This window comes from Bactrocera tryoni, unplaced genomic scaffold (genome assembly GCF_016617805.1).
Source record: "Bactrocera tryoni isolate S06 unplaced genomic scaffold, CSIRO_BtryS06_freeze2 scaffold_7, whole genome shotgun sequence".
NCBI lineage: Eukaryota > Metazoa > Arthropoda > Insecta > Diptera > Tephritidae > Bactrocera > Bactrocera tryoni.
This window is the reverse complement of record NW_024396366.1, coordinates 13,917,869-13,980,191: the sequence shown is the minus strand read 5'-3', so window position 1 is coordinate 13,980,191 and position 62,323 is coordinate 13,917,869. Positions and strand designations below refer to the sequence as shown.

At 35.6% G+C, this 62,323-nt stretch overlaps 1 protein-coding gene and 1 pseudogene across 1 annotated transcript; both read left to right on the top strand.

Annotated features, from left to right (window-relative positions):
• Positions 1-1,826: 1,826 nt before the first annotated feature.
• On the top strand, positions 1,827-3,644 carry LOC120781791. The gene has a single exon (XM_040114015.1). It carries the CDS (start codon positions 1,827-1,829, stop codon positions 3,642-3,644), a length of 1,818 nt encoding a protein of 605 aa, XP_039969949.1.
• A 13,802-nt stretch (positions 3,645-17,446) lies between these two features.
• Positions 17,447-17,648, top strand: LOC120781876 (annotated as a pseudogene).
• The last annotated feature ends 44,675 nt before the right edge of the window (positions 17,649-62,323 follow it).

Here is a 62,323-nt window from a genome sequence, read left to right as displayed (position 1 = left end):
ACAGATGCATGATGCGCAAAATGAAGGCTAGGTCACCACCACAAAACGTTGAAACCTACACATATCAGGAAATTCGATCGGCCGTTTAATTTGGTTTCTTAGATCGCAGATATAGATATACCTTCTTCTTCTTCTTAATTGGCGTAGACACCGCTTATGCCATTATAGCCGAGTTAACAACGGCGCGCCAGGCGTTTCTTCTTTTCGCTACGTGGCGTCAATTGGATATTCCAAGGGAAGCCAGATCATTCTCCACTTGGTCGTCGAATACTGTCCGTCCGGACAACATGACCTAGCCAGCGTAGCCGCTGTCTTTTAATTCGCTGAACTATGTCAATGTCGTCGTATATCTCGTACAGCTCATCGTTCCATCGAATGCGATATTCGCCGTGGCCAATGCGCCCCCCCCCCCCAATGAAAGATTACCATAGATATACCTTACCGTCTCCTAAATTCTATTATCTCTTCGATGTTATTCGTTGGTCCGTTGCAATTGAATTATAGTGTCTAACCGAAATGGAATTTTTGCGCAAATGCAGCAGAAAAATTCCTTAGGGTACGGGCTGGATTGTTTAGATAGGTAAGTTATTTTAATATCAAACTTAGATCTCTTTCTTAACTTGCTTATTATAATGTTTAAAAACACCTAAAGTATGTTTCCGCGCTTAATTTTTCAAAATTCCGAGTTTATAAAATGATTGGTTACACGCTAATACTATACTCCGACCGACACTTAACCACAAGATTTAGGCCGTAGATTAGTTTAACTCACTAAACCACGAGATTTTACCAGATTTTGCCATACAAAAATGACTCTTCCAAACCACTTCACCGAAGTATTTTGAAACTGATCCACTCTAAATCTCCCGGTGCGACTTTGGTTTTGCGCCATCTCTTGGACACATTTGTATAATTGCAGCTGAGTTTGATACTACAAACTGTCAAAGTGAAAAAATAAACAAAAAATTTTAAACAAGAAAAGTTAGCAGAAAAAAAAGTAAAAAAAACAAGAAATAAAAAATTTGCAATTAATATAAATAAAAATACAAAAATAAAAGTTGATAATGAGAAAATGTGAAAAAAGAAGAGAGTTATTTGTAGTGAGGCTGCCGAGACCGATCTAATACACGTTTGCCAACCGAAAAAGCCACAGCTTCGCTCCAGCGCAATGATATCGGTTGGCCATGCATATACGACCTGTTTAGAAACAGATACATAGTTCATAAACGAATTTAGTAGTAGAAATCATCCCTGTTACTTTTATACATATTTTGTTAAGTACCAACATTCTTAGCACTTAATTGTGTACAACAACACTACAACATTGTTTAACACTAGATGTATGCTTGCTTTGAGTCTGAGCGCCGGCAATCGCCAAACCGGTTTTGCCTATTTGAGTGACTTTGATAACGCACTCTTATCATGCTTGCATAGGCAAGCATACATACGTACATTAATGTAAATGCAGCGAATTAGAACAAGTACCAACTATCTCAGCTGATCTTTAATACCGCACTTGAGGTAAAAGAAAGGCTGTAGGTTAATCAACTTGTTAAGCTGTTAATTTCGGTTATTCGTATAAGGAAAGTCGCAATTGAATCTCACGGTAACCGCAAGCGCAAGAAATCAAACAATATTAAATAATATAAAAAAAATAATTAAATTCGTGGTTTTTCTTTCAAAACATATAAACTGTCAATAAAAAAGCTTATTATACTCCAAACATTTTGGTGACCCCGACGTGATCGTGGAATTAATATCGTATTAATAAAACGAAACTTTTCGCAAATTTAATTAAAACTTTACGGTCTTTGACAAAAAAAAAAATGGCACCCAAGAAAATGGAATCAGCTGAAGCCAAGAAGAAGCTGGCTTCATTTGTTCAACAAATCATCCTACTCAACAACACGTTGACTTTCGATGTCTTGCGTGAGTTCGACGAAGCTGCAGTGGACGTACGTATCGAGCAAGTGGATAGGCTGGAAGAAAGGTGCGATGCTCTCTACAGGCAACTAGAGGACAACGACGCTGATGATCTTTTAGCGGAATTTATCGAGGTTAAAACCAAGCTGATACGTCAGCGGCACGCTTGCCGAGCTTCCGAAGCTTACAGCTCTACGACGCAGCCGTTTGCTGGCGATCAAACTTCAATTATTGTCTCTCAGCCAAAGCAGAGGTTACCGGTTCTGCAAATTCCAACGTTCAACGGTAAATATTCGAATTGGCCAGATTTTTTCTCGATGTTCAACACCGTTGTACATCAGGACGTAGATTTATCAAGAATTGAAAAATTCCAGCACCTTCGGTCAAGTCTACGTGATGCAGCGTTGGACACCATTCGTTCATTAGAGATAAGTGAACAAAGTTATAATAAGGCTATTGATTTGCTAAAAGCAAGATTTGATAATAAACGCTTGAATTTCCAGGCTCATATCAGAGATATTTTTCAGCTCAAGAAGGTAGAGGGTGATAGGGTTGCCAAACTTCGAGAACTCAGCGATACCGTAAATGCTCACTTGCGAGCGTTGCAAACTATGGGAACGAAGGAACAGATTGCTGACTGCTTACTCATTCAACTAGTGTCTCAAAATTTGGACGTCAAATCTCGCGCGAAATGGGAGGAACAAACACCTGTAAGCGAAATACCTACATGGAATTCAATGGCTAGATTTTTGGAGCAACGCTGCCAGCAACTGGAAAATGTAGAGATTGTCCTTGGACTTCCGGAAAAACAGGTAGGCAAGAAATTGTCAAATCCCATCAGTCGTAAGGTGCTTTTAACGGCAGCTGTATCGGGATGCATATTGTGCAGTTCTAGTGAACACAAAATTGCAAGGTGCAAGCAGTTTCTCGGCCTTTCACCCACAATGCGCTATAAAGAAGCAAAACGGTTAAACCTATGTTTGAATTGCCTTCGAGTCGGGCATTCACTCAAATACTGCAAGTCCGGACACTGTAGACATTGCACGTCGAAGCATCACAGTCTGCTTCATCAAGACACAAATTCCTTTCCGACAACTTCACAACCAGTGGCTTCTGATAAGCCGCCGCAGCTATCACAACCAACCACGTCTAATTCGTTCAACCCGTACTCGTTTTCTTCTTCATCTTTCGGTCCTTCAGCTTCTGCACTCGTCGCATCTGAAGTTCAGGCTAGCGTTGCTGAAAAAGATTTCGTTCTCTTAGCAACAGCCATAATTTATGTAAAAAATCGATCTGGCTCACTCATTCCTTGCAGGGCTCTGCTAGATTCTGCGTCACAATTAAACTTTATAACCAATCGACTCACTAATCAACTACAATTAAAGAAGGTCAAATCTTCACAGTTCATTTCTGGTATAGGCCAAAATGATTTCGTTGCCAATTATATCGTTAATTTCGACCTGCATTCGCGCATTAACGATTACATTGCCAACTTGTCTGCGGTTATCACCCCCACCATCACCGATGTTCAACCATCTCGTTCTTTAAAGGGTATTAATTGGAATATACCACAAAACATATCCTTAGCAGACCCATACTTTTTCGAACCGCAGCGCGTTGATATGCTCATTGGAGCTAGTTTATTCTTTGACCTGCTCTGCGTTGGCCAGATACGTCTGGCTGAAAATTTACCACTTCTACAAAAAACAAAGCTAGGGTAGGTTGTATCAGGCGCAACAACATACAACATTTCGAAGCTATCTTGCTTAGCAGCCATCGACATGGCTCTAGCAAATGACTCAGATGACGACTTACATAACCTAGTTCAGCGCTTTTGGGAAATAGAGAACTGTATTGGCTCCACACCAAAAACTACAATAGAGGAGGATTTGTGCGAAGAGCATTTCATAAAAACCCATAAGCGATTGGAATCTGGTGAGTTTTCGGTTCGATTACCAACAAAATCACCTTCTTGCGAACTAGGAGAGTCGTATCAACAGGCTGTCAATCGATTCAAGGCTTTAGAGCGGAAATTTCAGCGCAATGCTGAACTAAAACAACAATACTCGTCATTCATTAAGGAGTATTTTGATTTGAACCATATGTCAGTCGTTGACACTATGCCAAAGCAAATTCCAATGAATTTTATGCCACATCACTGTGTTTTAAAGGCTGATAGCACAACAACAAAACTACGTGTGGTTTTTGATGGCTCTGCGCCAACCAGCAATGGACTTTCGTTGAATTCGATTCTGATGAAAGGACCAACCATTCAACCTCCACTTTTTGATATTTTGCTTCGATTTCGCACCTTCAAAATTGTTCTTACTGCAGACATTTGTAAAATGTATCGCTGTGTAAGGATGTCTGATCCAGACAACTTCCTGCTGTGTATAATATGGAGGGACAAACCCAATGAAGATTTTAGCATTTTTAAGTTAGATACCGTCACTTATGGAACGAAGCCAGCTTCTTTTCTAGCCATTCATTCAATACAGCAGCTTGGCCGCGCTGAAGCTCATGTGTATCCCGTTGTAGCCGAAACGATACACCATGGATTTTATGTGGATGACATGATTACCGATGCAGGCTCGTTAGGCGAAGCAAGGGTGATATTAAACGAGACTAAAAAGTGTTTATCTCTCGGAAACTTTCACTTGAGGAAATGGTGTTCGAATGATGATCGAGTCTTTTTTGATATTGAGGATAATGACAAACAGGACTTCTTAACCTTTGACGACGGTACAAGCATAACAAAGACACTTGGATTGGTTTGGGACCCAAAATTGGACGTATTCATATTTTCCTTTTCACCCTTCGGAACACCGGCTAAGGTAACTAAACGCACAATACTTTCGGCTATAGCCAGGCTTTACGACCCCCTTGGTTTGATCGGACCTGTGGTGGCCAAAGCCAAAATATTCTTGCAGCATTTGTGGAAAGAGAAGCTACATTGGGACGAAAGCCCACCTCAAGCAATTCAAAGAGAATGGCTAGAAATATGCAATCAATACAAACTAATTACTCGTTTTAGTTTTGACCGATACTTGCTGATGCCAGAAGCTGAAATACAATTACATGGGTTTTGTGATACGAGTGAGGCTGCTTATGGGGCCTGCATATACATACGCGCTGAAAGAGGCGGACACATCCGAATCAATCTTCTCTGCTCCAAATCTCGCGTAGCTCCACTAAAACCTCTAACGATACCGAGGCTTGAGCTATGTGGTGCATTACTGTTAGCTGAATTAGTCGCAAAGGTAATCAATTCAACGCATTTCAAAGCCAAGGGAGTATATTGCTGGTCTGATTCCACAACCGTGCTATCGTGGCTGCGTAGTTGTCGCAAATCGCATTAACAACATTCAAACTCTCACAGCAGATATGGTTTGGAGCCATGTTTCAACAGATTCCAACCCAGCGGACGTTCTTTCAAGAGGAGCTAGCCCCAAGGAACTATTAACCATGGATTTATGGAAATACGGTCCCCCTTATCTGGGTGTAGATCAATCTAACTGGCCTAAATCTCCTCTCCTACCAACAAAGGACTTGCCCGAGGGTCGAAAGCGTGCATTTGTGTTTATTTCTACTATAGACATGTCTTTAAGTTGCAAATTTGTTAACTCATTTGAACAATTACAGAGAATATATGCATATGTTTATCGGTTTTCCAGAAGAGCTGGAATGAGATTTTCTGGACCACTCAAAGTAAGGGAATTACAGGAAGGAACCTTTATACTTATACGAATGATTCAAAAGGCGCATCTTCGAGATGAATACAAAGCACTCGAATCCAAAGAGGCGATAAAGTCTTCATCTGAAATTCGTTCGCTCGTTCCCTTTCTCGACGAGCGCGGTTTACTTCGAGTTGGTGGAAGAATTCAGTATTCAAATTTGGATTTTTCGTCGAAACACCCAATTATTTTGCCAAAACTTCACCTGGTGACTGACGCAATCATCAGCAATTTTCATAGGAAACTTTTACACGCTGGACCTCAATCGCTATTAGTATCTATTCGCCTACAGTATTGGCCTATTGGCGGGCTTAAAACCGTAAGTCGAATTATTAACAAATGCGTTCGTTGGTTTCATGTCAATCCTAAGCTTATGGAACATTTAATGGGAAATTTACCATCGGAAAGGAAATCGAGCATTCCTAACTACCGGAGTGGACTTTTGTGGGCCATTTTTCTACAAATCGGACGTACGCAATAGAGCTCCAATTAAATGCTACATTTGCATCTTTATTTGCTTCGCCACCAAGGCCGTTCATTTGGAGCTGGTAAAGGATTTGGCAACCTCTTCATTCCTCGCAGCCCTTAAGAGATTTATTTGTACGTGTGGCAGACCGCAAACTATATGGTCGGACAATGTCACCAATTTTGTTGGAGCCAAAAATGAGCTATTGGAACTGAAAAAACTATTTTTGAGCCAAGAGAATTTGAAAATGATTCCCCAGCAGTGTGCGAGCGATCAAATTGAATGGAAGTTGATACCCCCTCGTTCTCCCCACTTTGGCGGTTTATGAGAAGCTGCAGTCAAAATGGCCAAATATCATTTTTATAGAGTTGTGGGCCTTTCTAAATTAAGCTTGGATGAGCTTCGCACACTTGTGTGCCAAATATCCGCGATTATAAATTCACGACCTTTATGTCCCATTACAGAGAGTCCTGACGATCTCGAAGTGCTTACCCCAGCGCACTTTCTTATTGGCGCACCCTTCACATCCGTGGTTGAACCTGACATCACTCCTATCAATATTAATCATCTTAGCAGATGGCAGCGAATGTGCTACCTGCAACAACAATTCTGGATGAAATGGCAAGCAGAATATCTAACTCTTCTGCAACAACGCCATAAATGGCACTCATCTTCGTCGAATCTCAAGCTCGGGTACGTGGTTTTGATAAAGGACGAGAACAATCCCCCGCTAAAGTGACCTTTAGCTAGAGTCATAGAAACCATTTCCGGAAAGGACCAGGTGGTGCGAGTCGCAGTTCTAAAGACACCAAATGGCGTATACAAGCGAGCTGTTTCAAAGCTGTGTCTCCTACCAATTGATGATAATATCTTGAAAGCCTAAACCTTTCAACGGGCGGAGTATGTTTAGAAATAGATACATAGCTCATAAGCGAATTTAGTAGTAGAAATCATCCCTGCAACTTTTATACATATTTTGTTAAGTACCAACATTCTTAGCACTTAATTGTGTACAACAACACTACAACATTGTTTAAAACTAGATGTATGCTTGCTTTAAGTCTGAGCGCCGGCAATCGCCAAACCGGTTTTGCCTATTTGAGTGACTTTGATAACGCACTCTTATCATGCTTGCATAGGCAAGCATACATACGTACATTAATGTAAATGCAGCGAATTAGAACAAGTACCACTATCTCAGCTGATCTTTAATACCGTACTTGAGGTAAAAGAAAGGCTGTAGGTTAATCAACTTGTTAAGCTGTTTAATGTCACGGTAACCGCAAGCGCAAAAAATCAAACAATATTAAATAATATAAAAAAAAAATAATTAAATTCGTGGTTTTTCTTTCAAAACATATAAACGGTCAATAAAAAAGCTTGTTGTCCTCCAAACACGACCAATGAAATAAAAATACATAATTTCACAAATAAATACAGGTACGTAAAAAATTGTGAAGTAAACGTACATTATTAAATATTATTGTTTTTTTTTATAATTTTATAGAGAAGGCGATGGCCCTTCTTCGTCTGGTAGCTCCAATCGGCCATCGTCAAGCGTTGCTACAAAAAAGAAGAAGACGGCAATGATGGTTATGGAGGAAATGCGTGACGATTTTTTAAAGGCGACTGAGGCGATGATGGAAGCCGATGAAAAGCGATTTTGCCTGTTAAAAAATATGTTAACGATGCAAGGGAAACGGAGAAAGCTTTCATCGACTTCCTTCGACGCCAAAACTAAATTTAAGAGAAATTAAGTTTTAGTTTTAAAATATATAAATAATATAAAATAAATGTGAATATGAATACAAATATAAATAAATGTAAAGAAATTAATATAAAAAATATATGCAAAATATAAAAATATTGTTTTTTTATACGGGAATTAAATAAATAAGAACTAAATGAATAAATTATGAAATATGTAAGTATGGATCGGCTGCTGGTAGAGATTTAACAATATTTCAAAGTTGAATTCAATAACTCACCGAAATATGAAACGAACGCTTGTCTTATTTTCTGTTTGCCACGCAAGCCAACAATGAAATTTGTGAAGTTTACGGAGACGATGCTGTATCAGTTCGTGTAGCACAACAATGGTTCGTTCGCTTCCGTTCAAGAAAATTCGAAATTTCGATTTATACTGTTGAAAGTTGTACACTGAAGTGATCGACCTAAATGAATGAATGAATAAAAAAAATTAGTTGAAGTTTGGCTAGAAACACGAAAAGACTTTTTCGACTACCATATATATGCGCATGTAATATTTTATTTCACTTCAACTACTTCAAGTACAGATCAGTGATCTGAGGTGAATACTTGGCTTATGATTATACTCTCAAATTCATGAATCATCCCTATTGTTCACTCATACTTGCTCTCACTAAAAATATTATCTTCTCACAATCACATGTAATAATAAGTGTGAATATGTCTTACAATCACTTATCGCTTACACTTGGCTTGGCTTGCTTTTCTTTATACAATTGTTTGAGCTATTCGTTGTATACCATTAGATGAGTTGGAAGGCTCATAGTTTGTCCATGAATACATTCGCTCATAAGTGGCTCATTGTGTATTCATGAATACATTCTCAAATTCCGCGCCTATTCAAAATATATTTTATGCATACGCGGAGGGGTTTTAAAAGAAACGAAACGCGAGATTCTAGTGACTACGTAAAAACTACAAAACTGAAACTTATTTATTTATTATCCTTTTATTAAGTTATTTTCTTAAGCCTAGAGCAAAGCTTTATCTTACATTCTAGAAATTGCAGAGCGTATGTAGGTAGATGACATAAAACTAACTTTCCACGCATATCAAAACTTGCACTTAAAATCATAATTATACCTGCAAGTAGTGCGGCATCTGAACGTGTATTTTCCTTGGCAGGCAATTTCATAACTGATAAAAGAAATCGACTTGCACCCAAAACCGTAGATAATATAATATTCCTGAATTCTATATGGGTGTTTCCATGAAATGGTTCACCGTGACTTAAAAAATCAAAACGCTCGCAGAATTTTTTTAGACACAGAAAATGGAAGAAAACTTGATATTTTACTATGCAAAAAAAATTCAGCTCATTATAATTTTAAAATAAAAAAAATTGTATGCAAAAATTATGATTATTTTATTCACTTTAAAAGCTGTAGAATGTATTACTTTTAATCGCTGCTGACGAAAGAAATATATATGTAATATCGCAATTTGGTATATAAGTAATTGATACAACTACAAATGAATATAAAAATGAGAGAAAAGATCAAACTGCTCATCGATAATGGTATTTTTTTCAGTTCTATTTCGGCAACATTCGTATGTCACGTGCGTAATGCAATAGGACCACATGGTGCCATTATTCGCGCATTATCAGTTTAAGTGTTTTTTTTTATTTAGTTTGTAAAGCAAATTTAGTATTTGCTAAAAAAATTTATTAATACAAATAGCGTTCTACAAAATTATTATTTTTTCTTAACTTTTGAAATTTGTCACGTGCGTAATGCTCTTAATTAAAGTCCATTTGATAAATATTATTTCACTTTTACAATACATATTACACCTAGATGTCACGTAATGCTAAAAATTAAAATCGGTGGAGCGAGAGGCTTAAGCAAGATGAAAATAAGCTTAAGGAACATAAAGAAAAACAAGCTGAAAGAATGCGTGAATATCGGAAGAGAAAGGCATGCGAGGCCAAAAATAATTCAAAAATATTGAAAGAAAAAAGAAATAGAGATCGCGTTCGACAACAAAAGTGTGGAGCAATGAAAAAAAATTCAAATACCCAATTCAAAAGTGGTTACAAGTGTAAACAAACACTAGCCAAAGAGGTCGCTTCAGAAAATCTTTGTAAATCCCAATTTTTTCACCATCGAACGAAAAATGCGAACTTCGCATTTTTGCTAGAGGGATGTCATAAAGCTATGCCTCAGTTTCCATCTCATTTTGAATCTTTTTTGAAATTAACATGCTGCAATGTATTGAACGAAAAGTGCATGATTAGTGACTGTGATAAATGTATACGGGATCTAAAACATGATTTTGTGCCTATGTATTTTCTATGCAAAATGGAAGAAAATGTTAATTGGAGCTATTGGAGGAAAGTTAATGATCGCTTAACATTAAGCTATACCATAGCGCCATTATCGGATTTGTTACATGACCTGGAAATTCAGCTGCCAGCTTTTGAACTTCATTATTTTATGAAGCGCGCTCAGCAAAGATATTTTAAGGACAAAAAGAATAATTTACGTGATGATGAATTAATTTTGCAAATCGATTTTTCAGAAAACTATCGATTGATCAATCAGAATGAGATCCAAGAAGCTCACTTTAGCTACCAACAAGTTACTATTTTCACTTGCGTTGCATGGATGCGAGATCAAACTGAATCTTTCGCTGCCATTAGTGACAAACTTACCCGCAACAAATTTGACGTCTATTGTTTCCTTACAAAAATTGTGCACAAAATTCAAAGTCAATTCGAAGAAATTTCTACGGTTTTTATATTCTCTGATGGCAGCACCAGTCAATTCAAAAATATGTATATTCTCACCAGCATTCCTTCATTTGTTAGCGAATTTGGCTTAAAGCATTTAGAATGAAACTTCTTTGCGACTTCGCATGGCAAAGGAGCAGTCGATGGAATCGGCGCGGTGGTGAAGCGGAAAGTTTGGCAAGCGGTTTAGGCAAATAATATTATTTTACCGGATGCCTTTGCATTTTATGAATGTGCTGTCAAAATCATTGAAGGAGTTCGTCTGTTATATATCTCATCAAAAGAGATTGAAGACTTTTCTCCACCATTAATTGAAAAATGGGAAATTGTCCGCGGCATTCCAGAAATACAAAAAATGCATTGCTTTTCCTACCAAGATAACGAATATATAAATGTTGCTCGAACAGGATACTCACTTAAGGAAAAAATTAAGTTAGAATAATTTTATAGTGATCTTATTTTGATTTTTTATTTTTCATTTTTGAGTTTTGAGTTTGAGTTTGATTTTTTATTTTTCAGTTTTTTGTAAAAATTTCTGAAAATATATCTAAAATTACTAAAATACTAGCGTTACCCGGCGCGCTTCTCTACGCAAAAAATTGATTGCTTAAAAGATGATTTCTTAACACAATAATGAAAAAGAAAAGCAATGTTCAATTTAATACAATTGTATACACATTTTTTGTTTTATTTTGTGGTGCATAAATAAACAAATTTTTCGTGGCTCCAACTCTCGAATGCAACGTACAGTTGACCGTGAGAAAAGCAAGCTTCCTCTAAATTAACTCCACACACCTGGAGCGTTTGCCCTTGAGCTTTGTTGACGGTCATAGCAAAAGATAGCCGAACAGGAAATTGAAGACGTTTAAATTCGAATGGCATGTCCGTTGGTATTAATGGGATGCGCGGTATTAGTACAATTTCACCTTTTGCTTTGCCAGTGAGAATTGTTGCTTGAATTAAATTTGGCATCAATTTCTTCACTGAAAGTCTCGTCCTATTACAAAGTTTCGGTGCATTAAGATTTCGAAGAAGTATAATCGATGAACCAACTTTCAAATTCAAATTATGCGGTGGCATGCCTGGTGGTTCCAAAGAATTTAAAAATTCAACCGGATAATTGACTGCGTCTTCATCATTCATAGCAGTATCAAAGGATTTATACGTTTCCGAATTACCTGACAATTTTTCCTGGATGTGGAAATTGATTTCATTGACATTGACATTTTTTGCTGCTAAAATTGCACGTTCTCATAACCAATCATGGTTATTATAATTTTGAGCAATATTTGGAAAACGCGATCAATGAGTTCTTCTCCTTTGATGATACAATTATTGAAAAATTATTCGGTAACGTGATAAACCCATTTTGATCACTTGCTATTTACATATTGTGGAGTATACGTTTGTACGAACGCACGCAATTCATTACGATCGAATTGCAGTCCGCGTTGCAATTCTCGTTCAAATAAATCATGCATTGGACGATTTGGTGGAGTCAATCCTAATTGCCCTAATGCCTTATTTGCAATCGTAAGGCACAAATCTTCGATCATTATCAAGGCTTCATTATATGTACATTTCCAATGTCAGTAGCAATGCAGGATCATTGGAACGATGTCGAAGTCGAATCAAAATGTCTTCAGCCATGAAATCTTTGTATTTATTCCACAATTCCAGTGGATTTGATGGAAAATATGTTGATATTATGATCACAAATAACATACGAGTTTGAATTGGTGGAGAAACAATTGATGCATCACGAAGCGTAGCATCCCAATGCGTATCATCTTCCAGCAAATGCAAGTGTTGACATGCTTCACGGTATGTTGCGCACAATTGACCAGTAACAGTTCGTAAATGTTGGAATGATTGAGGTCCATGTACGTTCACCAACAAAATTCGCAAGTAAAAACATTCAACATTAGCTGGACTAACTCTAAAAATGCGTCCCAAAGAATCTGTTCGAAAAATACCTGGATAACCATCAACAGGTGTGCCTTGTTTGCGATGTTGAAATTTTTTTGTTGATGCATTCCATGTGAAATAGTGAGACACTTCCGAATATAGCAAAGTCCTGGAAAATTCATCAGTTTCACATAACTGGAAATAAGCTGTCAGTGTAGTTACTGGTGGCTCTACTACTCTTTGTTCGGCTTTTGCAGCAGTGTAGTAAACACGTTGGTCGTTTTCAAGATGAACTGCCAAATGTACAACAACCGGATGCCTGTCATGAATTGGAAACGATAAAATACGCCATACAGCTTCATTCGTACTAATATAGCGTCCCATTTGGTACTGCAAAATTTCGTCATGATTATTCTCAGGAGCCACTCCAAAAACAGCCATATTGCTGCCCTTATTCACATACTTGCAAATATATTTGATTGTTTTACAGAAATTGCAATATTCTACATTGTTGTGAGCGTTGAACATTTTTGACAGCATCGGTGAGTACGGAACTATCCACCGGCTATCGATTTCAACATCTTGATTTTTAATTTTAATTACAGTTGATTTACCGTTGTCTTCAGTTGATCGTCGACGATACTGTGATACTGATATCCATCATCTCCTATAATTGTTTCAGCAATCAATTGCTTTGGAAAACGTTTCGAACATTTACCATCAATCATACAAAGTAGATTTCGATTAATATCACCACAGAGACCGTGAATCATATTTTCGTGACAACTTCGAATAATCCTGGCGATGGTTTGATCTGGAATTTCGGCCGATATGACGGTATCAATCATATCATGGGTTATTTTGTTTACGCACCAAATCAAAATATGTGCCTGAGGTAAGCCTCTTTTTTGCCACTCTATGGTATACATAAAGCACCGCACTTCTCCAAATACACGGAGTTTGACAATCAGATCCATTAATTTTTTCAATTTTTGTTGGAATACACGGGCAGTTATGTCATGCCGATCTTTTGGCACCTGACCATCAAGTAAACAATCAGACACATCGACCCACTTCGGGTTGCACGTAAATGTTATGAATAGATCCGGTCGTATATTCATGCATATGACGTGGGCTACCAACATATGATGATGGTAAAATTGTTAAACGGCCGATATCATTCACATTTACATCATTGATTATTGCGTCACGCAAATGTATGTATTCCTCTGATCTTAATCGGGCTTGATTGTAACGGATGAAATTTAATCGCTCACTTTCAATTTTGGCGTACATATCGATGATATATTGATGCGAAAGTTGATTGCATCGCAAAATAAAATTTGTTTCTGAGGGCGAATCATCAATCGGTACGAATAAAAATTCATCGCACTGACTTTTTCTGTTGATTCTTGACCTGTATTGCAAAAATTAATTAGCGAATGAAAATGATTTATAAATCATATTTAGCACATTCGCGTAAATTGCGGAATTCCCGTCATTCATGTTTCCTTCAATAAAACAATTGCGGGAATTCCCGCGCTATTTGAATAGCTATTGATAGGCTTTTCTACCGTCAAAAATGGTTCACTTCTTATCACTTCACATTTTTAGTGTTGGTAAAGTCGTGAACTACCATCCCTAACAGGCCAACCATAATTCAAACAAATTTAATTTGGGGAATCCCCATTCAAGGTTAACGTGCCAGTCATTTGGGGTTTGTTGAGGGGAAGTTTCAATAAAACGAAATGCCGGAAATCCCGACAAAAGTGCATAGGAAATTCATGTGGTAATGGCGGGAATTCCCTAATTTGTTCAGGACTATTTAAAAAAATTAACCTGTAGAAAAAGCGGGAATTCCTGCTCTTCAATTTGTGTATGGAAAATTAAGTGATTATCTGGCAGCCACCCGCTAAATTCAAATGAACGCGAACGTGTTAAACAAAATAAAATGTAAATGTACCAGTTGTTGGATTTATCATTGGTATGTTGATGTGATAGCCATCGTCCCCTCTCCAAAACAAAATGGGGTATTGCAATGCATCATAACAGCGATGGAGTTCTGAAATACGTTATAAATTCTCATTTCTACGATACAAAACAATGTCTCGTGACTGAAACTGTTCGCCAACCACAACAATGGCTACTTCATCAATCGTTGGTGCATTGAATCGTCTGGTTGTGCTCCCAATTGGTGTTTTATCGGCTTTTATTATGATTTTGTGGCCATATCGGAGGGCATCCGTTCGAGTGCCACTTTAAACAATTTCACCAAATCATTGTGTTGATGAAAAAAATGTTTGCAATTCATTCACGATTGATCTTCTCGTATTCGTCGAAATTGCACAGCGCTTATTTAATTCACGATTCTCACCATCAATGAAATATATTTGCAAAAATTTATGATCATCATCTGGGAATGGTAGCAAAGACCCAGCCTTATGGTATAATTGACCTTGAATCGGTAACGGTCGAGAAATATATATAGAGATGATAACGGATCTTAATTTCTAAAAACATCGAACACAGGGACGGCACATAAATTAAAAATGATATTGCTAATTCCACACGAAGAAATCACCTTAAACGTCGGCATAAATCCATCTTTTATGATATTTGTAGCTCCAAAAGATGTCATTTGAAAGCATGAATTGTATTTTTGAATATTTAAGAGGAAATGCTTTGACGTTGGCGAATTACCAAAAACCAATGAATGCAAAGGTTCTGGCGGAAGTTCTAGCACCGGTATTTTGACTTCCCCACCAGCAAAACACAGGCCAGGCGTTTCGTTTATGAATTTAAATGCTTTGCAATGTATATGTACATTCTATATTCATCTGGCCAATGTAGGCATACATGCTGTAATCAATGGTGGCATCGTAATTGAAAGCCGCGTGTTCCATTTGACGTATATCATAAACGGACGTACGCCCACGACGGTTTCTTGGTGCTTCACTCTTATCCAAGTGAGTTCTCCATCTGTGTCGTTGTGTTTCCATTTCATTTCGTCGAACACGATCTTCTTCACTTTGTGATCATCGATTTAACGCTGTAGCATTTGATTGACGTGAACGTCTGCCAATGTTTGGTCGTCTTGAACGTGGCATTCTTTCAGTACAGTGTATGACTAATTGAATGTAAAATCAATACATTGAAAATTATTTCTAGAAAAAATTATACATTTAATTCGAACTTCAATGTGTGTGCGTGGAAATATGAATTCACATACACTCACACTGGACATAACCTCAATTGTGCAAATAAAGAAAACACTCACCGATATCAAATTAAAATTGTGAAAATTAAGTAACGCTTGGCAATTGAACTATATATATAAAAATGAAGCAATTAAAATACAATTAAAAAAGAAACACATGGTTAACACTCACCAAAAGTATGTTTGTTCAAAATGAGAGCAAGATATAAAAGAACTCCAAAGCACATAAGAAAACTGTCAACTGAATTCCAATGACAGCAAATTAATATTCTGTACGCAATGAGAGCACGATGTAAAATTGATAAATCGTATTGAAAATACTTGATTTTGGTACAGTGTATTTACTCACAAAAATGTCAAACTCAGGAACGGCTGCACCGATTCCAAACAAACTTCACACAAACCACCTCCTTATAGATAGGAACGAACTCTAAAATTTTTGTGTCAATCGATTCGGCGGTTCTTGAGTTATAAGATTACCAAGGAAATGTAACTTCTTTTTATATATATAGATGTATGAAGGTAAAAAGTGACACGTACGTAATGTCACGTGAGTAATAAATTTTTTTTTTGTCTTAACCAAACCATGCTCAGTTGTTTTAGAAGCAAGCATGAATTATGAAGCTCCATTATTAACCTTTATAAAAAAAAATTTCCTGGATAAAAATCTCCTACAATTCGCTTACTATCGCATTTTTTCTTACGGCTCTGAAAGCGATTTCCATTTTTGTCGCGTGCGTAAGTCAACTTTGATTGTCTGGAACTTGGGTACCCATTGCTCAATTTTCCAATAATAATACTTTTTGGGAAGAAATCATCACATACAATGCAGCGATCCTAAAATATAAGACTTTTTCCCATTATATTTCTACTTTTACAACATTCAAACGCAATTAAACGTGTACAAATGTCGCGTGCGTAACCATGGAAACACCCATATGTAAGACTAATTAATATGGCAATAAGAACTTCGAAACGTTAAAAACAAAAATATGCAATAATATTGAAAAGTAATTTTGTGCTATACCTCAATCTAAGGATATATTTCGGAGTTAGGTATGTACATAAATCTTGAAGTAAATTTTATAGTTAGTATTTTTTACCGAAATGAGTGTGTTATTTAATTTTTGAAGTTATACTTCTTATACGAGTTCGGAAAAGGTTGCGATAGATTCAGGTTGCGCAACCTTGCTCAATATGAATCTACGCAACCTTGTCTGCGAAGATGTTCGAGCAGCAAGCGAAGCGGTGACAATCGGCCATCGTTTGTTCGTTTCTTTCGGCACAGCTCGGCTTTTCTACCAACAACACAATGTTGCCATGCTTATGCTGTTGTTGTTTTTGTAGAACAATGTTTCAATTTTTGGTTGGTGACATATTCAATTAAAAATAAATTCTGTTGGGATTCAAACCTATGTGCTCGTCGTAACTTTTCAAGCGCTTACCACCAACACCACCATTTACATTTGTATTGCGTTGTCCTAATTATGGTTTGGTTATGCATGAAAAAAATATACAATGGATCGCCGATTGTTACCTCTTTCCTTGCTGCTGCCGCGCATATGTATGTTTGTATGCTTGTGCATTATTGAAGTTATACTCCTTTTTCTTGCCTTTGTCTTTCATTTCTGCGAATTCTCAACTATTTTATGTGCCCTTTTGTTGAAATACTCTGCGTTGGCCGTTGAAAAATTAAGGCTATACTTTACAGGATCATTTCTGTAGTTAGTCTTCATTTACATTTTTGGAAATCGACCCGCAATGACGAAGTATATCGTTTTATCTGACAGCGTTAGGTTTAAGAAGTTCATTTCTAATTTTGTCTTGTGGCATATTAGAAATGCTGTTTCTTCGAAAATCGTTCGCTTACAACGGATAAAACGACTTCTGAGTGGTGATTTTAATGAATAAATTCCTTTTGGTTGAAATGCTCTGCGTTGGCCGTTGAAAAGTTAAGACTATACTTCTCAGGATCATTCATTCCTTTCATTTCTTCAAAGAAATTAATGGCATTTAGAAACATGCAAATTTGCATTATTTCGTTGTCATTTCCATATTCGTAGCAATAGAATTTCTATGGCATAAGTAAAGTAATGGCCGCCGATTGTCACCCCTTGCCGCTGTAGCAGCTTCGCCTACAAACATGCGTAAATATGTATGTATGTATACGTATGATCGTGAATACATATCGACGCAGATTTTTGCGAGAAGCACCAGAAAGTTGTGCAATTTATGATTTTTGGCTTTTGCCATAGTCGCGAAAAGACTACATGTTGGCAAAGGCGTGCTCGGGGAGATGTTACGGCCTCTGTTTTTAAGAATGAAGTTGGATCGCTTGTGGAATTTGCGCCTGCGTTCATGAATGAAATCGTTTTTTTGTAAAATGTACTACACTTGTTCTTCGCCAATTTGGCTGCCATATTGTCTTGTGAAGATCAATTTTTTGTTGGTGACATATTCATATGTGTACGCATATGTATGTTTGTATGCTTGTGCATTATTTGTTTGGCAATGTATGCAAATATATGTACATATAAGTATATATGAATGTATGAACATGCAAGTCAATGCGCGCACATGTAATAAGTATATTGATAAGTGATGAAAATATGATTTCAATTTCTGAACGCGCACATGCGTATACATACACTCATATGAGCATGTGCAGATACACAAGATAGGATAGAAGATGTATGCCTTTTAACATCGTATACTATACAAATAAATATTTTTCTTACTAATATAAATTAAATTTATCACAGCATACATAATATACATATAAATAATTATAAAATGTGAATTTAAGTTTTCTAGTTTTCTTTCATACAAAATGATATGCATTTCTTGGAATATCACTAAGAAGTATAACTTCATCCGCGCGTAGGGACTCCACGCACCTTTCTTTTGTTAATAATTCATGTAATTTTTATACAATTGAACTGACGTGATTTTTATTTTTAATTTCAATGCCATTGAAAGGAACTGAATTATCATTTTATAAAATAAAATGTAATATTATAGGTGATAACATGATTGTAAGTATGCATATATGATTTTTTTAATAATACAGAAAATTAATACAAAATATGAACATCTCGTTTTTTTATTTTTACATGTAGTCATTATTGGAACCAGCTACAAAATCCTTGTTTTTATACAATAATATAATAGTAACTCTTAGTATTTTCGTAATGGACACACAATTGAGCTTCTTCGTATATTCCCAAGTGTTTTGTATTCATTATTGTCAGAGAATCCTAAGCAAAGATTCATAAGTATTGTGAACTGTCATTATTGGAACCAGCTACAAAATCCTTGTTTTTATACAATAATATAATAGTAACTCTTAGTATTTTCGTAATGGACACACAATTGAGCTTCTTCGTATATTCCCAAGTGTTTTGTATTCATTATTGTCAGAGAATCCTAAGCAAAGATTCATAAGTATTGTGAACTCATAACCAAACACTTGTTAATATATGCTTCATACAAGCTAAGCAGCTCCCAAGCCAAAACTCTCTCTTATAACTGTAAGTGAGCAGTAATCACACTTGTACCCATTTCTTTGCTTCATACTCAAATTTTCGCAAGTGGCTCAAAGTTGTGTTTAACTCATTCACTGCAGATCACTGGTACAGATCAAAAAAGCAATAAAAAAAATATGCAAAAATTAGCGATCACGTTTACAACCGGATTTGCCTTAAATTGTTTTTTTTTTTTAATTTTTTAGTCAAAATTCAATTTATCCTTTTCAAATTGTACCATTTCTTCATGACGAGCTCGCTCTTTTAGAGCTTCATTTTTTATGGAATCCAATGCTTCATTGGTGGCAGTTTTCGGACCACCTTGCCCCATAATACTAATTTTTTTCGTTTTCCCCGCGGAAAATTCCTGCTACAAGTCGAGCCGGCATCTGACGAGGAGCTTGGTAAAATTTTGGTTAAGTTTCGAGCATTACATTAAAAATAATATATTATTCATTAGTATACACAATTAATGATAATAACTAATTATAAACAAAAATAAAGAGCGATTTCGCTTACCACACTTCTTCCATCACAAATTTTGCTTTTATTTTGTCTGTTTTGTGCGCACAAAATGTCAAAGTTTGAATTACTTGAACGGTTGATATTTTCAAAAGATGTGGCAGCTTTTGCGTCGAATATGATGCTTTGCACTATTGCCGCAGTGATTGAGACTCGAATATCCCCATCCTCCATCAATGCACCTTATTACCTTATCCTGATCGCACGCCTGATTAAGTTTATTTGTTAAGACGAAATAATAATAAGTAATATTTTATTTGTTTAGTTGCTCGCATTTATGCTGTGAAATCTTTTTCGATTTAAATAAAGTGTTTGTTTTCACAAAGGCCAACATGCGTACCATCAACGCAAGCAACAACATTTGAAATTCCTGGCTTGGTGAAAAATTTCCTTCTTGTTATTTGTTTTCGCTCTCCAATTATGTCCGTTTTGAGCCAAACAGTGCAAAGAATAGATTCTAATATTGGGAGAATTTCCTTCAAAATCAACGAAACAGTGAGCTGCGCAATACGTAACTGAAAATCATTTCCCACTGTTTGCTGAAGGCTTCCATTAGTCAAAAATCTTAGGACGCAACACAATTTTAACATCGGCGATATTCACGACGATAGGTGAATCGGACATTTTTGCTTTATGCTGTGATGAGCGAAGCAGCGATTTTTTAGTTTCAGTGAAAAGAGCGATTGCGATTTTGAAATCACAATGATTTTTTGTAACTATTGCGATTGTTACTTTTCTTAATAACATATATACAGTAAATCAATAAAGATTACATACAAATAATCTTATTAATATCCCTACAAGATGGGAGTAACCAATTCACAAACACATCTGTAAAGTTTCATCCCTTATACTAATACATTTCCATATTTAACTTTTTGTCTTGAAACGGCAAACTCTATTGTAAGAGTAGCAACATTTCTCATACGAAATTTTTGAATGTGTAAGAATGAGACGCACATATTGACATTGAAGCCGTTAAAAATTTGCCGCCATTGAATCGCCATTCGAAGAAAAATTTGATGCATCGTCGATGATTTCAAGAGAGTCAGGTAAGTTGCAAATATGTTTTTTGAAGTTATACTTTTTACGCGAGTTCGGAAAAGGTTGCATAAATGTTTAACGCTTATAGATTTCCGCTAGCTTGTCGGCGAAGATGTTCGAACAGCAAGGGAAGCGGTGACAATCGGCGATCGTTTGTTAGTTTCATTCGGCACAGCTCGGATTTTCTACCAGCAACACAATGTTGTGACGCTTTGTCGTCGTGTCAGTGCTTCGACACATTGACTCTTTGACAAAGCGTGAGTTTCGGCCATGCGAAAGATGCGTGAATTATATTTTGCGTCGCGGTGAACGGGTTTTTAAAAAAGTCAAAGAAAACAAATTCAATTGCAACGAGGTGACGGTGATCAAGAACAGACTGCTTTCTTTTATTAAATTGACTTAAAATGAAGCTTATTCTAATTACAACTTGCTTATTAATAGTATTAACTTATTTTTAACATATCATTGCTGAATAAGCATACTTTTATTACTTCCAATAATTCTTAGGAAATTTACTTGTTAAATTAATTTTTGATTACTTTATTTGTTTAAGCAAATTGCAAAAGCCAGAAATGGTGTTACGTTGCAATTTGCTTTAACAGTTCATCATATTTGTCAAATGCATTGTCAGGTGTTTGTGCATACGTAGTCGTACATGTAACTACTCCCCCCTTTATAGTAGAATTCTCCTGAATTCTTTTATTTAATATTTTTTTTATATATTTGTGTTTTTTGATAATGACAATAGCTACTAACAAGATTGTAATATTATGTTTAATATGTTGCAAATATGAGATATTTTCGTATGTATTTTCAATTTAAAAATGTTTTCCATATTTGATTTATGTTCTACTATTTCGTCAAAAGTAATTTTTTTCGTAAAATTTTGACTGTCTTTATATTTTAAAGTTACAATATTTTCTTTTATATCTTCAACAAAATTTGAAAAATAATAGTCATTAATTTTAATTGAACAATTATTAAACCTTATTACATAGTTTCCACTTATTAATGGTAATTCTTGATTACATGTATTATTAATTTTTAAAGTGCTTGCATTTTTAATAAGAATTGTTTTTATATTTAATGGTAATATTTCGAGTTCTTTACATTTTACAAGATTACAATTATTTCTTAAAATACAATGTTTGCTTATTTTCATTTGTTCCAATGATTTATTATCTTCAAATATTAATGTTTTATTTTTGTAGTTAAATATTTCCTCTATTTTTGCATCTATTTCATTATTTTCTCTGTTAGGTATTGGGACAATTTTTCGTACTTTTACATTTTAAAAAATTTTTGGTATTTTTATTCCAAATACTAGAAATGTATTATTAACAATTACTGTTCCTAGTTGTAGATATTTTAGTTTATTATAATCAATATTATATTTTACAATTTCTTTGTTAGTTAAAATATTCGGATGTATTATCCCATATTTAGTGGATACAACATTTTCTTGTTAATGTTCTATTTTATTTTTTAACAAGTGCATTTTTGTGTATTGATCTAAATATAAAGTTTGTTTATTTCTGTCAAAACCATTGTCCCGTCACAATGTTGTGTCATTAAAATTATTACCGTCAACATTATCCAAATCTGTAAATTTTGAAGATCTTTTTATATTACTAGTATGGATTTTTTCTAAGTTTTGGTTTCTATATTTACTATGGGCTGTTCCTTGTGCCCAACTGCTTTATAATTTTTTATAAATCCTTCCGTTCTTTGTTCTGTATAGTCTTCCCTGTTCCTATTCAGTTTGTTGATTGTCTTTTCTTTTTGCTGTTCTAAATTTTTTCTTACTATCTCTTTATCTACTTTATTGTTATGTACCTCGTTGGGTGTGAATTTTATTGTAGAATGAAATCTATCATTATAATTCCTAATAGCTTTTTGAATTAGGTGCTTAACTAATACATTTTTATTTAATTTATATAACATTCTAAATTTTTCTGAAATTGTATTATGAAATCTTTCAATGTCTGCATTACCCGTATGACTGTTGGGTTAGGTTAAATGGAGTTCTATATTTTCATTATTTAAAAATTCCCCAATTCTTGTACTATTAAATTTATTGTCAGCTAATATTTTCTTTGGTTTTCCAATTTTGGTAAAATAGTCTTCTAATTGTTCGATAAATGTAATGCGATTTCTATCAGTTAAAGGATATGCTACTCCATATTTGGAAAATTTGTCTATAATTGTTAAAAATGGAATCTTTGTATTACATAGGTGTCTATGTGGATTATTTCATTATTCTTCGTAGGCGTTTCTGTATGAAAAAATATTTGTTTAATAGGTCTCCTATCATATTTTACTTCTTGACATGTTTTGCATTGGTTAATTACTATTTGTATTAACTCTCCTAATTTCGGATAATAAAGTTTATTTCTAAGTTGATTATATGTTTCTTGTATGCCCGAATGCATACTTTCTCTAATATGATACAACGAAATTTGCTTAACAGCTTCCACTTCTGTTTCTATATCCTGTGCTCTCATTGTGCTCTTTATAAATTCTAATTGTTTATCATTTGAAAACATTTCTATTAGTTTCTCTTTTACTATATTGTACTGTCGCTCGGATAATTCTGAATAAACTCCTACTTTTCCTTTTGTTATATATTTTTTAAATATTTCACTCAATCTATCGAAATCATACTCTGAAATAAAAATAATTATTTTCCCATGTATCTGTTTTAGTTCTTCTGTCTTGTTGTTTGTCAAAATAATTTTGGTTTTATATTTATTCACTATCTCCTCCTTGATATAAAAATGATCTTGTAAATTTTCTTCTGCTGAATGTATTGTTTGCATTGATGCATCGTCATCTAAATTGTTAATTATATTTAGGTCATGTTCTGAAGTTTCATCGGTATTTTCATCCTCATTTTCTTTTATCACATCTTCATTATCCTGTATTCTGCTAAGAAAATCTGCTACTCTGTTTTCCTTTCCTTTAATATATTCGATGTCAAATTGATATTCACCTAACTTTAACAACCATCGTTGATGTTTTGGTGACATGTCTTTCCCTCTATTTTTGAATGTAAATATCTAATTGGTTGATGATCTGTTACGATCTTAAATTTTCTACCGTATAAATATGGTTTAAAGTAGTTTACGCTCCAAATAATTGATAAAAATTCTTTATCAGTTGCTGAATAATTTCGTTCGTGATTATTTAAGGTTCTTGATGCATAACATATTGGGTGTCCTTCTTGACATAAAAATGCTCCTATTGCATAATTAGATGCGTCTGTAGTTAATGTAAATATTTTTTCAAAATTTGGATACCCTTAAAATTGGATGCCAGCTTATTAATCGTTTAAGTTTTTCGAATGATTCTATATATGAAGGATCTTTTATATTAATTCGAACTCTTTTTTATAGATATTTTGTAATTGGTTGTGCGACCTTTGCATAATCCTTGACAAATTTTCTATAATAACCCGTTATACCTAAAAAGCTCTTAATCTGTTTTTTCCGTTTTTGGTAATTCTAATTCTTCTAATACTTTGATTTTATTTGGATTAGGCTTGATACCATCTTTTGTTAGAATATGTCCTAAAAATTCTGTTTCTCTTTTCAGAAAATTACATTTATCCATTTGTATTTTTAAATTTTTTGATTCTAATATCTTGAAAATATCTCTACTTGATTGTATATGTTCCTGTAACGTTGTACTAAAGATTAGTATATCATCTAAGTATACTACGCATGTTTTGTTTATAAAGTCTCGTTAAATTTCGTTCATCAGTCGTTGAAAGGTTGCTGGTGCATTCTTTAACCTCAATGGCATTCTCGTAAATTCATACAAGCCGTGAGGTGTTACGAACGCTGTTTTACACCTATCTTCCTTTTTGATTGTAATTTGATGATAACCTTTTGCTAAGTCTAGTGTAGTAAAATATTGGGCTCGTCCCAATTTATCTACAATAGAATCTATATTAAGAAGAGGATATTTATCATCTATGGTTACCTCATTCAACTTTCTATAATCTATTTTGTTCCTTTATTTTGTAAAGAATTTTAAACATTTTGCCTAACTTGACCTGACCTTTCATCTTTGCCTATATATATGTCATAGTATTTTATGTTGAATTGTCCGTACTGTCCATATGCTAGTTTGGTTTTTTTAAATTCTGGCCTGATACATGTATCCTCATATCTTCTTTTTGTCATGATATCTATAACGTTATGCAGGTCATTTTCCTCGTAAATTTTGTCTAATAATGTCCCCTGTATCATTTCTTTAATTGTGTTCACTAAAAGACTGTCCACGTTGCTCATGTCTATCCCTACATCGTCCTTATAATATATTCTAATTTCGTCAGCTTTGTATTTGATATTTTGTATAACTATTGATAACTCACTCACCGTGTTTGCCTTTATACTGCATATCCTCCTATATACTTCATGGGGTTCCAAATCAGGCTTGTATCTTAGCTTCAGCGCCTTCTTGATTTCGGTCCAGTTGCTAGGGTGCGGTGGATTTATTATTATGCCTTTTGTCTCTTTTGTTTGGTCCTGTAGTATACTGCCCTGGTGGCTTCCTTTTTTACTTCCTCATCTCTTATGTTTGACAGCAGATATTCGATGCTGCTAATGAATGAATTTATTGTTACTTCTCCTTTTCCCGTGAATGTGGGTATGTGTTGAATGTTTTTCATAATTCGTTGTAGGTCATTTTCATTGGTTGCTTGACGATGTTGGAGTTCGGCATATGCCTGTCGAAGTTGCTCCAACTGCTGCTCTCTTCTGTTCAGTTGCTCGATGAGCTCTACGTTGGGTAATTGAATCTGCTATTGTTCCATTTTTCTGTTGTTATCGAATATTTGATGTCTCGATGGTTTTCCTCGTTACCTATAATAATTTTGGTGACTCTACGCTTTTGTTTTTTTTTGTGTTCACTGCAAAACTTGTTTTTTTCGGATATTTTCGGTGGGTTAACACCTTTAACTTAAGGTCGTTTTCACTGCGAAAAATTATTTTATTTAAATTTTTTTTGGATTATAGTTACGTTTAGGTGTTATAGTTACGTTTATCACTATTCTTGCAATAATTTTTTCCAAGGATTACCGACTGCGCCAATTATACTTTGCGTCGCGGTGAACGGGTTTTTAAAAAAGTCAAAGAAAACAAATTGAATTACAACGAGTTGACGTTGATGGTGATCAATAACAAACTGTTTTCTTGTATTAAATTGACTTAAAATGAAGCTTATTCTAATTACAACTTGCTTATTAATAATATCAACTTATTATACCCTGAACAGGGTATATTAAGTTTGTCACGAAGTTTGTAACACCCAGAAGGAATCGTCGGAGACCATATAAAGTATATATATATAAATGATCAGTATGTCGAGCTGAGTCGATTTAGCCATGTCCGTCTGTCTGTCTGTCCGTCTGTCTGTATATATACGAACTAGTCTCTCAGTTTTTAAGATATCGTTTTGAAATTTTGCAAACGTCATTTTCTCCTCAAGAAGCTGCTCATTTGTCGGAACGGCCGATATCGGACCACAATAACATATAGCTGCCATACAAACTGAACGATCGGAATCAAATGCTTGTATGGAAAACTTTCACATTTGACAAGATATATTCACGAAATTTGGTATATGTTATTTTCTAATGCAAAAGAGTAATGTTTGAAGAAATTGTTCAGATCGGTTAACTATAGCATATAGCTGCCATATAAACTGAACGATCGGAATCAAGTTCTTGTATGAAAAACTTTCACATTTGACAAGATATATTCACGAAATTTGATATATGTTATTTTCTAAGGTAACAATGTAATCTCCGAAGAAATTGTTCAAATCGGTTAACTGTAGCATATAGCTGCCATACAAACTGAACGATCGGAATCAAATGCTTGTATGGACCACTTTCACATTTGACAAGATATATTCACGAAATTTGGTATATGTTATTTTCTAAGGCTATAATGTAATTTCCGAAGAAATTATTCAGATCGGTTAACTTAGCATATAGCTTCCATACAAACTGAACACATATTTACTAACAGAAATGCACCTGTGAAGGGTATTTAGCTTCGGTGCAACCGAAGTTAACGTTTTTTCTTGTTTTTAACATATCATTGCTGAATAAGCATACTTTTATTTACTTGTTAAATTAATTTTTGATTACTTTATTTGTTTAAGCAAATTGCAAAAGCCGGAAATGGTGTTATGTTGCAATTTGCTTTAACATTTCATCGTATTTGTCAAATGCATTGTCAGGTGTTTTTACATACGTAGTCGTACATGTAACTCGTGCGACATTTGTTATTATGAATGGATGTACATATGTATGTATGTGGCTTGCATTTGCTTTCGTAAGCATACAGACAAATGTGCCAAGGAAATAATATATGTATGTATATGCAATACAAATTCTATTGGTATATATGGAAATGATAACGCATATGCATATTTCATGAAGGTCATCAATTTACTTTGAAGAAATGAAGTTTATTTGGCACATCTTCACTTTGTAATAGTCGAAATTAATATAATTTATTTGAAATATTAATTTATTTAAAAATTAAAAAATAAAATTAAAGAGAATTAAAATTAAAATTATTTTTACCTAATTTTTCCCGATTTTGTAAGAAAAATTAAAATTTTTATAATTTGTTATAATGGTTCAAATAATACAAAATAATCACTCATATGTGACCCAGAGAATGCTTTTTTACATTCTCTGTGTGACTTTACATATTTTTCTTCAAAGAATTTCTCTTTAATCATTCTCGCATGAATTCAGTCGTTTTACATATATTTCTGCCATTGAACGTGCTCATATCTGCTAAATAGCAGCGAGAATGGCGAATTCCTTACTACCATTCTATCAGCTCTGTTCGCTGTCAAATCGAACGTCATACAGAATTCAATTTGCACCTTCTCTATGCGAGCCACATACATATGTACATATGTGCATTAGAGAGATTCAAAAAAAAAATTTTTTTTTTTTCGTTTGGTACTCGGAAAAATAGGTTCCTAGACACCTCTAAGAAAGCCTCTCCAAACATGAGTTTTTAATTGTAACGGGAGGACCTTCCCGACACATACAGTTTTCTATTTTTTCTTATTACCAGATAGAAAAATTTATATCTCGCTTCCAACTACTTAAAAAAATATATTGTTCCTTAGATTTTGTAGGAAATTGAATGCTCTACAAAAAAGGTCTATTATGATTTTTTCGTAAACCCAAACGTTTAAAAGATATTAACAGTTAAAGTTTGATTATTTTTGGGAAAATTTTTTATTTCTTATGAATTTTATAACTCAATGAAAAAAAATTATTATGAATGATGAAATTCACAGTTTTGTAGGAAATTTACTGCTCTATAAAAATGGTCTGATTTGATTTTTCGATTAAGTTAAGGTGGATCAAAAAAAAAATTTTTTTTTTCGTTTGATACTCTGAAAAATAGGTTCCTAGACACCTCTAAGAAAGCCTCTCCAAAAATCTATTCATAATAATTTTTTTTCATTGAGTTATAAAATTCATAAGAAATAAAAAATTTTCCCAAAAATAATCAAACTTTAACTGTTAATATCTTTTAAACGTTTGGGTTTACGAAAAAATCATATTAGACCTTTTTTGTAGAACATTCAATTTCCAACAAAATCTTAGGAACAAGAAATTTTTTCAAGTAATTGGAAGCGAGATATAAATTTTTCTATCTGATAATAAGAAAAAATAGAAAACTGTATGTAGGAGGATCTTCCCGTTACAATAAAAAACTCATATTTGGAGAGGCTTTCTTAGAGGTGTCTAGGAACCTATTTTTGCGAGTACCAAACGAAAAAAAAAAAAATTTTTTTTTGAATCACTCTAATGTGCATACATTCATAATAACAAGTGCCGCACGCATCTTTTCGCATCTCCGTTGTCACGGTCAACCAATGGCCGAAGCTCATGTTTTGTCAAAGAGTCAATCTGTCGAAGCACTGACGCGACGACAAAGCGTCACAACAATGTGTTGCAGGTAGAAAATCCAAACTGTGCCGAAAAAAATAAACGAGTGGCCGCCGATTGTCACCGCTTTCCTTGCCGCTCTAACGGCTTTACCAACAAACTTGCGTAAATATGTATGCATATGTATGAGCGTGCATACATATCGACGCAGTTTTTTGCGAGCCACGGAAAAATATTTTAGAATTGACAAATATTATAAATCGACAACAGCTATGTTGCCACTCTTCTCACTTCTTTCTTAGGACAAACACCAGAAAGTTATTCAATTTATGATTTTTTAGCTTTTGCCATTGTCACGAAAAGACGCTTGTTGGCAAAGGCATGCTCGGTCGCTTGTGGAATTCGCGCCTGCGTTTCTGAATGAAATCGTTTTTGTTGTAAAATTTGCTACATTTGGGCTTCGCCAATTTGGCTGCCATATTGACTTGTCATGCTTCTGATATTTGACACAATTGTTGTTTTTGTAGAATGCTTGTGTATTATTTCTTCGGAAGTCTTTTTTGTTTTTGTTTTTTTTTTGTTTTCGAAGAGGGAAGCTTTCATAGATACTGATACTTAGTGGTATACAGTATGCACGATTCGTACTGCTCGCTAAAGGTGCACCTCATTGGGGACCACGCCTAATAAGTAACATCTTACTATATTGGTCTAGCGGAACAGTACGCCTACCTACTAAACCCTTATCTCCGTCATCTGTAGCTTTACGCAAAGGCTCTGTGGGACCGCAGGGCCAGCTTAGCCCATTGGCTCACGTCATTAGCTCGCTATTTGCGGCTCTAGCTTCACTGCTTCTTTGGTGTTCGGCTCTTCTCAGCTCTTGCAGTATCAGAGCTGTCGTCTTCTCCATGGCATACCATACTCGTCTTTTTTGCAACATATGTTTCACTATGTTATCAAGTGTTACCCGGCCTGCCACTTTTATCTCCAGGGCCTGGCGCTCTGACTTAAATCTCGGGCAGTAGAAAAATATGTGCTCCGCATTTTCACTACTGTTACCACAGAAAGAGCAAGTAACGCCATTGTCATGACCATACCTATGCAGGTACTCTCTGAAACCACCGTGTCCTGTCAGAAACTGCGTCATGTAAAAGTCTGTCCCGCCATGATTTCGTTCCACCCATTCTTTTACTTTCGCTATTAATCGGTGCGTCCATCTTCCCTTTGTTGTTGTGTTCCAACGAATTTGCCATTCCTCCATGCTTTCTTGTCTTTCCGCTTTTCACTCTTCTATTGTCAGCATTCTGCCAAAAATTTTGTTATTGTCATAGATCCGCTTCAGTTCTCGTGCCATTATGTCTGGCGGCATTATCCCAGATATAATGCTGGCGGCTTCATAAGATACCGCGCGGAATGCGCTAATAGTTCTAATTGCGCTTAGTTTTTTGCATGAGCGCTGGTCCCCATACAGGTGCGGCGTACATTACGATTGACTGGCTAACCTTGGACTATGATGTCCATAATTCTGGTTAGGGCCGCATTTACACGGGCAGCTTTTTCGCAGACTTTCTCAATGTGAGCTTTGTAGCTCAGTCTCGCGTCGATCATTACACCAAGGAACTTTAGTGCTGATTGTGTTGTAGTGCTGCGTCGGTCAATGTTGAGGGAGATATTCGCTAGTTTTTTTCTGCTTGTAATAAGCACTGCTTCCGTTTTTTGTTCCGCAAGTTGAAGTTTTAAGCTATTTAGCCAGAGTTTTACTCCGTCTCACTCCATATCCTCTGAATTTGGTGGAGTTCTTTGGACACTATGGTTACCGCTATATAATCGGCCTATCCGATAATCTGTACTTCCTTAGGCAGCGGGAGGCGTAATATTCCATCATACAGGACATTCCACAAGAGTGGACCCAGTACGGAACCTTGTGGCACACCACCAGTTACCGTATACTCTTTTGGACCTTCGTCTGTGTCATAGAGCAGCAGCCTTTCGGATAAATAGCTCTGTATGATGCTCAACAAGTAAGATGGTATTTTTTTCGCCTGTAACGCACGCAATATGTGGGGCCAGTACGCCGAGTTAAATGCATTTTTCACATCCAGCGTTATGACCGCGCAATATTCCTTATTGCCGCACATCCATCTTCCTCCTTCTATGGCGTTTTCCGCAATACCTGCGAGCTTCTTAATTGCGTAAACAGTTTTCGTTTTTTTGCGAAAGCCGTATTGGTTATTTGATAGGCGGCATGCCTCCCCTTCTACGTAACTTTCTAGTCGGACACAGATAATCCACTCCAGCATTTTTCCCATTGTGTCGATCATGCATAGTAGGCGGTAAGAGCTCGGTTCCCCTGCTGGTTTATTTGCCTTTTGCAGTAGCACTAGACGTTGCATTTTCCATATCTTGAGGGAAATTCCGTCTCGTTCGCATCGTGTAAAAAGTTCCACAAATGGTTTTGATTTATGTTTCACTGCGAGCTTCAGGACCTTGTTCGGGATTCCATCCAAGCGTGGTGCTTTGGAATTGCTGAACCGTTCAGCAGCTTGTAGCACTTCGAAGTCATTTACTGGTGCTGCATCTGTGGGCTCTGCTTTTTCGAGGGGTAAACTTCCACCTTCTTGGCTTTGCTTAGGAAATAGCGTTTCGACTACATTTCTTAGCAGAGAGGGAAAAGTCGGTGCTTGCCCTTTGCCTCCTCCTATCCTTTCCATTACCTGCGCTTTCCTTTGAAAATTTCTCTCAGCCTCGTACAATCGCTGCTGCCAATGCAACGTTGAAATCGGCACTTCGCTTTGTGGCACTCGCTTCTCAGTAAAGCGATTTCATTGTTCCACCAGTATACCGGCTTTCTATGGGATGTTTGCTTCCTTCTGGACATAGCCTCATCGCAAGCTTTGGATATGTGTTCTACCAGCAGTTTGGTTTGGAGTTCTACAACAGTATCTTCCTTCAGGGTATCGTCCAGCATAAATTGGAAAAGTTCCTCGTCAAGTGTTTCGATCCTCCACCCTTTGGACTGCACTCTTTGGCGACAAGTGGTTCTGCGTAGTCCTTGCGAGGGTTTCCTTATATCTATTAATTTAACCAGGTGATCACTCTGGGTATATGTATATATCGCTTGCCCGCCAGTCAGTTGATCGAATTAAGGTTCTGCTAGCAAAGGATACGTCAATAATGGAGCCACGTCCATTCTTTTCAAAGGTTTTCTTTGTCCCTGTATTCAGCAGGACAGCGTCTAGCACCGTGAAGGCTTTAAGGAGTGCTCTTCCTCTCGGGTTAGTTGCTTTGCTTCCCCATTCTATCGCCCAGGCATTGAAGTCCCTCGCGATTATGTTTGGTGTAGTTGTCCTTGCGTCTTTCACAAGTTCGTCAAGTATTTTTTCATATTCGTCAAGTGGGATACTTGGCGGTATGTAGCAGCTGTAGAAGTTGATCCCATATATTTTCGCTCTTGCGTAATAGGCCCTTTTAGTTAATGGTTTGCGCTGGAACGTTTTGTCTCCACATGCCCATATTGCTACCTTTTTTGTGGTATCTGTGATCCACTTGTCAGTCGTTTAATTTTTGTATTGTTCACAAATTATTGCTACGTCAATACTATATTCATAAGCCGTTTGCGTTAATAGCTCCTGAGCCGCCTCACAGTGGTTCAGGTTTATTTTCAGGATCTTCACCTTATGTTTTTACTGCACGCTGCTATGTAAATGGGACATTTTCGGCTCCCTATTTGGTGTTCGGTGTTCGCTTTTCCACTTTTTTGCATGCAATGCGAAGGGGTTTATTAATACAGGATTTCGCAAAGTGACCCTCTTGTCCGCACTTAATACAGCACTTGCTACTGTCTTCCAAGTTGCTGCACGCCTTTGCCACATGTCCATATTCGAGACACCTAAAGCACTTCTTCAGTTGAGTTTCTCCCTTATCCTGCAGATTGTCCAGCTGATCTTAATCTTCTGGCCTGTAGCAAATATTTTGCTTCTTGCGCAGGAAGACTTATCACTGCTATCTGGGGCCCGCGTAGGCCGCTCTGATGGTTTTTATTGCTTGGTCGCCCAATATTCTGCTTATCTCTTCTTTATATTCTTCAGTGCTTCCTGTTTGCTCCTTCTTCAGTTCAAGCAGAATCTCTCCTTTTTACTCTCGAGATATTTTTGCCAAGTTCTTGCAGTTTCCCATTTGCTTTAACTGTTCGAAGAATATCTGCGTACGTCATTTCTCTCACTTTTGCAATCACGATAGCATCAGGTCGAAGACGTTGTGACGTGTTTGCAATCTTCTTAGTATTTTTTTTCTGTGTCCTACGCTGGGCCGTGACCCATTCTTCGTCTGTAGCTGGTTTCGCACTAGCTTCTTTAGGATAGCTTTGTCCTCACTTGTCAGATCGACTTCCATTCTCATCGATAGCGTTTCATGGGTGGTTTTGGTTTTCTTGGGGGGCGTTCTTCTCCCCATTTGCTTGCCGTCACGTGGCCTTTTGGGTGTTATTTCAACAACCTTTGTCTGGCTTGACACATTACGCTTTAATTCGCCCAGTCGGGCGTGCTCCTCTTTGGCATTTGCTTTGGTCATTAAACTTTTCGATATCATGTTAAAAGCAGCGTTTGAAAAACTACGCTACTCTCGTAGCATTTCATTTTACTCTTGCTACCGCTCTCACTTTGTCGGGAGCCGCAGCATAGCCGTAGCATAACCAGAGAACTTAAAAGTATAGAGAAGGTGCAGGTTCGACAGCGAACATTTGTTAGATTTAAAGTAAGGAATTCACCTCACAGCTATAGAAGTCACGCTGTAAAATGTTAACATTTTTAACAGTTCTCCACATATTCAACAAAGAATATGAGGGAAAGAAATATATGTATGTATTTTCGGCATATGAGGACATGGCATATATGCCAAAGCAGATAATATGAAGAGAGATAAATATATTAACATGCCTATGACGATTTTCGTTTTGCTTGTTTATATTTTATTTCATTTTGAAGAGCGAAAAATGTTTACAAAACACACCTCTCACACAGAGACCATAAACAAATTTTTTATGTTCTTGTCTCACATGCCCAAGAATATGAAGAGACATAAATATATGTATGTATGCATGCTCCTTATGCTGCTCCCAACAACAGCATAGTGATATTTTCATGCTTCAAAGTGTAAACACAATGGCTACGACAGACTGCAAACTACATCTGTCAAATATTAAAATACACACGTTCTTATGGGCAGTGTTATTTTGACAGCTGCACGACTACACGACTGCAGGCCGACAGTTGTCGTTCTCGCTAACTTCAATATCCTCCTATTTTTGCCAACGACAGTACGACGACAGTAGAGTTGACAGTAGAATGGAAGATAGAAAGAGGAGGTAGAGTGGTGATGCCACTAATATGTAAAATGTAAAATTATTCACAGCTCTAACAAACTTGATGTTATTTTACAAACAAAAGCATAAAATAGCTATATTATAGCTCTATTATATCATTAGTAATAACAATTGATAATTTAAAGCAAAAATATTGACCTATTTACTTATTTTTTGCATAAAAAATTTCACTTTGAACAAAATATTAAAATTTCATTGAAGTGAAAGGTATTAGTATGGCCACAACGAAATTGTGTACATACAAAATGGACAACTGCGTTGTTTTGTGTACATGCCGGCCATTGTGTTGTTGTTGCTTCTCAAAATGTACATGTAGTAAGATGAACAACGACGTTTTCAGTTCACTGTCGTGCCGCTGCAGTCTGTCGTAGCCATTGTGTTTACACTTTCAATTTTTCTTTCAACTTGGGAATCGCAATGTATGCAAATATGTATGCTTTTGCGTTTTGCCGTCGGCAATTCAATATTGACATGTAAACATAATTATGATATGAGTATAATTTTGCATGAATGCATGCATAGTAATATTTATAGTCAATTTGGACTTGCATATTTAATAATTTTCTTTGATTTTTACATAATATACTATTCTAATAAATATTTCTGTATTATATTATATTTCCTACTAACAGAAATTAAATTTATCACAACAATATATACATACATACATATGTACATCTTCTATCATATCAATCTTATGTCTCTGCACATGCTCATATCATAATCTTATTATGCATACGCATGTGCGCATTCAGAAATTCATATCATGATTTTATCACTTATCAATATAATGTATTACATGCGCGACTTTCGTAATTAATGCCGAACGATTCTAATTTTATTTTAAAATCTTTATTTTGTGATCTTCATTTTTCGGTTGGTTCTTAAGAACTAGCTACATTCTTTAAACACTACTTATATTTATATGGTTCTTAAATTTACAAATTCAGACTCAGCACAACGTCAGTTGAACTCATTCATATGTTTGTGAAATCAATAAAGTCAACGAAATCGATCGTTGCACCAAAATTATAAACAAAAACGGAAGTATCGAATTACTGTTGCAGTGTTCAATAATTTTTGGTTGTTATATACAAAGCAGAATTAATTAGGTTACAATGTTGCTGTGCAAGCAAACAATTGAATTTGTAAGTTCGAAAATTTGATTGGTCTGCAGTTTCATTGTGTAAACAACTGAAACTGTTTGTTTGTCATTTACCCCAATTTATTGGAAGTGAGTTGAACGACTCATTGGAATGGGAAGTGGACATAACTCCTCCCCCATTTGACTGAAAACTCTCCTGAGTTTTTATAATAATTTCTGTTTTGTTATTTTTGCCTTTTTTGTAATAATAAAGAAATGTAAGTATTGTTATAAAAGTTAGGATACTGCAAGCTAAAGCAAGTCCGCTAGAAGTGTAATTGATTTTTTGTGAAATCTAAGTTCTTCAATTTTTCTATATTTTTAATTTGGTTTGCAATGAGTTCATCAAACGTTAACTGAGTTTTTGTATTATTAATGAAAAAAGTGCCAGGCATTGTGAAACTTTCATGGAATTCGTTATTATAGTTGTAAAAGATTATTCCATTTATTTCTATTTTACAATTATTGAACGTGATTAAAGCATTACCTTTTAATGTTAATTGTCATTCATTACATGTATTATTTACTACTGAGTTGACATGGTTTTTCAAAATTAGCAAGCCTGGTCGTATTTCCTTAGTTTCTAACTTATAATTTTTTATTCTTAAACAAGTTTTGGTGAATATACATAATTGTGATATTTTTACATTTTTTAATAAATATTCATAGTTATAATCATACATAGTTCCATTAATTTTTATGACTTCTAGGGTTTCAAACAAAAGCTCTTCATGATGGTAATTTGGTATTGGTATAAATAAAGATCTTTTTACTTTAATTATTTCGTTTGGTATTTGTATAACAAAAATTATTTCATTATTTTTATATTGTGCCGTGCTAACTTTAACATTTTGCATTTTATATAAATCTATATTGTAACGAACTATTTCTTCTCCAGTTAATAGATTGTTATTCATTATATTCATTTTTGCAGACATAAGGTTGTTTTGTATATGCTCAACATTGTCTAATAAAATTTTAATTTTTAAGAGAATATCAAGATACATTATTTTTCTTTCTAATTGTTGATCAACTGTAGCGATTTCATTAATTTTTCTTGTGAATTTTTCCCTATCTTCATCTATAGCTTCTTTAAGTTTTGCCATTTTTATATTAAATACATTATTTATTTCTATATTTTGATTTGAATTTTCTATTAGTGCATGGTTATTCTCGTCAATTGTTTGAAGATGTCGTTCTATTTCTTCTCTGCCGTTATCGTCCATTGTACCATATAGCCATTTCATACCTGATCCTATTATATTAATTAATCCTCTTCGTTGTCTATGTGGGTTAATAGTTATTAATTTCGATTTAACCTTGTTCAATTCTTGTATCAAAAAATGTTTTTCCTCATCATCTGTGATTTGTTTGATATTATGTTCAAGAGTTTCAGTAACTTTAATAATTTCTAATGGGTTGATAATATGTAGTATTGTGCTGTAATTAACTGTTATCTTTGCGTCTTCAAGAGAAATTTCAGTAAAACCGTTTGTACCATCAACGTTCTCCACCATTAGAGTTGCGTTGCTCAATGTCAGAAATGTCATTAGTGTTGTAATCGTCAGTATTGATTTTACCTGAAAATTTGGTAGTTCTTTTAATATTAGTTGTGTGGATGTTGTCGATTGCCATTTTTTGTATCTGGGTTCCTGTTTATGTCTAACAGCTTTATAGTTTTTTACATATCCCTCCCTGTCGGTGTGTTGGTAACTTTCTCTTCTAGTGTTAAGCTTTCGGATTTGTTTTTCTTTTACTGCTTTAAGTCGATCAAATATTTCATTTTTATCATAATTATCGTTTGCAATATCTATTGGCTTTTTCCCTGTGGTTGAATGTATGGATTTGTTATACCATTCGATGCATTTATATACTTTTTCCTGAACTGACAATTCCGGCGTTTCTATTTCTATTATTCTAAACCTTTCGCCTAAAGTATTATGAAATCTTTCGATGTCAGCATTGCCAGGGTGAGAATTAGGTTTTGTGAAATGAATTTCTATTTCTTCTCTTCTCAAGAAATCTTTTACATTAGTTGAGTTAAATTCATTATCGGCAATTATGCCTTTTGGCTTTGGTTTTAAGGAAAAATATAAACGAATTTTTTCTATTATAGTTATGCTTGTTCTGTCTTCTAAATAAATTGCAGTAGCTAGTTTAGAAAATTTACCTATGAACGTCAAAAACTGTGTTTTTTTATGACATATGTGTCCATATGAATTATTTCATTGTATCTGTAGCGGTTTCGGTTAAAAAATATTTTGGTTTAATTGGTCGTCTATCGTATTTGGCTCTACAATAAACATCGAAATTATTAATGTATTTTTGGACAAGTTGTTTTAGATTTTTATAGTAAATTAAATTTTTTAGTCCTTGATAATTTTCATTAATCCCGCCATGCCCTGTCTCTTCTTAGTGATACTTTTTAATATATCTAAATGTTTCTTCTTCATTTCTCATGTCTTTCGCATGATATGTGCATCTGTAAAATTTTATGGTAGTATTGAACATTTCTATTAGTTTTAATTGAACAATATTATAATCGCTGTCCGAGATACCTGAGTATATGCCTACTTTTCCTGTTTTAATAAATCTTCTAAAAATATCGCTCATAAATCCACTTTTTATGTCATCTAAACTTATATATATTTTTCGTTTATTTCCAATTATTTCAATTTCTCTGGTTTTACTTTCAGTTAAGATAATTTGTGTTTTAAAACGGTTGACAACTGTGTATAATAAAACAAAGTGGTCATTATTTTCTTCTTGTTGAGAATGTATAGTTGCACATGTACTCATATTGTCTACTTCGTTTTCTCTTGTGCCAATGATTTCTGGATTTTCAGATTCTATTGTTAAAATTTCTCCTGTATCGGCGTTTAATCGACTAAGAAAATCAGCTAATGTATTTTCTTTTCCTTTAATATAGCCAATGTTAATATCATATTCATGTCTACTTCGTTTTCTCTTGTGCCAATGATTTCTGGATTTTCAGATTCTATTGTTAAAATTTCTCCTGTATCGGCGTTTAATCGACTAAGAAAATCAGCTAATGTATTTTCTTTTCCTTTAATATAGCCAATGTTAATATCATATTCACCTAGTTTAAGCAGCCAGCGTTGCAACCTGGGGTTTATATCTTTCACTTTATATTTTGTTTGCAACCATTTAAGTGGCTGATGGTCAGTCATGAGGTCAAAATTTCTTCCATATACGTATGGTCTGAAATAATTAATGCCCCATACGATAGCCAAGAGCTCTTTTTCTGTGGTGGAATATTTTTTTTCATGTTCGTTTAGTGTTCTACTAGCATAGCATATTGGATGATTTTCTTGCGTTAAAACTGCGCCTATTGCAACATCACTTGCATCTGTACACAATTTAAATTTTTTCTTAAAATCGGAGTAACGAAGAATTGGTGTGTCAATTAGAAGTCGTTTTAACTTATAGAAGAAAACTTATAGCAGAAATTTTTACCTTATGACTGACCATCAGCCACTTAAATGGTTGCAAGAAATCATTGGCACAAGAGAAAACGAAGTAGACAATATGAGTACATGTGCAACTATACATTCTCAACAAGAAGAAAATAATGACCACTTTGTTATATTATACACAGTTGTCAACCGTTTTAAAACACAAATTATCTTAACTGAAAGTAAAACCAGAGAAATTGAAATAATTGGAAATAAACGAAAAATATATATAAGTTTAGATGACATAAAAAGTGGATTTATGAGCGATATTTTTAGAAGATTTATTAAAACAGGAAAAGTAGGCATATACTCAGGTATCTCGGACAGCGATTATAATATTGTTCAATTAAAACTAATAGAAATGTTCAATACTACCATAAAATTTTACAGATGCACATATCATGCGAAAGACATGAGAAATGAAGAAGAAACATTTAGATATATTAAAAAGTATCACTAAGAAGAGACAGGGCATGGCGGGATTAATGAAAATTATCAAGGACTAAAAAATTTAATTTACTATAAAAATCTAAAACAACTTGTCCAAAAATACATTAATAATTTCGATGTTTATTGTAGAGCCAAATACGATAGACGACCAATTAAACCAAAATATTTTTTAACCGAAACCGCTACAGATACAATGAAATAATTCATATGGACACATATGTCATAAAAAAACACAGTTTTTGACGTTCATAGGTAAATTTTCTAAACTAGCTACTGCAATTTATTTAGAAGACAGAACAAGCATAACTATAATAGAAAAAATTCGTTTATATTTTTCCTTAAAACCAAAGCCAAAAGGCATAATTGCCGATAATGAATTTAACTCAACTAATGTAAAAGATTTCTTGAGAAGAGAAGAAATAGAAATTCATTTCACAAAACCTAATTCTCACCCTGGCAATGCTGACATCGAAAGATTTCATAATACTTTAGGCGAAAGGTTTAGAATAATAGAAATAGAAACGCCGGAATTGTCAGTTCAGGAAAAAGTATATAAATGCATCGAATGGTATAACAAATCCATACATTCAACCACAGGGAAAAAGCCAATAGATATTGCAAACGATAATTATGATAAAAATTAAATATTTGATCGACTTAAAGCAGTAAAAGAAAAACAAATCCGAAAGCTTAACACTAGAAGAGAAAGTTACCAACACACCGACAGGGAGGGATATGTAAAAAACTATAAAGCTGTTAGACATAAACAGGAACCCAGATACAAAAAAATGGCAATCGACAACATCCACACAACTAATATTAAAAGAACTACCAAATTTTCAGGTAAAATCAATACTGACGATTACAACACTAATGACATTTCTGACATTGAGCAACGCAACTCTAATGGTGGAGAACGTTGATGGTACAAACGGTTTTACTGAAATTTCTCTTGAAGACGCAAAGATAACAGTTAATTACAGCACAATACTACATATTATCAACCCATTAGAAATTATTAAAGTTACTGAAACTCTTGAACATAATATCAAACAAATCACAGATGATGAGGAAAAACATTTTTTGATACAAGAATTGAACAAGGTTAAATCGAAATTAATAACTATTAACCCACATAGACAACGAAGAGGATTAATTAATATAATAGGATCAGGTATGAAATGGCTATATGGTACAATGGACGATAACGGCAGAGAAGAAATAGAACGACATCTTCAAACAATTGACGAGAATAACCATGCACTAATAGAAAATTCAAATCAAACTATAGAAATAAATAATGTATTTAATATAAAAATGGCAAAACTTAAAGAAGCTATAGATGAAGATAGGGAAAATTCACAAGAAAAAATTAATGAAATCGCTACAGTTGATCAACAATTAGAAAGAAAATAATGTATCTTGATATTCTCTTAAAAATTAAAATTTTATTAGACAATGTTGAGCATATACAAAACAACCTTATGTCTGCAAAAATGAATATAATGAATAACAATCTATTAACTGGAGAAGAAATAGTTCGTTACAATATAGATTTATAAAAAATGCAAAATGTTAAAGTTAGCACAGCACAATATAAAAATAATGAAATAATTTTTGTTATACAAATACCAAACGAAATAATTAAAGTAAAAAGATCTTTATTTATACCAATACCAAATTACCAACATGAAGAGCTTTTGTTTGAAACCCTAGAAGTCATAAAAATTAATGGAACTATGTATGATTATAACTATGAATCTTTATTAAAAAATGTAAAAATATCACAATTATGTATATTCACCAAAACTTGTTTAAGAATAAAAAATTATAAGTTAGAAACTAAGGAAATACGACCAGGCTTGCTAATTTTGAAAAACCATGTCAACTCAGTAGTAAATAATACATGTAATGAATGACAATTAACATTAAAAGGTAATGCTTTAATCACGTTCAATAATTGTAAAATAGAAATAAATGGAATAATCTTTTACAACTATAATAACGAATTCCATGAAAGTTTCACAATGCCTGGCACTTTTTTCATTAATAATACAAAAACTCAGTTAACGTTTGATGAACTCATTGCAAACCAAATTAAAAATATAGAAAAAATTGAAGAACTTAGATTTCACAAAAAAATCAATTACACTTCTAGCGGACTTTTATAACAATACTTACATTTCTTTATTATTACAAAAAGGCAAAAATAACAAAACAGAAATTATTATAAAAACTCAGGAGAGTTTTCAGTCAAATGGGGAGGAGTTATGTCCACTTCCCATTCCAATGAGTCGTTCAACTCACTTCCAATAAATTGGGGTAAATGACAAACAAACAGTTTCAGTTGTTTACACAATGAAACTGCAGACCAATCAAATTTTCGAACTTACAAATTCAATTGTTTGCTTGCACAGCAACATTGTAACCTAATTAATTCTGCTTTGTATATAACAACCAAAAATTATTGAACACTGCAACAGTAATTCGATACTTCCGTTTTTATACTCTCGCAACAATGTTGCTAACGAGAGTATTATAGTTTTGTTCACATAACGGTTGTTTGTAAGTCCTAAAACTAAAAGAGTAAGATATAGGGTTATATATACCAAAGTGATCAGGGTGACGAGTAGAGTTGAAATCCGGATGTCTGTCTGTCCGTCCGTCCGTCCGTCCGTCTGTCCGTCCGTCCGTGCAAGCTGTAACTTGAGTAAAAATTGAGATATCTTGATGAAACTTGGTACACATATTTCTTGGCTCCATAAGAAGGTTAAGTTCGAAGATGGGCAAAATCGGCCCACTGCCACGCCCACAAAATGGCGGAAACCGAAAACCTATAAAGTGTCATAACTAAGCCATAAATAAAGATATTAAAGTAAAATTTGGCACAACGGATCGCATTAGGGAGGGGCATATTTGGACGTAATTTTTTTGGAAAAGTGGGCGTGGACCCGCCCCCTACTAAGTTTTTTGTACATATCTCGGAAACTACTATAGCTATGTCTACCAAACTCTACAGGGTCGTTTTCTTCAGGCATTTCCATATACAGTTCAAAAATGGAAGAAATCGGATAATAACCACGCCCACCTCCCATACAAAGGTTATGTTGAAAATCACTAAAAGTGCGTTAACGGACTAACAAAAACGTCAGAAACACAAAATTTTACGGAAGAAATGGCAGAAGGAAGCTGCACCCAGGCGTTTTTAAAATTGAAAATGGGCGTGGCCTCGCCCACTTATGGACCAAAAACCATATCTCAGGAACTACTAGACCGATTTCAATGAAATTCGGTATATAATATTTTCTTAACACCCTGATGACATGTGCAAAATATAGGTGAAATCGGTTTACAACCACGCCTTCTTCCAATATAACAATATTTTGAATTCCATCTGATGCCTTTTCTGTATAATACGAGTACATACATTAGGAACCAATGATGATAGCGGAATAAAACTTTACAAAAATACGGTATTTGAAAAATATGTAAATGACGTATTATGAAATCTCGATTATCACTTTACCATGCGAGAGTATAAAATGTTCGGTGACACCCGAACTTAGCCCTTCCTTACTTGTTGTTTATAATTTTGGTGCAACGATCGATTTCGTTGACTTTATTGATTTCACAAACATATAAATGAGTTCAACTGACGTTGTGCTGAGTCTGAATTTGTAAATTTAAGAACCATATAAATATAAGTAGTGTTTAAAGAATGTAGCTAGTTCTTAAGAACCAACCGAAACATGAAGATCACAAAATAAAGATTTTAAAATAAAATTAGAATCGTTCGGCATTAATTACGAAAGTCGCGCATGTAATACATTATATTGATAAGTGATAAAATCATGATATGAATTTCTGAATGCGCACATGCGTATGCATAATAAGATTATGATATGAGCATGTGCAGAGACATAAGATTGATATGATAGAAGATGTACATATGTATGTATATATTGTTGTGATAAATTTAATTTCTGTTAGTAGGAAATATAATATAATACAGAAATATTTATTAGTATAGTATATTATGTAAAAATTAAATAAAATTATTAAATACGCAAGTCCAAATTGACTATAAATATTACTATGCATGCATTCGTACAAAATTATATTCATATCATAATTATGTTTACATGTCAATATTGAATTGCTGAGGGCAAAACGCAAAAGCATACATACATACATATGTATGTATATGCATACATTGCACATACAAGCGATTTCCTGGTTGAAAGCAAAATTTAAACAAGCGAAACGAAATTCTTTGCATTTGTTGGGAGTGTAATCATGGGCATGCATACACCCAGCGGGATATGGTAGACATTGGTAAGCGAGCAAGGTAAACGATGCAGCATGATTGTATCGCTTACTCCGACCGATCTTTTATCGTTCCTTTTCGTTCTAATTGGTATGCTGGATGGACGTCGTAACGAAAAAAGGTACGCGAGATCCTTTCTCGTTCCTTTTTGTTTTAATTGGTATGCTGGATGGTGTCGTCGCTTTTTATTCTAAGTTTAAACACACAAATAATCCAAATTTTTAATTAAAATAGCAGTTCACCTGATCACGACCAACTTTTTGCTTGATGATTTGACGAAATAATGAAAAAATTTACTTATAAATTTTATTCCATTAATTTGTATTTGTCGTTTTTCATGTACTTACTTGACTTGTAAATATGAACACAGTAGAATTTTGCTGCATAGCTTACTTTTATGCATTACCTGGTATCGAAGAATTCTACATAGAATTTTCTTCGAAGTATTCTTCAAGAAAAATGTAAGTAATGTAAATGAAGAATTCTACATCGAATTTTCTTCGAAGTATTCTTCAAAGAAAAATGTAAGCGGTGAACCATTATCCCGCTGGGCATATATTTATGTCTCTTCATATTCTTGGGTATGTGAGACAGAGAACTGAGAAAAAATGTCTTTATGTTCTCTGTGTGAAAGGTGTGTTTTGTCCACATTTTTCGCTGTTAAAAATGGAATATCAAAGAACTTATTTTTCTTCAATACTCTGCTATGGCATCATAGGCCGAAAATACATATATTTTTTTCTCTTCATATTCTCTGTTTGAGTATGTGGAGAACTGTTAAAAATGTTAACATTTCATGGCGTGAATTCTGTGGTTGTGAGGTGAATTCCTTACTACAATTCTAACAAATGTTCGCTGTCGAACCTGCTTTACCAGAGAACTTAAAACATAGAGAAGGTGTAGATTCGACAGCGAACATTTTTAGATTTATGGTAAGGAATGCACCTTACTACCACAGAATTCACGCTGTGAATAGAAATAAATATGTACATCTATGAAGGGTAATGAGAATCCGATGCATCGTTGCATATGCAAAAGTGTAAATGTAACATTTTCCAATATATCGTGAGCGACTGTTTTTTTTTTATATTTGAATGCAACCCTGTTCATTGTAAAATTGACTGCTGATTTCTAGTTGTCAAATGTGAAATAAAATATTTGGTAAATATTCTCAGTAGCAATCATGCCAAGGAAAAGCGAAAGAGAAAAACTTTTTAATTATTTGGTAGAGGATACGGCAAATGATATTCTTAATATTATAGGTAAAAGTTGGTGACTAAATATCTTCTTATATTCATGGTTCCTTTTTTTTATACAGAAGTGTACGAAGATGATGAGGCGGTCGATAAAATTTTAGATGAATTGGATATAAATGTTGTAGTGCTTTCATGCCGGCGTGGAGTTGAGCATGAAGTCCCAAAGTCACCAGTATGGCGAAATGAAATCTTGAATAAATTCGACGAAAACCGGTTCCGCCAAATGCTTCGAGTAAGCAAGGAACAATTTAACAATAGATTTCACCTAACTAAGAACGATCCGGAATTCAATAAAGCACATTCCTCGAAACAGATTCCTGTGGATTTGCAGTTAGCAATTGTACTTTATCGTCTGGGCTCATACGGAGAGGGTGCTGCATTGAAAAAAATTTCAACATTATTTGGTGTAGGAGATGGTGGAACCAGGCGCAAATTACATCAGCGACCTCGCTTCATTCATAAAAACAGACCCCGTAACATCTCCCCGAGCATGCCTTTGTCAACAAGCGTCTTTTCGCGACGATGGCAAAAGCTAAAAATCATAATTTGCACAACTTCTAAAATATTATTTTAAGTTCTCTGCTTAAAGCATAGAGAAGGTGCAAATTGAATTCTGGATGTTGTTGAATGTGAATTTAAGAAAGTGTTGGTCACTCCACCATATTTTTATCCTTTCCCTCTCGCTAGTTTTCTTTCATACAAAATGATATGCATTTCTTGGAATACCACTAAGAATTTTAAATTCTTCTGCGCGTAGGGACTCCACGCCCCAGTTTCTCTTTATAATTAGAATCTTTTCAGAACAAGAAAAACCGAATAATAGGAAAATTACTGCAATTTTATGCACACATACTATGTATTTCTTCGGTTGATCTTATAACTTGCTCTAGCAGCCATTGTGCATTTGCAAAACTACCATGAACTCAAATCTGCCATCAATACCATAGTAACAGATTTACAGACTAGTTCAATAAGAAAACCTTAAAGATGCAGTTAATAGTGTTATTAAAAAAATGTGGATCCTAAAAATCTTCTTCTTCTTAATTGGCGTAGACACCGCATACGCGATTATAACCGAGTTAACAGCAGCGCGCCAGTCGTTTCTTCTTTTCGCTACGCAGCGCCAATTGGATATTCCAAGCGAAGCCAGGTCCTTCTCCACTTGGTCCCTCCAACGGAGTGGAGGTCTTCTTCTTCCTCTGCTTCCTCCGGCGGGTACTGCGTCGAATACTTTCAGAACTGGATTGTTTTCGTCCATCCGGACAACACGACCTAGCCAGCGTAGCTGCTGTCTTTTAATTCGCTGAACTATGTCAATGTCGTCGTATATCTCGTACAGTTCATCGTTCCATCGAATGCGATATTCGTCGTGGCCAACGCGCAAAGAACCATAAATCTTTCGCAGAACTTTTCTCTCGAAAACTCGTAACGTCGACTCATCGGTTGCTGTCATCGTCCAAGCCTCTGCACCATATAGCAGGACGGGAATTATGAGCGACTTATAGAGTTTGGCTTTTGTTCGTCGAGAGAGGTCTTTACTTTTCAACTGCCTACTCAGTCCGAAGTAGCACCTGTTGGCAAGAGCAATCCTGCGTTGGATTTCCAGGATGACATTGTTGGTGGTGTTAATACTGGTTCATAAACAGACGAAATTATGTACAACTTCAAAGTTATGACTGTCAACAGTGACGTAAGAGCCAAGTCGCGAGTGCGACGTCTGTTTGTTTGATGACAGGAGATATTTCGTCTTGCCCTCGTTCACTTTCAGACCCATTTGCTTTGCTTCCATGTCCAGTCTGGAGAAAGCAGAACTAACGACGCGGGTATTAAGGCAGATGATATCAATATCATCGGCATACGCCAGCAGCTGTACACTCTTATAAAAGATTGTACCTGCTCGATTAAGTTCTGCACCTCGAATAATTTTCTCCAGAAGCAGATTGAAGAAGTCGCATGATAGGGAGTCGCCATGTCTGAAACCTCGTTTGGTATCGAACGGCTCGGAGAAGTCCTTCCCGATCCTGACGGATCTTTTCGTGTTGCTCAACGACAGCTCAACGACAACAGCTTACACAGCCGTATTAGTTTTGCGGGGATACCAAATTCAGACATCGCGGCATAAAGGCAGCTCCTTTTCGTGCTGTCGAAAACAGCTTTGAAATCGACGAAGAGATGGTGTGTGTCAATTCTCCTTTCACGGGTGTTTTTCGAGATTTGGTGCATGGTGAATATTTGGTCGGTTGTTGATTTGCCAGGTCTAAAGCCACACTGACAAGGTCCAATCAGTTTGTTGACGGTGGGCTTTAATCTTCAACAAAATACGCTCGATAGAACCTTATATGCGATGTTGAGGAGGCTTATCCCACCGTAGTTGGCGCAGACTGTGGTGTCTCCCTTTTTATGGATTGGGCATAGCACACTTAAATTGTAATCGTTGGGCATGCTTTCGTCCGACCATATTTTACAAAGAAGCTGATGCATGCTCCCTATCAGTTCTTCGCCGCCGTGCTTGAATAGCTCGGCCGGCAATCCATCGGCCCTCGCCGCTTTGTTGTTCTTCAGGCGGGTAATTGCTATTCGAACTTCTTCATGATCGGGCAATGGAACGTCTGCTCCATCGTCATCGATTGGGGAATCGGGTTCGCCTTCTCCTGGCGTTGTGCATTCACTGCCATTCAACAGGCTGGAGAAGTGTTCCCTCCATAATTTAAGTATGCTCTGCGCATAGGTGACTAGATCACCTTTGGGGGTTCTACAACAGTATGCTCCGGTCTTGAAACTTTCTGTAAGCCGCCGCATTTTTTCGTAGAATTTTCGAGCATTACCCCTGTCGGCCAGCTTATCAAGCTTTCCATAATCACGCATTTTGGCCTCGTTCTTTTTCTGTCTACAAATGCGTCCCGCTTCCCTCTTCAACTCTCAGTATCTATCCCATCCCGCAAGTGTTGTGGTCGATCGTAACGTTGCGAGGTAGGCAGTCTGTTTCTCTCCGCTGCGACACGGCACTCCTTGTCGTACCAGCTGTTCTTTTGCATTTTCCGAAAACCAATGGTTTCGGTTGCAGCTGTACGTAAGGGGTTTGATATGCCGTCCCACAGTTCCCTTATATCGAGTTGTTGACGAGTGCTCTCAGAGAGCAGAAGTGCAAGCCGAGTAGAAAATCGTTCGGCTGTCTGTTGTGATTGCAGCTTCTCGACGTCGAACCTTCCTTGTGTTTGTTGACGTGCGTTTTTTGCTGCACGGAGGTGCGTGCGAATCTTGGCTGCAACAAGATAGTGGTCCGAGTCAATAGCCAAGTAGCTTGATGTATTTTCTAATGCTGGAATCTACCACTACAGATAACCATATTTCGGGCCCCGGCAAAGTCGATCAGCCTCAACCCGATTGGAGATGTTTCCTCGAGGAGGCTAAATTTACCAACTGTTGGACCAAAGATACCTTCTTTGCCCACCCTAGCATTAAAGTCGCCAAGCACGATTTTGACAGTGCGCTCCAAGCACTCATAAAAGGCATCTTTGGTCACATCGTCCTTCTCTTCCGTCGGGGCGTGGGCGCAAATCAGCGATATGTTGAAGAACCTCGCTATGATGCGGATTGTGGCTAGACGTTCATTCACCGGAGTAAATGATAGTACTCGGCGGAGTCTCTCTCCCACCACGAATCCCACACCAAACTTGCGCTCCTTTATATGGCCACTGTAGTAAATGCCACAAGGACCTACTCGTCTCAGTCCTTGTCCCGTCCATCGCATTTCTTGGACGGCGGTGACGTCAGCCTTTATTTTCACGAGGACATCAACCAGCTGGGCAGCGGCACCTTCCCAATTAAGGGACAGGACATTCCAGGTGCATGCCCTTAAATCGTAGTCCTTATTTCGTTTGCTATGGTCGTCATCAAAAGGGGGGTCTCTCATCCGAGGCTTGCTGCAGGAGTCAATGCCTCATCGTGTTTAATTGGTGAAAATACATAACGGTTCACAATCCATTATCACATATGTACTTAAATAGTCTTTTCAACATAAAAATGCTTCAATTAAGAAAAATAATTCAGACCAGCTTTGTTAATTCGTTAGCCGCTACTCGGTGCGTTTTTACGTGCGTTTTGTTTTTGTAGAATCAACAGAATTCCGTTTTACCGACTACCGAACTACCAGACTGGCAAGCGTAATGGTTTTTTCGTTACTGGCAATATCACTCGGCTATTTGTTTTGCATTGTGGCCTCAAAAGATAAACTTGATTCATTGCGAAAAAATACAATTGCTGTCCTTTACAAAAGAGTGTTTGACAATTTTTTCAAAAGTGAGTATTTAATAGAATTGAATCAGCTATTTTGGAGCAAAATTTACATCTACTACTAACCAAGTATCAACTAACGAATTACAAGATTAACAAGTTCTGAATACCTCTAATATATTTTATTGCTCAATATTTACGCTATTTAAGACGGAGGTAAACAATTCACTATTACATTTGTAAGGTTTCACCTCTTATACTACTACAGATCCATATCTAACTCTTTGCTGTGAAATTAAAATTTCTATTGTAAGAGTAGCAACATACATCATACATAATCTTAAATCTTTTGAAAAAAGCAATCATCGAACGGAAAAAACAAGATTTCTGCCGCTACAAAAGTAAAGAACAAACAGGAGTTTATATTGAAGAAGCAATTGGTACATATACATATATGGTTATTTTAAATTTTAATAATGGAATAATTGTATAAATTATATACTAACAAATCTATATATAATATGTATATAAAAGAAAGTTGTGTCAGTTACAACATTAATAAATCAAGAACGGCTGAACCGATTTGGCTGATAATTGGTGGGGAAGTAGCTTAGAACCAGTGTAAGGACATATCTCTTTATGTTAAAATTTAATACAACTCATAAATACAAAAATTATATTTCTAATTATAAAATATTTTTCAAAATTCATGTTTGTATGAATATTTGAATAATTCATTTCTTAAAAAGAAAACAGTAATAAAAACAAACCTCACATCTGTATATACATATATATAAAAGAAAGTTGTGTTAGTTACATACATCATTTATAACTAAAGAACGGCTGAAAATTGGTGGGGAGGTAGCTTAGAACTAGGGCAAGGACATAGGATACTTTTTTTTTTATCTCTTTATGTTAAAATTTAATCCAACTCATAAATGCAAAAATTATATTTCAAATCATAAGCATTTGTTCAAATTTTCATTTTCCATTTTTATTTCAAAATTCAAGCAGCAGATTCAGATTCTTCCTAAAAAATAATACAATTGCTAAGTATTTGGAATAGTAGAAAAGAACTGCAACCAAATACGTAGTGAAATAGATTATAACTGGCTCAGTAATCAGTCGTTGAGTATTATACCACGTGCATTCCAAAAGACTGATGTCATAACCTTTCCAGCCGACTTTTTCGTCTTTCCACCCCTGAGAACTGGTTCATCATGTGCAGCCCACTAGAATGACTGTCGATTGGACTCCTGTGGGAAATGATGGAACTATGTTTCTACTGTCACACACCGACTCAAAAGTTTTTATTACGATTAAAGAGCACTCAAACATTTCTTAGAATCAGTTATTCGTTGTTTTTGTTGGACTATGAACTTGCGAGACACCCACTTTGCACAGAGCCTTCGCCTCTTTAGGGTGTCATTGTCCTCGGCGCTCATTTCGCCTGTTTCCAACTTAGCAAATATCATTTCAAAGGTGGATTTTCCTGAGCACAAATTCTACAGTATTTTTCCCCAAAAAGCAATGCTTTATTAACACACGAAATGCTTTATGATCCATTTTTTTGTAAACTAACACAAATTGCTTCACCAAAATGCTATATCTCATTAACTAACAGTTATAATCCAACTAATAGAAATCATAGAAATAGATGGTAGTAGTATTATCTATGTATCAGCCACAGTGAAGCGTGGACGGGTCCTCTAGTTATGAATATTAGGTTTTTTGGATTGCAACTAAAGTAAATATAATTTAGATCATGCCTCTACAACGACAATAATAATAAAGAGATAATGAAGTTGCGGCCAAAACAAGTATGTAAATGGTGTTGAGATGTTTGTATTAATTGTAGAGAGAAAGTGTATATTTTAACTTTATTCTTTCATTATTATTATTTCAAAAATTATGTTATAACATTTTAGTGTAAATAATTGATCACGAGCTCAATTTAACAAATATTGAAAAATTCAACCATTTACAAAAATGTCTCCAAGGTCAAGCCTTGGAAACTGTAAATGCGTTTCAGGTTACAAATGAAAACTACCCAAAGGCGTTAGAACGATTGAAGGCACCTTATGACAACAAAACACAAATTTTCTTGGAAGGAATAAATTCACTATTTGATTTACCGGCAGTTATGAAGCCAAATGGCATTCAGTTAAGAAGTTTGATTGATAAAGCTTCTGCTATTTATGGTTCTTTAACATCACTAGGTAGTGACAGGCAAATTTCTGAAGCTATGGTAATTTGTCTAATCTTGCAGAAGTCTAATGAACAGACCAACAAAAGGTGGAAGGAGTCGCTAGATTTCAAAACGCTGCCGCCATGGGAAGATTGCATCGCAGTTTTGGAAAGACACTGTCAATATCTGGAGTCAGTCGACAACACGCATGGTAGTACTTCGACAGCTCAAAGTGTTAACAAACACTCCACTCCGAAATCAAGGAGTCATAGCACAACCAGTGAAAAACGCTACTGCCTTCCTTCCTTTTCCTTCCTCATCGGCAGAATGTGTGAACAGTGAAAAACGTAGTAAAAACGCAGAAATCAGCCATCTTTGTTTGTTTTCATTTGAACAATGTTGCCATTACCCAACATGCATATATAGTTTTGAGCACATTTATGTTTTCAATTACAATTTTTTACAATATAAAATATCAAAACTGAAAACAAACTATTAAAAATAGTTTATATATTTATAAATAATAGCATTCGACTCTGATTTTGAGTTATTTTAAGAAACTTTCAAACATATTGAACAGATTGCATTATAAAAGTTGAGAATTACTACAGTATATCGATATTGGCAACCCTGCGTTGTGTGAGAGCAATCAGCTGCCACGTTTCTACGGCAAAAATCCAAATGTCGTGAATTCTCACGTCATCCCACGTCAAAGAGAGAAGGGAGTAGCGTTTTTCACTGTTCAGTTACATTGCGCGCCCATAAGATAGGTTGTGCCAGCTGACACGAGCCACGATTCTACGTTTTTCACCGGTTGTGCTATCAACCAAAAGGTTACACATTTTCCTGCTCCAGCATATCGTGCCAATTCAGTTTTAACAACAACCATACGATTTTTAATTGTGAACGCTTTAAGTCACTAAACATCACTCAACGTTTCGATCATGCAAAGACCTTGCATCAGTTGCCTATTGAAGGGACATCAAGTAGCGAATTGTTTATCATCGCACAGGTGTAAGGTTTGTGCACGACAACACCATAGTGTACTTTACCGCCATTTAACTCCAGGCCAACCAACAGCTACTCAACCATTTACTACACAGGAGGCAGCCGTACATACACACATGAATCATCATCGTTGGATAATGTAATCCTTGTAACAGCAAAAATTTTCGGTCGTGATTCAACGGGGAGCTGTAGATTGGGTATAGCGCTACTAGATTCCTGTTCGCAACTCAATTTCATCACAAATGATTTTTCGCAAAAGTTGCTGCTGCCAAGAAACAAACGAAACTTAGAAATTCAAAGTATCGGTTTGTCATCAACAAATATTACATTTAAAACCTCAACTAACATCAAGTCGCAAATCATCAGCTTCGAGCTTCCATTAACTTTTGGAGTTACATCGCACATTGCTTACCAACCAGATCCGGAAATCAGCAATTCAACAAGGAATATTCCCAACAATATAGTACTCGCTGATGATGAATTTCATATACCAAAGAAAATCGACATGTCACTATAAGTCCGGCAGTAACAACATATCTAAACCATCTTGTTTATTTTTAGCCAATGAATCTTTAGATGACAAATTGGAAAAGTTGTGGAAATTGGAAGAAGTTACTACCATCCAAGAGCCTTGAACTCGTGAACAACAGATTTGCGATCATTTATGCAATGCAACCGTGTCAAGCCTGCGTCAGAATAGTTGTCAAACTCTCTTTCAGGGATGATCCGACGTGTTTGAGTGAGTCATACACTACGGCATTACGACGATTCAATGCACAAGAACGTCGATTAGCCAAATCACCACAAGTGACAGCACAGTACGTTGAATTTATGAACGACTACGAAAGCCTGGGTTATATGAGCATTGTAAAAAGTCTAAATCTCAGCAAACCGCATTATTTTATACCACATCATTGCGTTCTTAAACCAACAAGTACAACAACAAAGCTTCGAGTCGTTTTTGGCGCCTCTTGTCGAACTACTTAACAAAAATCACTAAACGATATTCAGATGGTTGGTCCAACAACCCATTGCGAACTTTTTATTCTTCTTCTTTATTTCCGATTCAATAGGTTTGCACTCACTGCGGGCATAGTCAAAATGTATCGGCAAGTTATAATGCACGAAGATGATCGAAGGCTCCAGTACATTCTGTGGAGGAGTTCACCGACTGAAGACATTCGCACCTACCAACTAAATACGGATACTGTAACATATAGAATGGCTGTTGCACCATATCTTGCCATACGGAGTTTGGAGGACTTACTGTGTGGTGCTGAGAGGCTAACCGAACTCTCACAGATAAAGGAAGAGGTAACACATCTGTTAGAATTAGGAAAGGTTAAATTAACAAAATGGCATTCAAATCATCACTGATTCAGAGAAGACGACTCTTTAAAAGATCGAAACGTAGACTTATCTATCATTAACCTTCCTATACCCGCGCACATGTCTGTGAGACCGACGAAACAGTTTTTTGTAAATATTTTTTTTTCCAAGAACTTTGACAGCTCGGGCGTTCTGCTAGCTGCATGATTTGGGGCTCGCTTTAGGTTAGTACGTGGCACACAGTCGTGCGAACAGGACGTGTAGGTCTACTACGGTCTGATTGGTCTGTGATACCGACGCGGGTATACGATCAACTTTTTACGTAAGTCATTTATTTTATTATGAGTAATAATGTGTTATTTATTTGATTTTATGTATTTGTTTGAATTGCATTTTATTTGTTCACAACTACTGTAACGATTTATGATATTTTCAGTTTATAAATAATTAAAAAATGAATGATGAACGTATTCGATTATTGTTGGGGGAGGAAAGTTCAGACTCCAATTACGACGATGAATTTGATAGCGAAGTTGAAGATGGTAGTCTACCCCAAGAAGAAACACGTGATTTTGAGGATGAAATTCAGTCTTCTGACAGAGAGGATGACTCTCAATCAGAGTCAGAAAATAATGAAATTAACAGAGATTATTACATCGGAAAAGACGGGCGTACACGATCGAATAAAACTCCTGGATCAAGTCAGGTTAGGCGCCGTATGAGGAATCTCGTGACACAACTTCCAGGTCTTAAGGGTGAAGCTAGAAACACGAAAGAGCCGCTAGAAATATGGAGGTTATTTTTCTCGGAAAGTGTTTGTATTCTGATTGTTCGGTGCACAAATAAAGAAATAAACCGCCTAAAAGATAAGTTTTCAAGAGAAACGGACTGCGTAGAGATCGATCCAATAGAAATTGAAGCGTTTTTGGGTCTCTTACTCTTTGCAGGAGTCAAACAAATATGGAATTAAAATCTACGCTTTGACAGACGCTAAAATGTTTTATACACAAAACATGGAAGTATACGTAGGAAAACAACCTGAAGGTCCTTATGAAATTGATAACTCGGCTTTAGAAGTAGTTTTGCGTCTGTGTGAATGTATTCGAAACACTGGTCGTAACATCACCTGTGATAATTTTTTCACAAGCATTCCGCTGCTGGATAAGCTCGATCACGAATATAAGTTGAGCCTGATTGGAACTGTGCGGAAAAATAAAAAAAGATCTACCCAAACAGTTTTCTGAATTACGAGGTCGAGCTGAAAAATCCAGTGTATTTGGACATCGCGGCAACTGCAGCCTTGTTTCGTATATACCTAAAAAAGGCAAAAATGTCTTACTTTTGTCCAGAATGCACGATGATGAAAGTATTGATGAAGACACAGGCAAACCACAGATCATCATGGACTATAATGCGACTAAAGGTGGAGTCGATACGGTCGACAAAATGTGTGAGACGTATAATGCCGCTCGAGGCACAAATAGGTGGCCTAGGGTAATATTTTACAGTTTGATGAACGTGGCAGGAATAAATTCGTTTGTTTTATATCTTATGAATAATGCTAACAAAAAGATTAGCCGCAGAACGTTTTTGGAAACACTGTCTTACGACTTGCTAAATCCTCACCTCAGGCGACAAGCTCTCACTCTTTCTCTGCGAAGGACACTGAGGTTAAGACTTAATGAAATATGCAAATTAGATGGCCCTGAATCTGCAGCTGCATCTAACAACAATAAAATTGGCGATGTGGATATTGCGCATCAAAGAAAAATAGAAAAACGCGGTACAACTGCGCTGCTTGTGCCAAATATTTTTGTTTAGAGCATGCTGTTATGGTATGTTCTGACTGCTTTGAAAACTTTAATATTTAACTAAATTTATGTTACAATGGTCTCAAGACATGTGATTTTTAAGAATTAATAGATATTTATTATTTGTTTTCAGAATAAAAACTTTTATGTTTGTTTTTCCTAGACTAGAAAAAATGTGACTTTTTTAGGCAGTTTTGGAAAGACTTATAGTCATTAAAGTTATACATAATTTATGCTAACAACTGATCTTTTTTGTTTTTTTACATCATGTAGTTCCTATAAAATAAAAAAATATAAACGGTTTTATAGAAAAATAAAAAGGTAAGAGGAGTCAAAGTCACGGTCTGTCACACCGTGCGCGGGTATAGGTGTTAAAACATTTGGCGCTGGTATAGGAAGATTAACGCAGTTGGATTAAAATGGAACTAAAATTATGATTGTTTTATTTTTTCATTTGAAGTAAAACTTGGACTCAGTGGTCGTCTTACAAAACGTTCTATCCTCTCTGTTGCGTCATCAATTTACGACCCACTCGGTATTTTGGTTCCTGTTTCTATAACTTGAAAAATTTTGTTGCAAGAAATATGGCTATTAAAGTTGGATTGGGATGAATCAGTGCCACAGAACTTTGAATGGGCTTGGAAAAACTTTCTGAACTCCTTATCGGATCTTTCATTAATCAAGGCGCCTAGGTCTTGTTTTTCGACAGATATGGAGTCTCTTAAGATCCAAGGATTCCGTGACGCATCGATTCGTGCTTATGGCTGCGCAATTTATACTCGTTTTATCGACAAATCTGGCACTGCTACTATTCGCTTACTCATAAATCTTTTAATATTTTTTTTGAACAGATTCACAAATAGTCTTACATTGGCTGACGATGCATTTTGCAACACTGTCGACCTTTGTTAGCAATCGAATTTTGGAAATTCAGAATTTAACCAAAGGTGTCCATTGGAGACATGTACCAACTCATTGCAACCCGTCGGATGTGCTGTAAAGGAACTTGTTGATTCAAACATATACATTTTGCTAATGACATTCATCTTTTACAGAAAGGTCTCACGAAAAATTGTCCATTGCGTTATTTAAATGCGTTTTTAGAGTATACCATAGGATTTCAAATACTTAAAATTGGAGGTCGATTGGAATCAGCAGATATTCTAGAAAAAAGGAAAGACCCAATGTTGTTGCTAAGCAACGCTACCATGCAGGACCAAGATCGTACACACATTGCATACGTTACAAGCCAAAGCTGATGAACCAAGTAATGGGACAATTACCTGTCGAGCGATTGACTCCATCTCGCGCCTTTGCACGTTGCGGTATTGACTTCTGCGGACCAGTCAATATACATATATACGTATAAGTAAAACATCTTGTAAATCGTACATAGCGATCTTCGTCTGTCTAGCGACAAAGGCGGTCCACATCGAACTTGTATCGGACCTAACCACGGACGCATTCTTAGCGTCATTGATGCAGATGGTTGGAAGGAGATGGCTACCCTCTGATATCTTTTGTGATAACGCAACAAATTTTGTGGGCGCTCGCAGCAAACTAGTTGAATAAAAATAGTTTTTATTTAAAACCGAAAACAAAGATGTCAATTTAAATGTTGTGCTAATGAATTAGTTTACTTTAATTTCATTCCTCCCAGAGCACCTCATTTCGGCAGTATTTGGGAGGCCGCAGTCTAATCGGACTCACAGCTGAGGAACTAACAACAGTACTGGTGGAGATAGAAGCTGCATTAAATTCTCGGCCACTAACACCGTTTTCATCGGATCCAAACGATTAAAAAGCATTAACTCTGGGGCATTTTATTATCAATAGCGCACTATGGGCATTTCCAAAGCGGAGATTGTCAGCTGAAATAACCAGCTTACATAGCTGAAATTAAGTGACCAGCATTAAACGGACGTTTTGGAATAGCTGGTCAAACGATTATATCACAACAACCAAACATCAAAAACAACTCAAGGGTTATCATCCACGAAATCGTGGTAGGTTGATGGCATATTGGAAAAGTTGTAAACTGTATTCCAGAAAAGGAGTCTAAAATACGTGTTTTAGACATTCGAACAACGAAGGGTATCATTCGGCAACCAATTCACAAGCCAGCACTTCTGCCTGTTTGAAATGCCTTTCAACGGCACTGAACGGGATGTTGGGTCACCGATTGCGAACCACTGCATACTTCGACCATATGTTCTTATATATTTTTAGCTATTTCTATCTTTCCTTATTTGCGTAATATTCAAGGTTAAGCATTAGAAGCAGTGGTCGGCATTTCTTAGCACAATTGTGCAAACTAACTTCACACGTACGCTTACGCTCTATCGTTCAGTCGTTGTTCAGCCAGCAACGAATTAACATCAAGCAGGGCTATAGTGCAAAACCAAATAAGCCCTGCGAGAAATATTTTATGATTCTAAATGCCTTTGGTGCCATGCAATGCCTTTTATGTTCCAAGTCTTTTAAAGATAATAGGGAATATATCCGTAACAGACATTTTGTTAATTTTCATTATACTCTTCATTATTTATAAAATTTGCATAATTTTAATTCCAAATTCTCACTGGACTACTTTGTTTTCGTGCTCACCAACACAGTGACAGATCCTCTCATGCCGACAACTGATTAGAAGTCATTCACCTCAATGCAGTTAATAATTGTATTTGCATTGCTTTGTACATTTTTGCTAACGCTATGTTTCGCTCACGCAATTATACGTATGTTTGTTTGTACACATTAGTTAGTCCTATTTAGCATGAACTAAGCATAATATGTAAGCAGCATATTGCAATGCTGCATACCCAGTTTACATTTCTCTTTTAACCCTGCATAACCAATCATATTTTTTATGCGTTATAACCAATGTTAGTCGATGCGACTAATGTACCCTAAAAATCGATTCTATGGAACCGGTTCTTCATTAAATATTATAAAAGATATCTAAAGAAGAAAATAATACATTTTTTTGTTTTTAAAAATAAAAAATCATTCAAATTTAGTTTATTTTTGATTAATTTTGGTATAAAATTTCTTGCTACTCTTATTCAGTCTTAATAGTATCATATGGTACTAACACAAAAAAAAAATATAGAAGATAACTTAAAAACATAAAAGGCTTTCTACCGTTATAAAATTAAAGCATTACTTTAAGTAACTAAACTAGAAAAAGCTTTTAAATCATTATTTTGCACAGAAGGCACAAAGCTCAACTTTGTGCTCACCACAGGTACTTTTGCCGCATTTCGTGCATACTGTCTTCGTCATGCGGTGTTTTTGATATGGGCAGAAGGCGCAAATTTTTCTTTTGGTGTTTTTTTTTTGGAGCAGCATTCTCTGTGTTAGTCTCCTCGACTTGTGTCGATAAAATATTTTGTATGTTTTCGCGTACACATGACTTAAGAGTAGGAGTCCTCAAGCGCTCTTCCATGAATGGTGTGACTAGAGATGAATGAAGTTGCTTCATGAAATCACGACGAGAAAGGGGTTTTTTCTTTTCGCTTATCATATTGTGCGTGTAGATCACATAGCTGTTAACAAATGCAATATTTAATTTGCCAAAAAAAATAGGCCATTGGTCATCTCTTTGTTTTTCGTGAGCACAACATAACACTACACATCTGGTCAAGAGTGTCAACGCCACCCTCTGTTTTATTATAAAACTCGACCAAATTTGGCTTATCACTTAGTGGATTAATTGCCCCTTCATCACAAGAAGACAGAAAGTACACAATCTTATTAGGTTTTGCCATGTACGAAAGCAGTGTTAGCTTGTTATCGTAGTAGAACATAGCGGTGCCAGTTTTTCTTCCTTTTTGCAGTTTCATTTCCTGCGGAATTTCTGCTTTGTTTGCACGCAATGTACTAACTAATGTGAGCTTGTACGGCTCTTGTACCAGCGACTTTGCGAGCAGAATTGACGTGAACCAATTGTCCATCGTAAAATGGAGCCGTGAACAGTTTTCGTAATTTCTTTTACCCAATACTCACCAAGAGGAATATTACTACAGTTGGTACCCTTTCCTAAATAAGGCATTGCATCCACTACATAATACATATGTTCCACTATCGCAGAGAACTATGATCTTTAGCCCATATTTAGCTGGTTTGTTTGGGATGTACATTCGGAACAGGCATCTTCCACGAAATGCTAAAAGCTGCTCATCAATCGTGAGATAGAGCCCGGGGTAATAGTTCTCCCGACATTTTTGCATAAACATTTCCCAAACATCTCTTATAGGCGCCAATCTGTCATTAAGACGTAAAGTTCTTTGAGACCTATCGTCAAAACGCAAACACGCCATCAAGAAAGTAAATCGGGATCGGCTCATTGTTGCTATGTATCTAGTGCCAGAATATTCTGAGTTAAATAGTTCATGAGAAGTCAAATGGTTATCTTTCATAATAGCGTTTAAGGCCAAAATTCCAATAAGAGCCTCAATCTCTTTTTTATCAACTGGCTTTTCAGTGGCATACTCTTCATTAGCGCTCTGTTTCCTTTTTTCAATTTCAATATTGGTATAGCGAACCACCGTGTCTATAATTTCTTCAGTAAAGAAAAGCTTGAACACTTCTAAAGGTTCAGTAATACCCTCAGCCTGTCTTGTTGGGCACCTAGCCTGATGCACTATATTTCCCGCTGAACGGTGCCGTCTTCCTTTTCTTGTCGTCCATTTGTGTTTATTCTTCCCACGTAAAATGTTTTTTGAAAAATGTATAATATTTTTGTGAGTCGGTTGAGTAGGACTATTACTGCTTTCTTCATCGCTGCCTTCCAGATTGTGATCACTGCCTTCATAACCATCACTATCTACTGCTTCATCTGACGAATTTCCCTGCATCATTTCTTCGGATGGACTTGGTGCGTACTCGCTTTCGGAAGCACTGAAATCTTCTTCTTCATCATCGGAAAGATCCAAAACTCTCTCAATTGCATCGTCAGATATTCTATGTGCAGCCATATTACTCGCTAAAAAAAGTTGCACTAAACCCAATGTTAGTCGTAACGACTACCTTACTTTTACAAACACATACATACCCTTCAGCTAATCCACACAACGTGACTGTGTTCATTGGCAGTAGCTTTGCAACTGAATCAACTGTCACAATATTAAATGAGAGGACGATAGATAAAAAGAAAACGACTAACATTCAAGAATGATAGAATACAAGATTACGACGACCGCCATTACGAAACGTCATAGTTGCGTGTTGAGAAGAACAAGAGTGAAAAACTGTCAAATGGCTTGCAAATTGTAAACAGAAAAGTAAACACTTTTGTAAATATTATTAATTCTTTCGATTTTAATGAAAAGTTTTAGTGAAGCGATTGAATATTGTTGAGTGAAAAGATTTGAATCATTTCTAAAGAAATATATCGGCCTATTGATAATAAAACTGTCTATTAAGTTTTGATTCAAATGGAGAAGACGTTTCTTGTGTTGTATATAAATATATACATAGTATATTATAAGTTCAAATGTATCAGATGTATGAAATTATGATAAAAGAATTGTGAAATTATTAATTTAGTATTAAATATATCATTTTTTTGCAAAATAACACCAATTTTTTGGCAACTTTTAAATCGGCCGGAAAACTGAAAAAACTCGTTTTCGATCCTTTAATTGCATAAAATTTTTACAACAAGCCACTGCACATTTCATTTTAAAAAATTAATATATTTATGCTTAGAAATTTAAATAAATACAACAGTACACTTACACTGGTTTTCTTCATTTGAACAATTTCCACACATGCTGCTATATTTATTGTGGACGTGCCTAAAACTATTTATATACATATTTTCTCGCAACAATATTCTAAACATTTCACTGAAATTTTTCCTGCTAAGACGAATGAATTAATATTATTTTGGGAATTTCAAAAAGTGTTTACTTTTCTGTTTACAATTTGTATGCATTTCTATGCTTGTTCTTCTCAACGCAAAACTGTTACGTCACGAAATTGTTGAACAACGTATTTGTATTTGTAAGAATTGTCAAGAGCTAAACCGAAAAAAACTAACTGTAAACTAGTGTCGTAATCTTGTATTCTATCATTCTTGCTAACATTGGTGAGCCAGGGTTAATAACTAAATTATATATGAACAAGTAAGGAAGGGCTAAGTTCGGGTGTCACCGAAAATTTTATACTCTCGCATGGTAAAGTGATAATCGAGATTTCATAATACGTCATTTACATATTTTTCAAATACCGTATTTTTGTAAAGTTTTATTCCGCTATCATCATTGGTTCCTAATGTATATACTCGTATTATACAGAGAAGGCATCAGATGGAATTCAAAATATTGTTATATTGGAAGAAGGCGTGGTTGCGAACCGATTTCACCCATATTTCGTACATGTCATCAGGGTGTTAAGAAAATATTATATACCGAATTTCATTGAAATCGGTCGAGTAGTTCCTGAGATATGGTTTTTGGTCCATAAGTGGGCGGCGCCACGCCCATTTTCAATTTTTAAAAAAAGCCTGGGTGCAGCTTCCTTCTGCCACTTCTTCCGTAAAATTTAGTGTTTCTGACGTTTTTTGTTAGTCGGTTAACGCACTTTTAGTGATTTTGAACATAACCTTTGTATGGGAGGTGGGCGTGGTTATTATTCGATTTCTTCCATTTTCGAACTGTATATGGAAATACCTTAAGAAAACGACTCTGTAGATTTTGGTTGACATAGCTATAGTAGTTTCCGAGATATGTACAAAAAACTTAGTAGGGGGCGGGGCCACGCCCACTTTTCCAAAACAATTGCGTCCAAATATGCCGCTTCCTAATGCGATCCTTTGTGCCAAATTTCACTTTAATATCTTTATTTATGGCTTAGTTATGACACTTTATAGGTTTTCGGTTTCCGCCATTTTGTGGGCGTGGCAGTGGGCCGATTTTGCCCATCTTCGAACTTAACCTTCTTA

What these genes read in the sequence shown, in the direction of transcription:
- LOC120781791 (XM_040114015.1), top strand. Translation starts at nt 1,827, where the DNA reads ATGGCACCCAAGAAAATGGAATCAGCTGAAGCCAAGAAGAAGCTGGCT.